Source organism: Ambystoma mexicanum, chromosome 8 (assembly GCF_040938575.1).
Source record: "Ambystoma mexicanum isolate Mex_15411 chromosome 8, UKY_AmexF1_1, whole genome shotgun sequence".
NCBI lineage: Eukaryota > Metazoa > Chordata > Amphibia > Caudata > Ambystomatidae > Ambystoma > Ambystoma mexicanum.
Window position 1 is genome coordinate 952,813,996 of NC_090929.1, and position 72,089 is coordinate 952,886,084.

Here is a 72,089-nt window from a genome sequence, read left to right on the forward strand (position 1 = left end):
TTTGTTTTCTTTTAGAGATACCTTGGGCTGCACGCAGAGCATTGTTCTGGATTACTTGTAGTTTTTCTAAATTTTTAGTGGAGGTCCCTAGGAAGAGCATGTTACAGTAGTCTAACCTAGAGCCGGTGATAGCTCTGGCTATGTTGGTGCTGTTCTCTTTGGAGAGAAAGGGCCTGGCAGCGTTAATGAGTTTTGCATGGTAGGCTGCAGGAGAGGCAATTGCATTGACGTGTCTCGTCACGGATAGATTGGAATCCAGGTAGACTCCAAGGGTTTTCACTGTGTCAGATACTGATATTTTGATGGAGTCAATGGTGAAGTGGCTGAACTGGGTATCAATATTTTTGAGCATATCGGTGGATCCTACCAGTAGAAGTTCTGTCTTGCCAGAGTTGAGGCAGAGTCTGTTGACAGCCATCCACGTTTGGATGTGTGGCTATGAATACCCGCACATGGGAGACTACCCGGCACTAGGGCAACAGTGCGCCCCTTGCGGGGGTATGGACCATTACAGGGCAATGTGCAAAAATGCACCAGGACCATCCCCAAACTGACATCGACCCCAGGAAAGGCGAAAACCATCCTGCCAAAGCCCTACGAGATCAAGAGGGGAATCTAACCACCCAGTCTATAAGAGGGAGGAAAAGGACCGAAGAAACACATACTCGCGCGAAGAGAGACGACCTCAAGAAGAAGCGAGACGCCCTCAAAGAAGACGTTTTGTCAGATACATCGAAATGCGGTACCCTACCAGCAGCGAGTCCCCCTCGTCGGAGGAGGACCAGAGGAAAAAGGGATATGTGTGGGCCCTCAATGATAACACCGCGGCCACGCAGCACAGCCCCACCCTCATTCTAAACGTCAATAACACCCCGATGAAAATTCTGATAGACACAGGAAGGACGGTTAGTATTATTAGTGAACAAGAACTTACCTCGCTCACACCAATGCCCAAAATAAAACCAGCCACGGTGGACATATATCCATATCGAGCCACGACACCCCTACCCTGCATAGGCACGATCACAGCATGGAGCACTCACAAAACACATTCAGCCAAGATTCCCTTACATATTTTGAAAACTGAAGCTAACAGTGGATGCATACTAATTTTTCGCATGGCAGTGGACATGGGCCTCGTACACATCCTATACCAGCTGATGGCCCACAAGTACTTTTCCAAACCAGACACCATTGAACAATCATTCCCTAATCTCTTCCGCTGACTCAGAAAACTAAAAGGAAAAAAGGTTTGTCTTCACATCAATCCACTCATCATCAAACCAGTGGCACAACACTATCGAGACATTCCTATCAATATACAAAGGCAGGTGGAGGACAAGCTGGATAAACTGACCAAAATGAATGTCATTGAACCAGTATCTGGCCCCACACCCTGGGTGTCGCCCATTGTCCCCGTCCCCAAAAAATCCCCGGACGAATTCATACGCCTGTGTGTCGACATGCGCAGGGCCAACGTGGACATTGAAAGGGAAAGGCATCAGGCACCAAGAATCACGGACATGATTCACCTCCTTCATGGGGCGAAAATGTTCTCAAAATTGGACTTAACGAAAGGATATCATCAAATAGAAATCTCCAAAGAGTCTCGATATATTACCACGTTTGTTACCCATCTTGGCCTTTTTCAATACAAAAGACTCATTTTCGACATCTCTTCGGCCACCGAAATATTCCAAGAGGAAATACACAAAGTAATTCGCCATGTCCCAAACTGTCTGAACTACTCGGATGATGTGCTGGTTTATGGGAAAACACAAGAGGAGCATGACCTGGCATTACATAGAGTGTGCCAGGCCCTTCAAGAAGCGGGACTCACTCGTAACAAGACAAAATGTGAATTCTCGAAAGGGTCCCTAAGGTTTTTCGGTCACATTTTCTCAGAAAACGGGATGAGACCAGACCCGGACAAAGTTAAAGCATTCAACTCAGCCACACCACCCGAAAACGTCACTGACCTACGCTCATTCTTAGGGCTAGCCAGCTATTGCGCAAGATATCTGAAGGACTATGCGACCGTGAGCAACCCCCTACGCCTGCTCACGTGCAAAGACACACCATTCATATGGTCCCCGGAGTGTCAAAAGGCTTTTGAAACCATCCAAAATGCCATCTCACAATCCGGAGACATGGCATATTTTGATGCTCGTCAGGACACCAAAGTCATTGTCGACGCCAGCCCGGTGGGACTGGGCGCTATACTCACGCAGAAGGACCCGACAGACCCATACAACATATACATAGTGGCATACGCCAGCAGGAGCCTCATGGCCACAGAACGGGCATACTTGCAGGCGGAAAAAGAAAGTATGGCCGTAGTTTGGGCCTGCAAATATTTTCATCTGATTCTGTTTGGCAATGAGTTCATGATAATCATGGACCATCTGGCACTGCTCACCATATATGGCGACCCAAAGGCTAGAATGCCGCCAGGAATTGCCCGGTGGGGCCTATAGGACTATAATTTCACTGTGAGGCATTGCCCTGGGAAGGAAGAAAATCCGGCGGACTACTTGTCTCGGCATCACGCAGCGTCCACAGAGACACGGCCTTCCATCGCAGACGCCTACATAAATTACGTGGTTCACCACCTTCAACCGCTGCCGGTGGGGTGGACAGAGCTCACCACTCAATCTGAATGTGACCCAGACCTGCGAATCGTGCAACACTGTCTCCAGAACAACAAGAAGATGCTCATGAGACAACAAGCAAGGTCTGAGGCAGAACCCACACAAGAGGATGTCAAATGGCTCGATCAAGTGCGAGACGAATTGACAGTAGTAGATGACCACATATTACTAAAAGGATGCAAGGTGGTCATTCCGAGAACACTCAGGGACAAAACGGTCCACCTAGCGCATGAAGGCCACCGAGGGGTGGTCACAACGAAGCGCCTTCTCAGGCAGAAGGTATGGTTCCCACACCTGGACAGACTGGTGGAAGACATAGTATGTGGTTGTCGCGTCTGCGCACAGGTATCACCACCACCACACCCAAACCCACTGCAGACATCACTTTTACCAAAACAAGTGTGGGAAGAACTCGCCGTAGACCTATTTGGACCACTGAGCGATGGCACATCTGTAATAGTACTCATGGATGACCACTCACGATTCACAAACGCACAAATCGTAGAAAGCAGCTCAATGTCAAGCATAATCCCGGCGCTTGACCGAATGCTGTCGGCATACGGAATCCCTAAGTTCATAAAGTCGGATAACGGCCCCTCATTCGTAAGCCACGACTTCCAAAACTTTGCCAAATACATGGGCTTCCGGCATCGCAAGATAACTCCACGGTGGCCACAGGCAAATGGCATGATTGAAAGATTCATGGCCAGCATCAAGAGAACCCTCCAAATTGCCCGTGTACAAAACAAACCATTCAAGCAGGCCCTAAATCAACTGCTCAGAGAATACAGGCACACCCCACATAGCACGACAGGGATATGTCCTGCAGACCTCATGTTCAGGAGACCAATCACAACAAGACTACCGGAAGATCCCCGGCCACGAGAACCAGCGGCACTTGAGCAGGAGGCAAAGGCCAATGATCACGAAAGAAAAGCAAAAAATGAAAGAAGTCACCGACCGCAAAAGACGAGCCCGGGAAAACCTCATACAGCCTGGAGATGAGGTCTGGTTCCGACAACCAAAGGCTCGCAAGGAAGAAGCTACGTATGCCCCCACCCTCCTGGTGGTGACGCAAAAGAAAGGCACGATGGTGACGGCCCAGAGACAGGACAGCTCAACCGTGACCCGAAACATATCGCACTTCAAACGAGTGACGTCTAACCAGGGAGAAGAGTGGGAAAGAAACAGGGACAGTGAAGAAGACAGAGCAAGGGATGAACTCTATCTAGGCGATGGGGAAGAGTCAGAGGGTGAGCGAAACACCATGATGCAACCCATTGAAGAGGCAACCGGAAGCAGGGCAAGACGACCACAACGGAGCCGCATAAAACCGCTATGCCTCAAAGAAGAAATGGGGTAAGGAGCGGGAGTGGACTCACACTTTAAAAAGGGGGGAGATGTCAGCCAGCTCACATCGTTGTGTCGGTGGACCGCCGTTTGCGGTCCATGCGTACAGGATGCTACGCTATGCTGGGGCGTGGGAAGGGGTGGGATCCAGGGTTTGGCAGTTGCCGTCTAATGTTGAATAAAGAAGGTTCTGTTGCACATCCCGGCTCCCGCGTATCATTGGGAGTGGGCCCTCCAGATATGGCGTACAAGAGGTGCTGATCCAACAGATAGTCCCTTGAGGGGTCCTGTATAGGTATTTACTTAACCGTGGCAAAGGTCTCTATGATGTGGCTGTTTGTCAGTCTCAGAGTCTTGTGGCGCTTGGGAGCCTCGGTTTGCTGAGGTTTTGTAGCTGTATCAGGTTCACAGTAGTGAAAGCCTCTCTGTGGTGGTTGCATTTCAGTCTCAGGGTTTCATGGTGTCTGGGGGTCCCAGCTGATAGGGTTCTGTAGCGGTATCAGGTTCACAATGGCGAAAGCCTCCTTATGTTGTTGTAGCTTATTCTCCGGACTTCTCAGTGCTTGTGAGCTTCAGTATACCCCTTAAGTGCCAGGCTATTATTGAAGTCTATGTAAAAAGGACAAGTATACTCGTCCTTGGCACTTAAAGGCCGGGTTGATGTTTCCATAATTAATAGTAGAGGTTCTGAGTGTTGGAGTGCAAAAGGTTTTAGTTTTGTAGTCATGGTATTAGAGTGTATCCTTAGTCAGGCTGAGTGCAAGTGTGGAAAGCTACATGCATTGGCCAGGCATACTGCGGAAGTTAGGAAATGCAGTGTGGTGGAGCAAAACACTTGTGATGTTGAGAAGTCTTAGTTTAGCCCAGGGAGCAATTTGGAAAGAAAGTGCAACGTAGCAGAACACAACACTATTGCGATTTTGAAATTCGAATACACCCAGCCTGGGGGCACTGTGGGAAGAAAATGCAGGGTATTCGAAGATTCAATATAACAAAATATAAAAAGATTTTAAATGTAACCAAATTCACATTAGGTGGTACTGTGGCAGGAGGGTGCAATTTGGTGGGACACAACAGCAGTGGGACACAAATATGCAAACAGGCTGACTTAGGAGGCACTGTGGATGGAAAATGCAGTCTGGTGGCACAGAACAACACAGCAGGACTCCAAACATGTACCCAACACTGAGCCCCGTGGGAAGATAATGCAGTGTGGTGGAGTACAATACTAGCACGCTGAAAAATGTAACCAAACTTAAATTAGGATTGTGCTGTGGGAGGAAATTCAACATGGTGTAGCTCAACAATACTAGAATCAAATGAAACCAAGCCCAAATTTGGAGTTGATGATTTAAAAGTATTACAACCATGATAATTTCCCCTAACTGTGGGTCGCTGCCTATGACAACAGCTGTACTTTGCAGGGATGGGACACCAGGATGTACAGGCAGACAAGTGATGGAAGTGCCCAAGGGAGGTTCCCTTTGCTGTTGCCATTGGCCATCTTCCCAGACAAGACTGCCCTAAAATCATGGCTAGTTCTGCTTCCTTGTGCGAGGAACCAAGCATGGATAGGTGGGCGGGAGTTGGGTGGCTAAATTGGCTGGGGGAAAGAATGGAAGTGAAGGCAGTGGCTAACTTCACAGGGGATCACGATTCAACACAATAGCAGTCTTCAGAGTGCAGCAGGATTTAAAGCAGTGTCAAAGTTCTTAAAGCAGCAGGATTCAACACAATGGCAGACTTCAGCGTAGCATGATTTAAAGCAATGTCAAGTTTCACAGGACACCTGGATTCAACACAATGGCAGAAGCAGTGTCAAACTTCACAGGGCACCCAGATTCAACAAAATGTCCAAATTCAGAGTGCAGCAAGTTTTTAAAGCAATTGCAAACTTGGGAGTGCACCCAGATTCAACACAATGCCAAACTTCAGAGCGCAGCAAGGTTTAAAGCAGTGGCAAATTCCACAAGGCACCTGAATTCAACACAATGGCCAACTTCAGAGTGCAGCATGGTTTAAAGAACTTGCAAACTTCAGAGGGCACCTGGATTCAACACAATGGCAAACTTCGAGCACAGCAAGATTTAAAGCAGTGGCAAATATCCAGGGCACCCTGATTCAGCACAATGGCCACCTTCAGAGTGCAGTAGGTTTAAAGCAATTGCAAACTTCTGAGGGCATCTGGATTCAACACAATGGAAGACTTCAGACCAGAGCAAGATTTAAAGCAGGGGGAAATTTCACAGGGTACCTGAATTCAAAAGGATGGACAACCTCAGAGTGCAGCAAGGTTTTAAACAGTTGCATACTTCAGTAGGCACCTGGATTCAACACAATGGCAAACTTCAGAGCACAGGTGTCCTTTTACCCACATCTTTTCTTTAATTTTCTTCTTCTGCTTAGAATTTTGGCGTTGTCTTTGACCCTTCTCTTTCGTTTTCCCTTAATATTGCTAATACTGCTCGTACTGCTCATTTTTATCTCTATAATCACTGACACACTCAGGCTTTCCTTTCGTTTCTGGCAACCATAATTCTTGTACTCACTGTTTTTTATCATCTTAACTATTGCTCGGTTCTTTTTGTCGGCCTCCCTAAGACTTATCTGACTGCTTTACAATCTGTGTTTATCTCTGCTATTCGCCTTTTATTTCATCTACCTTCACGTTCTTCTGTGACTCCAGTTCAGTCTGCATGAATGCAATCTTTTGTTCTCCATCTTACTTTTCATTTTCTCTGTTTTATCTACAAAGCCATATATGGCTTGGCCCCTTCCTATCTTTGCGGTCTCATTGTATTCTCCTTCTCACCCTTTATGTTTGGAATATCTGTTCATAAACCACCTTCTCCTTCCTCACGTTTCCATTCCTTTTCACTTTGTGCTCCTAATAATTGGAATTTTCTACTATTTCCTATTCGTGGCTCATTTTTCGTTCTCAGCTAAAAGCTTACGTTCTTCTCTATCTACCCTCAGTTTAATTTGATTGATTATTTTCATTATTATCATTTATTGTGCAGTTTGTTTTTAACTTTGTGAAGCGCTTTGGCAAAAGCGCTAAATAAATAAAATAAATACAAATACAAATACAAAGTTGTGGAACCATTTCAGAAGTACAGCACTGGCTGTGCTCTAAGATCCAACCACCTTACCTGATTGTTGCTGTAGAACAGCTTTGCGGGGAGCCCAGAGCGAACAGGTGATGCAGTGCCCTGGGATGTGCCGTTTTCCAGAGCCCTTAGCCCCTGCTGCCCAGGCAAACCTGCCCTGAAGCTTCTTGTTTTAGTTTCTCTTTTCCAGGTCCTGTGACCCTTTGTGGCCAATCCTGTTAGGGGAGGGCAGGCAGGAGGTGGTGCAGGAAGGCTGGATGGTGCTGGATGGGCAGCGAAAAGAAGGTGCCTTCCGTAAAGAGACAAATATATATATATATATATTACATGGCCACGGTAGTGGCCATGTAGTTATGGTTAAGTTGCTGTTTCCATAGGAAGAGCACTTTTTGGGCGGCTTATAACTTCGCTCTCCCTGGACGGATCGTCACCAAACTTTGCAAAAAAAGTAGTTGGGTCACTCTGAATTTTTCTGAAAAGTTTGGTGAGGATTCGTCCAGGGGGGGAAAAGTTATAGGGGGGGTCCGAAACTTTTTTTTTCCCATAGACTGAATGGGAAAAAACTTTGCGCACGGCTACAGCCCGAACCGCTGGACGGATGTACACCAAATTTGCGGCAGGAGCGGCGGCCTGGTCCCAAAAGCGTGCTTTTGTAAATTTGGTGTAAATCTGTCCAGTAGTTTTTTTTAAAAATGACCAAAATGTAAGGCAAAAAAATTAGTGATATCTGCGTTCGCTTCGCGGACGGACTTCCCTGTTCGCTCCGCGGACAGCACCCCGATTGGCCCATGGGCTTGCGTCATGTCCGCGGACATGCGACGTGTTCGCTGATTGGACGGCGAGGGGCGTGGAGCGCGTCAGATTTTCTGTGGCGCCCGCCATCTTGTATTCACAGTCGACCGCGTACAGCGCACTGAAACGTGGATAAAAAATTGTATTTAGTGCCGTGTGTTGGTGTGTAAGAGTGTTTGGGGAGGGTTGGGGAGTATGAGATAGGTTCATTGCTTTGTTTTTTTATGTGCTAGACCTTTTTGTTGCGTTCGATTTGTCCGTGGAGAACACGGCTGTTCTGACATTTTGTAAATAAACTAAATGGTGGGGTGTTTAACGGAGTATGTGTCATTTTTGTTCGCAAGGAAGGTAAAAATGAGCTATGAACACTCGCGGTGTACTTAATTGTTCGTAAATACACAAACTGGGGGTGTGTGATAATCCTATGACTGGCGCTATTGACCTGGCTGACTTGCTTTTGCGACACTAAATCATATCTCCCGCCCCTAAGCCTGATATTATCAAAGCATTCATATTCCCCGCCTTTCTCCGTGACGTTACAGGGTGCGTAATGAAATGCGCCCAGTCGTCTCCAGTACTACGCGACTTTACACAGAACCCGAAAGACAACACACATTATGTCACAACACAGCGCGCCACAATTCGGAATATGAAACTGTGATTTAAAAGCAAAGAGCAAGATTGTAAATGTTGTAAAGTACATTTATTTGACATCAAATGTTTAGAGAATATTCAGCAATTTGCATTTGTCTTTGTTGTCGATCCGCAAAAGTTCATGTTGAGACACGCGATGTTCCTTTGCGGTACAGAGAGTGTTAGATCAGCTTACAACTCAGTGCGCCACAATTCGGAATATGAAACTGTGGTTTAAAAGTAAACAGCAGGATTGTACATTTGGTAAAGTACATTTATTTCACATGAAATGTTTAGTGAATATTCAGCGATTTGCTATTGTCTCTGCTGTCGATCAGCAAAAGTTCATTTGGAGCCAAGCGTTGTTCCTTTGCGGTAGATAGGCTGTTGGTTTATGATAAAAGCAGTAAATGGTCTCTCTGATAATCGGAAGGTTGCTCCAACAACGAGCCATTAGACCACCGTATTGGTTGGTATGTTGTTTGTAGCCGCTAGTACTGCGAAAGGGCATATTGGTCCTTGGCGATTGTCCCATAAAATGGTGAGGGTCATGAAGTTGCATATTTGGACTTGCACCTGGCAGTTGAAGACCCCATCCGCTGGAGTCTGTAAATCGTGACATAGACAAAATGGGGCCACGTACCTGTTTTAAAAAACATAAATTAGTCTCACCAGCCGATCTTCATTAAAAATCATCACTTTATTTATTAGGGCGTGAAACTATTTGCTATCGAAGATAGTGCAACAGAGTATGTTAATAATAAAATAATAATATTTTCCCATTCATATAGCGCTAAGAACTGTGAGGTATGTAAGCGGTGCTTATTATTAACCACGGTGTGTGGTGCTCATTTATCGACCACGGAAGGATGAAAGGTTGAGTTTCGCCTTGCCGGGATTCGAACTTGCGTTTGCAAGCTGTGCACGGATGTCAAAGCGAGCGCTGTACTCGCTGTGCCACTTGACAGGCTACAGTGAAGTGGCACAGCGAGTAGAGCGCTTGACCGCCTATAGACCGGTTAAATTATTTATATTAACCCACTCTGTGTCGTCTGCCTTTTTCAGATCCCTCTAAACGACAGGGGATCAATTCGGCGGTGATAGTGCGCGGTAAAAAACATTATGCCACTTTCAACGAACAAGTTCAACTACAGCGGTCTTTAATGCTACGCTATTGTAATTATATTTGGTATAAAGTAATCTAAAGGGTTACTTACAGTACAATTGCAATTTCCATTGTCTACGAGTGGTGCAGTCCCAAAATATGACTCCGCGTGTGCCAACGATCTTTCGCATAGTGATATAATATGTAAAAGTGGTTTCGTTTCAGAAATTTCATCTTTATCTTCTCTTACGTTTTAGCAACACTCCTTCAAGAGAAGTCTTTCATCACAATCTCTGTCTGTCAAGGTCAAAACACAATACAACCTTATAGTCTGCTTCGTGAGCCTCTCCGGGGCCCGAGAAAAAAATGGAAGCAGCTGACCTTCACTGTGAACGAGCATAAATTCTTACTTTGCAACATTCTGTGTAAAGCCATCTGTAGAAGTTGGTTTTTGCACGCCATGTTTGTATATTGTTTGCGTGATATTAAAAAAAGTTTGTTTAAAGGACGTTATGGTTCTAAGTACAGCCGAAAGACCCCTGAAAATAGCAAGTTATGGTAAGCTATGAAAAATAACTCGCGCCAACACCATGCACTGCTAAGACTAACACCCAGGACATCAAAGATGACATCGCAAATGTCATTGATGAAATCACTGATGACATCACATGTGTATGTACTTTTCATGGAATTTGTGTACTAGGGATTTTTATTATAATGTTCCGAAAAAAGTGTCAAGGATATTGCAATAAATATCATACCGTTATTAGTGCTTTGAACGATGCATTTATATCAATAAATAGCATTGTATTATGGGATTCTATGAAGTATACTGAGCTACTAATGGAGAAAGATAGCATTGTGTGCAGAGTACAAGATAAAAGTATAATATTTGTAATGTTAATATGTAGAATAATGAAATGATAATTGTCCTGAAATGTTCGAAAATTCACAAAATGGGGGTGTTCTGAGGACGTTATTCGTATTGTGTGATTGCTTAGCTGTATGCAATGAGGGAATGGTACAGAGAGTAAAGTGTAAAGTGTAAAGACACAACAGCAGTGGGACACAAATATGCAAACAGGCTGACTTAGGAGGCACTGTGGATGGAAAATGCAGTCTGGTGGCACAGAACAACACAGCAGGACTCCAAACATGTACCCAACACTGAGCCCCGTGGGAAGATAATGCAGTGTGGTGGAGTACAATACTAGCACGCTGAAAAATGTAACCAAACTTAAATTAGGATTGTGCTGTGGGAGGAAATTCAACATGGTGTAGCTCAACAATACTAGAATCAAATGAAACCAAGCCCAAATTTGGAGTTGATGATTTAAAAGTATTACAGCCATGATAATTTCCCCTAACTGTGGGTCGCTGCCTATGACAACAGCTGTACTTTGCAGGGATGGGACACCAGGATGTACAGGCAGACAAGTGATGGAAGTGCCCAAGGGAGGTTCCCTTTGCTGTTGCCATTGGCCATCTTCCCAGACAAGACTGCCCTAAAATCATGGCTAGTTCTGCTTCCTTGTGCGAGGAACCAAGCATGGATAGGTGGGCGGGAGTTGGGTGGCTAAATTGGCTGGGGGAAAGAATGGAAGTGAAGGCAGTGGCTAACTTCACAGGGGATCACGATTCAACACAATAGCAGTCTTCAGAGTGCAGCAGGATTTAAAGCAGTGTCAAAGTTCTTAAAGCAGCAGGATTCAACACAATGGCAGACTTCAGCGTAGCATGATTTAAAGCAATGTCAAGTTTCACAGGACACCTGGATTCAACACAATGGCAGAAGCAGTGTCAAACTTCACAGGGCACCCAGATTCAACAAAATGTCCAAATTCAGAGTGCAGCAAGTTTTTAAAGCAATTGCAAACTTGGGAGTGCACCCAGATTCAACACAATGCCAAACTTCAGAGCGCAGCAAGGTTTAAAGCAGTGGCAAATTCCACAAGGCACCTGAATTCAACACAATGGCCAACTTCAGAGTGCAGCATGGTTTAAAGAACTTGCAAACTTCAGAGGGCACCTGGATTCAACACAATGGCAAACTTCGAGCACAGCAAGATTTAAAGCAGTGGCAAATATCCAGGGCACCCTGATTCAGCACAATGGCCACCTTCAGAGTGCAGTAGGTTTAAAGCAATTGCAAACTTCTGAGGGCATCTGGATTCAACACAATGGAAGACTTCAGACCAGAGCAAGATTTAAAGCAGGGGGAAATTTCACAGGGTACCTGAATTCAAAAGGATGGACAACCTCAGAGTGCAGCAAGGTTTTAAACAGTTGCATACTTCAGTAGGCACCTGGATTCAACACAATGGCAAACTTCAGAGCACAGGTGTCCTTTTACCCACATCTTTTCTTTAATTTTCTTCTTCTGCTTAGAATTTTGGCGTTGTCTTTGACCCTTCTCTTTCGTTTTCCCTTAATATTGCTAATACTGCTCGTACTGCTCATTTTTATCTCTATAATCACTGACACACTCAGGCTTTCCTTTCGTTTCTGGCAACCATAATTCTTGTACTCACTGTTTTTTATCATCTTAACTATTGCTCGGTTCTTTTTGTCGGCCTCCCTAAGACTTATCTGACTGCTTTACAATCTGTGTTTATCTCTGCTATTCGCCTTTTATTTCATCTACCTTCACGTTCTTCTGTGACTCCAGTTCAGTCTGCATGAATGCAATCTTTTGTTCTCCATCTTACTTTTCATTTTCTCTGTTTTATCTACAAAGCCATATATGGCTTGGCCCCTTCCTATCTTTGCGGTCTCATTGTATTCTCCTTCTCACCCTTTATGTTTGGAATATCTGTTCATAAACCACCTTCTCCTTCCTCACGTTTCCATTCCTTTTCACTTTGTGCTCCTAATAATTGGAATTTTCTACTATTTCCTATTCGTGGCTCATTTTTCGTTCTCAACTAAAAGCTTACGTTCTTCTCTATCTACCCTCAGTTTAATTTGATTGATTATTTTCATTATTATCATTTATTGTGCAGTTTGTTTTTAACTTTGTGAAGCGCTTTGGCAAAAGCGCTAAATAAATAAAATAAATACAAATACAAATACAAAGTTGTGGAACCATTTCAGAAGTACAGCACTGGCTGTGCTCTAAGATCCAACCACCTTACCTGATTGTTGCTGTAGAACAGCTTTGCGGGGAGCCCAGAGCGAACAGGTGATGCAGTGCCCTGGGATGTGCCGTTTTCCAGAGCCCTTAGCCCCTGCTGCCCAGGCAAACCTGCCCTGAAGCTTCTTGTTTTAGTTTCTCTTTTCCAGGTCCTGTGACCCTTTGTGGCCAATCCTGTTAGGGGAGGGCAGGCAGGAGGTGGTGCAGGAAGGCTGGATGGTGCTGGATGGGCAGCGAAAAGAAGGTGCCTTCCGTAAAGAGACAAATATATATATATATATATATATATATATTACATGGCCACGGTAGTGGCCATGTAGTTATGGTTAAGTTGCTGTTTCCATAGGAAGAGCACTTTTTGGGCGGCTTATAACTTCGCTCTCCCTGGACGGATCGTCACCAAACTTTGCAAAAAAAGTAGTTGGGGAACTCTGAATTTTTCTGAAAAGTTTGGTGAGGATTCGTCCAGGGGGGGAAAAGTTATAGGGGGGGTCTGAAACTTTTTTTTCCCCATAGACTGAATGGGAAAAAACTTTGCGCACGGCTACAGCCCGAACCGCTGGACGGATGTACACCAAATTTGCGGCAGGAGCGGCGGCCTGGTCCCAAAAGCGTGCTTTTGTAAATTTGGTGTAAATCTGTCCAGTAGTTTTTTTTAAAAATGACTTCCCTGTTCGCTCCGCGGACAGCACCCCGATTGGCCCATGGGCTTGCGTCATGTCTGCGGACATGCGACGTGTTCGCTGATTGGACGGCGAGGGGCGTGGAGCGCGTCAGATTTTCTGTGGCGCCCGCCATCTTGTATTCACAGTCGACCGCGTACAGCGCACTGAAACGTGGATAAAAAATTGTATTTAGTGCCGTGTGTTGGTGTGTAAGAGTGTTTGGGGAGGGTTGGGGAGTATGAGATAGGTTCAATGCTTTGTTTTTTTATGTGCTAGACCTTTTTGTTGCGTTCGATTTGTCCGTGGAGAACACGGCTGTTCTGACATTTTGTAAATAAACTAAATGGTGGGGTGTTTAACGGAGTATGTGTCATTTTTGTTCGCAAGGAAGGTAAAAATGAGCTATGAACACTCGCGGTGTACTTAATTGTTCGTAAATACACAAACTGGGGGTGTGTGATAATCCTATGACTGGCGCTATTGACCTGGCTGACTTGCTTTTGCGACACTAAATCATATCTCCCGCCCCTAAGCCTGATATTATCAAAGCATTCATATTCCCCGCCTTTCTCCGTGACGTTACAGGGTGCGTAATGAAATGCGCCCAGTCGTCTCCAGTACTACGCGACTTTACACAGAACCCGAAAGACAACACACATTATGTCACAACACAGCGCGCCACAATTCGGAATATGAAACTGTGATTTAAAAGCAAAGAGCAAGATTGTAAATGTTGTAAAGTACATTTATTTGACATCAAATGTTTAGAGAATATTCAGCAATTTGCATTTGTCTTTGTTGTCGATCCGCAAAAGTTCATGTTGAGACACGCGATGTTCCTTTGCGGTACAGAGAGTGTTAGATCAGCTTACAACTCAGTGCGCCACAATTCGGAATATGAAACTGTGGTTTAAAAGTAAACAGCAGGATTGTACATTTGGTAAAGTACATTTATTTCACATGAAATGTTTAGTGAATATTCAGCGATTTGCTATTGTCTCTGCTGTCGATCAGCAAAAGTTCATTTGGAGCCAAGCGTTGTTCCTTTGCGGTAGATAGGCTGTTGGTTTATGATAAAAGCAGTAAATGGTCTCTCTGATAATCGGAAGGTTGCTCCAACAACGAGCCATTAGACCACCGTATTGGTTGGTATGTTGTTTGTAGCCGCTAGTACTGCGAAAGGGCATATTGGTCCTTGGCGATTGTCCCATAAAATGGTGAGGGTCATGAAGTTGCATATTTGGACTTGCACCTGGCAGTTGAAGACCCCATCCGCTGGAGTCTGTAAATCGTGACATAGACAAAATGGGGCCACGTACCTGTTTTAAAAAACATAAATTAGTCTCACCAGCCGATCTTCATTAAAAATCATCACTTTATTTATTAGGGCGTGAAACTATTTGCTATCGAAGATAGTGCAACAGAGTATGTTAATAATAAAATAATAATATTTTCCCATTCATATAGCGCTAAGAACTGTGAGGTATGTAAGCGGTGCTTATTATTAACCACGGTGTGTGGTGCTCATTTATCGACCACGGAAGGATGAAAGGTTGAGTTTCGCCTTGCCGGGATTCGAACTTGCGTTTGCAAGCTGTGCACGGATGTCAAAGCGAGCGCTGTACTCGCTGTGCCACTTGACAGGCTACAGTGAAGTGGCACAGCGAGTAGAGCGCTTGACCGCCTATAGACCGGTTAAATTATTTATATTAACCCACTCTGTGTCGTCTGCCTTTTTCAGATCCCTCTAAACGACAGGGGATCAATTCGGCGGTGATAGTGCGCGGTAAAAAACATTATGCCACTTTCAACGAACAAGTTCAACTACAGCGGTCTTTAATGCTACGCTATTGTAATTATATTTGGTATAAAGTAATCTAAAGGGTTACTTACAGTACAATTGCAATTTCCATTGTCTACGAGTGGTGCAGTCCCAAAATATGACTCCGCGTGTGCCAACGATCTTTCGCATAGTGATATAATATGTAAAAGTGGTTTCGTTTCAGAAATTTCATCTTTATCTTCTCTTACGTTTTAGCAACACTCCTTCAAGAGAAGTCTTTCATCACAATCTCTGTCTGTCAAGGTCAAAACACAATACAACCTTATAGTCTGCTTCGTGAGCCTCTCCGGGGCCCGAGAAAAAAATGGAAGCAGCTGACCTTCACTGTGAACGAGCATAAATTCTTACTTTGCAACATTCTGTGTAAAGCCATCTGTAGAAGTTGGTTTTTGCACGCCATGTTTGTATATTGTTTGCGTGATATTAAAAAAAGTTTGTTTAAAGGACGTTAGGGTTCTAAGTACAGCCGAAAGACCCCTGAAAATAGCAAGTTATGGTAAGCTATGAAAAATAACTCGCGCCAACACCATGCACTGCTAAGACTAACACCCAGGACATCAAAGATGACATCGCAAATGTCATTGATGAAATCACTGATGACATCACATGTGTATGTACTTTTCATGGAATTTGTGTACTAGGGATTTTTATTATAATGTTCCGAAAAAAGTGTCAAGGATATTGCAATAAATATCATACCGTTATTAGTGCTTTGAACGATGCATTTATATCAATAAATAGCATTGTATTATGGGATTCTATGAAGTATACTGAGCTACTAATGGAGAAAGATAGCATTGTGTGCAGAGTACAAGATAAAAGTATAATATTTGTAATGTTAATATGTAGAATAATGAAATGATAATTGTCCTGAAATGTTCGAAAATTCACAAAATGGGGGTGTTCTGAGGACGTTATTCGTATTGTGTGATTGCTTAGCTGTATGCAATGAGGGAATGGTAGAGAGAGTAAAGTGGACGCCGTCCGCGGACACCGCGGCTGTTCGTGGACAGGGCGTGGTAAATCCGGGTTTTTCCAGGAAATCCAACATGGAAAGAAGACTGTACGGATCAGCCAATCAGATGTCGAGGTTGTGGATTTGTGTTGAAAGAGACTGTGTGTGGTGAAGATGGCAGAAGTGGAGAAAGTCAGGGTGTTGGTGCTCGGAGATATGTTTGTGCATGGTTTACAGCAGTACGCTGAATGCAGGTATGTTGCAAAGAACTTTGATGTGAAAGGAGTGGAGGTGGTGTGGAGCACTGTGCTTGATTGCAATGTACAGGGAATTGTACAAGTTTGTGCGGATATGGCCACGATGAACAGTCCGCATGTGGTAGTTTTGCACTATGGTGCTTTCCATTTGGGCAACGTCAGTGCCCCTACTTTGTTGGCTGATTTGGAACGCTTGGTTCAAGCCATAATGAAGATCCTTCCAAATGCAAAAGTAATTTTTTCTGGTTTACTACCTAGGGCAATATGGGACAATAGTTCAGTTTTTTGTCCTCAGCAAAACATTGCTAGGTGTGTCATCAACCGAGGCATGTGTGCCTTCATGCTTAGAGCTGGTATGTTCTTCTGTAACAATGAGAATATTGATGCCAGTAATGCTGTTAATTTTAAAGAAGATGGCATTTCTTTATCTTTTACCGGAAATGCCTTTCTATTTTGGAATGTAAGGGTTGCTTTGGAGAAGGTTATGTGAAGATTTTAGGAGTAAAGTAAGAAAAAAAAACAAGAAAAAAAATATAAAATAAGAGGGGTCTGTCAAGCATCTGTAAAAAAAAAACGGCTCTTTTCAGAGCCAACTTCAAAGGGGAAATGGGGCACACTATTTAAATTTACATTCACCACGCTCAGATTTTCGATGTGTCCGCAGACATGGCGGTAGTCCGCGGACATGAAAATCACTACGAGGGGGTTAGTATGTTCTATGTTACATGTCAGGGATATTGTGGTTAAGTTGTGCTACTAAAAACCTATGAAATTCAGTGAAAAAACTTTGTTAAAGGGACGTTATGGTTCCAAGTAAAACCGAAAAACCCTTGAAATTCGCCAGTTATGGTAACATAAGCAACCATAACTCGCGCCACCATGCACTGCTAACACTAACACCCAGGACATCAAAGATGACATCACAAATGTCATTAATAACATAACTGATGACATCACATGGCTGGCTCTCCCTTTTTATCCTTTACTGACATATCGAAGCCACATAGTTTTCTACAGTAACAGTCAGGAAGTAAAAATTGAAAAGGTACTATATTTGTAGACTTGGGGTCCTGTCACATCATATGATACATGTACATAGCGGAAGATACTGGCTTGAAAGAGAGCAATCCTTTCTGTGCATGAAGATAATCATTATGGTTATCAGCACTTTGTCATAATTTTATTTTTATTACTCTACCTTCCCTCTATATGCTCATATTTGAATACATTATACTCAATCTCCATAGAGTGAATGGTAAAAAAATGTTGCTTGCGTCTACAGCCCAAACCGCTGGACGGATTTCAACCAGATTTGGACCAGGAGCAGCGGCTTGGTCCCGAAAGCGTGCTTTTGCAAATTTGGTGAAAATTCGTCCAGTAGTTTTTTTTTTTAAATGACCAAAAAGTAGGTAAAAAAAAATTAGTGATATCTGTGTTCGGTTTGCGGATACACTTCCCTGTTCGCTCCGCGGAAAGTGTCCTGATTGGCCAATCGTCTTGCGTGATGTTCGCGGACATGCAAAGTGTTCGCTGATTGGACGGCGTGGAGCGTGAAGCGCGTCAGATTTTTCGGTAGCGCCCGCCATATTGGATTCGCGGACGTCCCCGGACAGCGCGGTGAAAATTTGTTCAAAATGTGTATTTTGTAGAGTGTGTTGGTGTGTAGGAGTGTTTGGGGAGGGTGGGAGTGTGTAAGATAGGATGAAAGTTGTGTTTTTATGTGTTAGACGTTCTTTTTGTGTTCGATTTGTTTGCGGACATCACGGGTGTTCTGAAATTTTCTAAATAAACTGACTAGGGGGTGTTCTAAGGAGTCAATATGTGTCCGTTTTGTTCCCAAACAAAGTGAAACTGTTCTAAGAACACTCGCGGTGTCCGGGGAGTGTTCGTACGTGGTGTTCTGAGGACGCTGTCCGTATTGTTCTCTGTCAAGTTGAATGTGTTCTAAGAACACGCGCAGTGTCCTGAAATGTTCGCAAATAAACAAAATGGGGGTGTTCTGAAGACGCTTCTAAGAACACTCGCGGTGTCTGGGGAGTGTTCGTAGGGGGTGTCCTGAGGACGCTGTCCGTATTGTTCTCTGTCAAGTTGAGTCTGTCCTAAGAACACTCGCGGTGTCCTGAAATGTTCTCAAATAAACAAAATGGGGGTGTTCTGAAGACGCTTCTAAGAACACTCGCAGTGTCCGGGGAGTGTTCGTAGGGGGTGTCCTGAGGACGCTGTCCGTATTGTTCTTTGTCAAGTTGAATGTGTCCTAAGAACACTTGCGGTGTCCTGAAATGTTCGCAAATAAACAAGATGGTGGTGTTCTGAAGACGCTTCTAAGAACACTCCCGGTGTCCGGGGAGTGTTCGTAGGGGGTGTCCTGAGGACGCTGTCCGTATTGTTCTTTGTCAAGTTGAATGTGTCCTAAGAACACTCGTGGTGTCCTGAAATGTTCACAAATAAACAAGATGGTGGTGTTCTGAAGAAGCTTCTAAGAACACTCCCGGTGTCCTGGAATGTTCGTAGGGGGTGTCCTTAGGACGATGTCCGTATTGTTAGTTGTTAAGTTGAAAGTGTTGTAAGAACTATCGCGTTGTTCTGAAATGTTCTTAGGGGGTGTCCTGAAAACGGTGTCCGTATTGTTCGCTGGCAAGTTCAAAGTGTTCTAAGAACACTCACATTGTTCGCGGACATTAAAAGTTTCCCATAGATCATAGTTGAAATGTTTGACTCTATGGATGTGATATGCTGCGGTGGTTGTTGCCAGGGCATAGAGTCTTGGGTGCATGGCCATTTTGCCATGCACCCAAGACTCTATGCCCTGGCAACAACCACCGCAGCATATCACATTCATATTTGCTTATAACTTTGGGTGAAAAACAAATGTATAAGGAACAAAGGTATTAGATACTATGGATGTGATATGCTGCTATGGTTGTCCTTATTATTGTATACTTACTGTTTGGTCTAGTAATGAGAGTCCATGTTTTTCTTCTTCATTTCCGTGATAAATGACTTATTACATTGTATAAGCAATATACTTTTATTTTTTTTCGACCCTCATATTTAGTAGAGTACAAATCAGAGTACAGTGCAATTTGCTCAGTTTCTGTATTTGTTGCTAAAATCATTGGGTCTGTGGGAGAAAAAAAAATCCATGTTGGATTAAAAAAAAACCCTTTTCTGTTATGCTACAGTTTATTTGTTTGTTTGTTTTCAGTGTTCACTTGTTGTTTCTGGCTAATGCTTTATACTTTGCTTTGTTGTATTTTTTTTTTTGGAGCAGTAACAGATTCTTCATTTGTTTTGATATTATAACATTTTGGAGCAGTTAGATACCAATTGGCATATTCTAACTGTCTATTTTTTAAATATATTTTAGTGGTTTTGATTTACCTATTTGGATATTGTTAAATTTTGGGACAGTTAGATACCAATTGGCGTATTTTAATTGTGTATTTTTTGGCCTAATTTAGTGGTATTCATTTATCTGATTAGTTGTTGTAGAATCTTTGAGCTGTTAGATAGCTTTTGGAGTATTCTAACAGTTTATATTATTTTAATACACATTTATAATTTTGGGACAGTTAGATACCAATTGGCATATTCTAACTGTGTATTTTTTGGTCTAATTTAGTGGTATTCATTTATCTGATTAGTTGTTGTAGAATCTTTGAGCAGTTAGATAGCTTTTGGAGTATTCTAACAGTTTATATTTTTGTAACACAAATTTACTTAAAGGTTTAAATACAGTTTATTTATCAAATTTTGGTTTTAAGAACATCAAATAAGCGTTTGTAAGATTTGCTGGTAATCTCTGCTTTAGAGTAATGGTACTATCATTACATTCAAACCATCCACATTTCTTTTTTATGTATGCAGTGTAGTGCCCTGAATTGGTTGTGGCTCCTGCGTGGTAGATTTTACCAATTGTTGTGAAGGTTTTCTTACCAAGTGATATTTGACCATGTGTGAATCCAGTCAGCTTGCAGTTGTTTTTGGTACCATCTGCATTGTAACGTAGAAGCATTAGTATTACGTATTTACTATGTGTTTGTATTACTAACGTGGAGCGATTATCTGAATTGCAGGTAGAGCATAATCTACCATCGTTTGCAAGTTGCTGAAATGGAATGGATTCACAATTTGGTATTGATATATATATGAAGCGTTCATTGGGGATTTCTTCTTGTGTCACATTATTGCAGAGAGTGCATGTATGTTTCCACATGTATGAAATCTAAAAGATTTCATTTATAGGTATGTTTTTGTTTTCCAGTACTTGTAGTAAGTACATTAGAAATTCTTGTGGATCTTCCTGTGAGTTTATAGTGAATTTCACCATTCCAGCACAGTAGTCCAATTGTCGTCTTATTCCAAAAACACTATGGGGCCGATTCATGGAACAAACGTGCGCCGAAAATCTTCGCGCAAGCGGAAAAAAACAGGCGCACGCGCACGCGTGCGATTCATGGAAGTCCCTGCGCGTGTTCACCGCGGGATGGGCGCCAAACCCGTGCATGGCGCACAAGTCACTGCAACATCGCGAAAGGCGTGCGCGACGCGCACAGTGAAAGCGCACAACCTCAGCGCACACACCAGAAAGTGGGCGGGACATGGGGCGTAACGCGCGGAATGGGGAACAACACGCGAAAATAAGGGCGTAACTGGGGATGTACTGCAGGGAAGCAGACGGAACGCCCACACGCACTCGAACCACACGTATTCATGGAATCGAATAGGGCAAAGCCACGCACAGCCAAAGACACGCACAAGCTGAAACACGGCCGCCACACGAAGGCAGGCGGTAGAGTCCCAGCGCATCAAAAAAGTGGCGCGCGGGAAGTTAAATACGCGATTGAGCGGGGTACGTGGATTTCAGGGGTGCGCGAGAAATTCTACACGTGATTGGCCTGGGTACGTGTATTACAGGGGTGCGCGAGAAAATCTACACGCGATTGGCCTGGGTACGTGGATTCCAGGGGTGCGCGAGAAATTCTACACGTGATTGGCCTGGGTACGTGTATTACAGGGGTGCGCGAGAAAATCTACACGCGATTGGCCTGGGTACGTGGATTTCAGGGGTGCGCGAGAAAATCTACACGCGATTGGCCTGGGTACGTGTATTACAGGGGTGCGCGAGAAATCCTACACGCGATTGGGCCTGTGCGAGTGGGGCAGTGTATTACGTGGGTGTGCGGGAAGTTGAAGAGGTGAATTGCCAGTGTGGGTCCTCCCAGGTCTCCCCTCTACCCCCTCCACGACCTCTGCAGGCAGCCCACACCACAGGGGACTACCCTGCACCCCTGGTCATGTCCCGCAGGCAGCCCATCCACCATGGGCATGCCCCCCAGCCAAGCCACATGTCCCCTTGCACCCCCACCCCCCAGCACTGTGGGGCACCTGCCAGCAGGCCCCCAACCATGTCCCACTCATGTCCCCTTGCACCCCCACCCCCAAGCACTGTGGGGCACCTGCCAGCAGGCCCCCAACCATGTCCCCTTGCACCCCCACCCCCCAGCAGGCCCCCACTCATGTCCCCTTGCACCCCCACCCCCCAGCACTGTGGGGCACCTGCCAGCAGGCCCCCAACCATGTCCCCTTGCACCCCCACCCCCCAGCAGGCCCCCACTCATGTCCCCTTGCACCCCCACCCCCCAGCACTGTGGGGCACCTGCCAGCAGGCCCCCAACCATGTCCCACTCATGTCCCCTTGCACCCCCACCCCCCAGCAGGCCCCCACTCATGTCCCCTTGCACCCCCACCCCCCTGCAGGCCCCCACTCATGTCCCCCTGCACCCCCACCCCCCAGCACTGTGGGGCACTTGCCAGCAGGCCCCCAACCATGTCCCACTCATGTCCCCTTGCACCCCCACCCCCCAGCAGGCCCCCACTCATGTCCCCTTGCACCCCCACCCCCTGCAGGCCCCCACTCATGTCCCCCTGCACCCCCACCCCCCAGCACTGTGGGGCACCTGCCAGCAGGCCCCCAACCATGTCCCACTCATGTCCCCTTGCACCCCCAGCAGGCCCCCAGTCATGTCCCCTTGCACCCCCACCCCCCAGCACTGTGGGGCACCTGCCACTAGGCCCCCAACCATGTCCCACTCATGTCGCCTTGCACCCCCACCCCCCAGCAGGCCCCCACTCATGTCCCCTTGCACCCCCACCCCCCAGCACTGTGGGGCACCTGCCAGCAGGCCCCCAACCATGTCCCCTTGCACCCCCACCCCCCAGCAGGCCCCCACTCATGTCCCCCTGCACCCCCACCCCCCAGCACTGTGGGGCACCTGCCAGCAGGCCCCCAACCATGTCCCCTTGCACCCCCACCCCCCAGCAGGCCCCCACTCATGTCCCCCTGCACCCCCACCCCCCAGCACTGTGGGGCACCTGCCAGCAGGCCCCCAACCATGTCCCCTTGCACCCCCACCCCCCAGCAGGCCCCCACTCATGTCCCCCTGCCCCCAGGTCCTGACGAAACGCAATCATGGCAGTAATGGGCAGCATACCCAGCACAAACACCCAGCCAAGGATTGCATCCACCCACATAGTAGATGCAATTACATGATACAACCCCAATGGCAAGTATGTAAATGAACACATGTCCCTCACACACACATACACAATGGGTGCAAGTGAATGTCAAAACCCATATCATGACATGCATGAAACCAATGAGAAAATACCACAAATGTAAGTAATAAATATATGTATTAAAGATGAAAATGAAGTAAAGAAATAAAACACACAACAATGGGGATGACAAAACAAATGGTCCATGTCCGAGAACTAATAGAAAAAATCAAAAAACAAAGGAATCCAAAAACGAATGTAGTCCAAAGCAAAATAATGGGGGGAAAAATAAGGAAAAACCATTGCCTCATGGTGAACACAAATATAAATCCAACAAATGTTTTCCAAACATCAAACTATGTACAAGAATATCCCAGGGTCCATGAGCCCAACACCATAAATTAAACCTACTACTACTAACTAATAATAAAAATATATACAGAAAAGTGGCCATTGTCCGAGCGGTCCAAAAAAAACTTAAAAAATAAAGGAAACCTAACACTAACTAACTAAAGAACTATATACAATGGCAGCGGGCAAGTCCTGCGGCTCACTCTGTGATGTTGCCGGCCAGGGCATCCTCGAACTCCATGTCGATGTCCCGGAGGCGGGACTCTGTCCTGGCCCCGAGGTCTCGCAGGGACAACCCTGTGTCCACCTCAAACTCCCTGCAAGCTTCCTCGAGGCACTCAGCCCGCCTCAACGCCCGACGCATGGAGAACTCCGCCCTGACCATGGTGAGCCGCTCCTCTTCTGCCCGCTGCCGCTCCGCACCTATCCGCTGGACCAACTGCTCCCACACGGAAGATACTGCCATCCCAGGGTTCTCCTGCCCTCCGGCCGATGCCTGCCCCTCTGATCTTGATGGCCCCGAGCCATGATGCCTCCCACGTCGAGCCTGCTGCTGCCTCTGACGCCACTGCCTCTGCCAGCACGACGGCATCCAGGCTGATGGAATCCACCGATGCCGTCGTGCACGTGCCCTGCCAGATGATGCCGGCACATCCTCCATCTGCAGGGGGACAGTTGCTGGTGTGTCCACCCCTGCTGGACCTTCGACTCCCGACTGTGGCAGGGATGGGGTCCCCACCGAGCTGGCTGCGTTGGTCGGGGCAGGTCCACAGGGGGCCCTGGTGGCATCTGGGCCGGAAGACGGCATGGAGCACGACTGGCGCATAGCCTCCACAGAGGAGGAGAGGGTCGCCAGAAGGCCACACACATGTAGGAAACCCCCGACCATGGCGGCTCCCAAATGGTTCACGTACGCACGGTGCTCTTCGTGATGATGTGCATGCTCCTCCCGGGAAGCATGCACCTCATCACGAATGCCAGCCATGCGCAACGCGACACCAATCAGGACCCTCTCCACACGGCCAGGGGTCCCCTCGTCCGCAGGTAGAGGAGTGTCAGATGACATGGACATCTCCCCTACCTGCGGACGGGCCTGGGATGGGGCATCCCTGCTGGTGCATGGTGGTGCAGTCACAGTGTCAGGGACAGTGACATGCACAGGCACCTCCACGGCGACCTGTGCTGCCTCCTGCCCCTGGCCCTGGACTGCACCACTTGCACCAGCGGGGATGCCCCCACCAGGCCCCATGTGTGGCTCAGTAGCGGCCTCCTCCCCCTCTGTGGAAACCACCAACCTGGATGTCTCCACGCCGTCTTCCGCCGGTGCAAGCCCCTGTGGGGGCTCACCCACCCCTTCCGCTGCAGCCGTGGTGGCATCCCCGCCGCTCTGCTCCACAGCGCCTTCTCCGCCCTCTTCTTCACTTGCCACTGTGTAGAGGGAGACATAGAACACAAGCATCAGGGTACTGTACAATGGTCCCCTAGACAGGAAGCAACAGCAGATGAGTGGCACTGTCATACATCACTTCCATCATGTCCCTCCACAACACATGGGTCAGTGCAGGCAAAACACATACAGTAACAGGCATGGCGCATGCCATGGACATTGGCATACATGACCAAGGGACTCATGATTCATACAATGTTGGTTTTAAACTCACATGCATCATGGGTCTTGCCATCACATGCACACACCTCACCGTAGTTCCATCCATCTGGCCTCGTACACCACAGACGCAGTGGATACAAGGATGACTAGGCTGCATCAGTGAATCTGAACATTGTCACAGACATGTGTCATGCATCCATGGCAGTTACAAGTCACAGACACGCAGTTCAGACACACACACATGGGCACCATACGTGTACATGGGACCAGCACCCATCCCTCACCCCCACCCATGTCCAGGAACAGAGACTGCCATGCTTCCATGTGTCCATTCCGCACAGAGCCCCCCATGTTGCAATAGAACACATGCACCAACCATGTGGTTCACACATCACTGTACTCACATGCCTGACCATGATGTCCCTGCACACACACATACGTACATGGCCTATGTCACACATACAGGCAGGTATCAGACAACCAGCACACTGCAACATGCCCTGTCTCACACAGTAATGCTTGGCCACTTACCGGCCAACTCCAGATGGGTCTGCCTCCGAAGGATCTGGGCGTGGAGCGCTGGGTCTACGCGTTCCAGGACCCTCACCTGGATGTCACTCAGGCGTGCCCGGCCCCCCTCCGCGAGGCGCCGGGCCTTATTGAGGGTCCTGGACCTCAAGTCCTCCCAGCGCTTCTTGATGTGCTTGATGTCGCGGGTTGCCACCCCCTCCGCGTTGATGGCAACCACTACATCGTCCCAGATCCTCTCCCGTCCTTCCTTGTTGGCGCGTGGTCTTCCGAAGAGGGCATCATAATGCCCCAGGACATGCTCCACCAGGACACCAACTTCCTTCTCACTGAAGCTGGTGGCCCTCTGCCTCTCTGGCTGGGGGTCGCCACTGGTCTCAGATGGTGCTTGCCCCGACATGGCGACCCCCGAGGCAGGCGTGGGTGGGCAACTGGGTCCTGGGGCTGGGCTGTGGAGCGATGGTATCCCAGTCGGGAGTCTACTGTTCCAGCAGGGGTCGACACAGCAACTGGACCCCTGCAGATGGCTGATGTGCAGGCACCAAATGGCAGGGCACGGTGGCAGCAGGCAGGCAGGCAGGCAGGCAGGCAGCAGCAGATGGCACGTGGGAGGCTGCTCGGGGCACTGGGGGGCAGTGATTCGGCCTTCTGGGCAGGAGCGTGGTCTTCCGTGTGTATTCGCGTGGCCAGCTTGATACGGAGTGATTTGGCACGTGAAAAATCTGCACGTCAGCGTGTAATTCGAGGAAAGGCCCGTAGCGCGTAAGCGCGTCTGCACGCATACGCATTTTCATTGGACCAAAGGCCCTCAGCGCGTGAGCGCGTCTGTGACGTGTCGTGCGAGGGTGTATCCCTCATTGCACGTGATGACAGAACACACGTGGATTTCAACCAATCGCGTGTGAAAGTTCACGCCATCCCGGAACACACGTACCCAGGCTAATCGCATGTGGAACTACCCGCACACCCGGAAAAACACGTACCCAGGCTAATCGCGTGTGGAAAACTGCACGTCCGCGTGTAATGCACGTAATCGCACGTGAAAAACTGCACGTCCGTGTGTAATGTGCGTAATCGCGCATGAAAAACTGCACGTCCGCATGTGACGTGACGCGCGCGTGCGTTTCCCTCAGCACGGGTTAAAGGTGAGCGGGCCCAGCAGTTCGCTGTACGTGCCTTCCGTGGAGACCGACGTGTGTTGCTGCTTCCAGTTGTTTCGCGCGCCAAGGACGTATCTCTTCTTTTGGCGGGGGTATTGGCTACGCGTGTTTTTCTGCATCGCGCTAGTCAGACGGTGAGTCGCAAACGCTCCTTTTCCCACTGCGGGTGCCCCTGTGTATTGCACCCATTTTCGATGTCATCGTAGCCTGCGTGTCCCACGCGTACGCGTTATTCGTGTTACTGGGTGCCACCGCGTACTGCGGGAGGTCAAATCCACGCACGTAGGCTGCAGGGTTGCGTGCACGGTTTTACTGCAGTTTTGGGGTGCCTGAGCATTGCGTGACCCATCACCACATCACCGGGGTCACATACAGCCTTGCAGGTGCAGGGGGGCTGTTAACATCTTGCTTCCCACCCCCTTCACCCCAATTGCCCAGGTCAATTGTGGTGTACACCTCCCATTGGCACCACTCCATCTGTGCCAGCACTATTACATCTGTGCCATGGTTGGGAGGCCACCAAAGGTGAGGGACGCCTCAGCTGGGCGTACTCCTCGTGGCGGGCGTGGTCGGGGACGTGGCCGTGGTGACCAGGGAGTAGGGGGACTCCAGGGTGTCCAGGGCAGCCATAGAGGGGGAAGAGGCAGGGGTGCGCCACTTGAGCACAATGTTGTGCCATGTGTTGGTGCAGCCATGCCACCACCCCCTGTGGTTCCGGGGGATGCAGCTCCTGCATCTGGCACTGGCACCCGTATGACCCAGCAGTCCGTTCCATCGACTGCCACGGGCCCAAGGGTAGCGGTAGCTGCAGGTGCAGCTGTGGACACCGCCACCCAGGCTCAGGGTCTGCCAGCGCAGGCTGCGTTGGCACTTGAAGAGCCCTTGGTAGATCTCCAACAGGCCAGGGGGGAAACCATAGGGGCACGCCGGGCTGCTCAGACCAAGACACGTGTCCCTGGGGCAGTCATGTCATCTGCTGCCCCGAACAGCCGGGTGTTGGCAAGTGCAGGGGCAGATGCACCCAACAGCACCCCGGTTGTGAGTCTGCCAACCAGGACCGTTGCGGTCAATGACCCTGCCACAGCTGATGTTGCTGCGCAGGGTCCATTAGTGGGCACCCAGCTGCCACTGACACAAGTCAGGCCTTTGGTCATCCCTCCACCTGCCACTCCCTCGGCTCAATCCACCGAACCCACTGGCCATACTGGTCAGGGCGGCATTAGCCAGCCAGGGTCTGCGCCACAGTCCAAGAGGAGGAAGGTTGCACCTGCAGCACAGGCTGGGACCCCACACACAGCCACGACCTCCTGCACATCGAGGAAGAAGCCTTTCTGTAAGCAGGAACTGGACTTCCTCGTGGACTACGTGCGGGGACACAGCCGTGACATGCTAGTGGGTGCCAATAGTCAGACTACGGCTGCCCAACGTGACACCCACTGGAAGCATGTTGCGGAACATGTCAGTTCATTCGGCCATGAGGTGCGCACGGCGCAGGAGTGCAAAAAGCGCTGGAATGACATCAAGCGCAGCACTAAGGCTAAGCGTGCCTCAAATTACAACTTGACTCTGGTGAATGGCGGTGGGCCTGCACCAGAGGAGGAAGAACTCACTCCGCATGAGGCTCTCGTTGCGGAGTTCATACCACCAGAATTGGTCGAAGGTGTGGGAGAGATGCTGGACTTTGATGCCCAGTCCAGTGAGTGTTGATGCGTAGTTGTTGAGGACGTGTGTGTTTCACTTGTGGGATGTGTTGTGCATGATTGCTGCTACATGTGACGTGTACATGGTTCTGATGTGTAAGTAATGCAATGCTACCGTCATGCATGTCTCCTCTGCCTGCATGCGGGACTCCATGTGGGCATGCTCCCTTGCCCCTCCTCCGCCACTCTGCACCCCAGTTCCACCTTTGCACTGGTCTGCTACATTCTTGCCAATGTGTAGTTTCTTGTTCATGTGTCCTGTGTAGATGCTAACTTCCAGCTTAGAAACTGCCAGACATATGCCGTGTGGTACAGCCTTAGTACTCGATGCAGGGTATCCCACTTGTACTGTGCATGGGTCAGATGTCCCGCAGGGACATGAGTGCCCATTCATGCTCCATGTGCATTGCACGCATGCCCCTATGTGTCCTTGACTGGATGATCACTGTAATATGAGTCCTTGGTTACATACATTGCCTGCCATATTATCGGCCTCCCCATGTCAACTGTGGCTCAGTCCTGCGTTGCACACATGTTTAGGCAATGACAATCTGTGTGGCTCACAGGCCTCAGCCTGTTCAATGGCCAATGACTCTGTCCAACTCTTGTCGTGTCTTCTTCACACGTGGCTGGCCTCCGGATCTTCCATCATGTGTCCTGCCCACTGTCCCAGCATCATTAGCAGTGTTGTAATTTGATTCACATTAAGCTGTTGATGCCAGTCAACACTGCTTGTCAATACACAGGTGTATGGGCAGCCTTTTGATACCATGCTAGGCATCCCTGCTTTGGTACTGGGGTGGAGGGGTGCTTGGCTGCTAGACATGGTACACATTGAATACACAATGCACGTGATGTCTGAATTTGACATTGCACTGCCTTCACATTTCCTGGCACACACCATGGAGTGCTTGTACATGTAGGTAGTGAGTGGCGTACACATTTTCAGCACTGCATAGACCCACTTCCATGCAAACTGCCACCTTTCAACAGGTCTGATCACAGTGGCTATTCAAAGTAGACCCAGCATGCATGCCAGGTCATATGTTGTGTGTCACATGTCTGCCGGATGCCTTTGCTGTCGGTGTGTGTGTGTGTTGTGTGCTTCTGACATGTGTAGTGACCTTTTCCTCTCTATTTTTCAGGTGATGACGCAATGGATGCAGAGGATGGTGTTGTCATGCCAGACACAGGGCTGGTAAGACCACATCAACCCGGCACTAGTGGGGGTCGTGGGGTGGTAGGCCACGAAAACCCCCAAGTGCTGCAGTCCATCCTGTCTCTGGCTGCCTATGAGTCCAGCCTTGATGACGACTCTGACGTCCATGTTGAGTTGGATGAGCATCAAGTCCATGTGTCAGGGGTGAGTGATTCTGATGTGGACACTACTCTGTCTGCGACACCTGCACTGAGGGATCAGACAGTCTTGGTTCCTCCGCCCGTGGTGGATCGGGACGCAGGGTCACCCTCCACACCAGTCACTGATGTGCCTGGGACATCACGTCGACGGGGGCATGTAATCGTGCAGCCGCAGGCGGTGCCAACACAGCGAGGACCTCTGGTCCTTGGGTCCCGCAGGGGTCAAGCCCGGCAACGCGGTCGCCGCGCGCAACCGCTGTATACTGAGTGGGAGCAAGACATGACTGCCAATTCCGAACGGCAGGGGGCAGCAATGGAGAACATCGCTGACAGCATGGAGCGTGTGGCCCGATCTGTGCTCCCCCCTGCTAGGCAGGTGCTTCTCCAGCAGCAGGCGGCACGGTCCACGGCCCGCTCGCTCAGGCTGGGCATGGCGGCCTCAGACAGGGCACGCCAGGCTGAAATGTCGTCTCTGCGTCAAGCAATTGCTGCTCACGCAGAGGCGCACATGGATGCCCTGAGGGAGGAGTATGCCTCCCTCAGATCCACTCTGGGTGTCCTTATGATGTCCCAGAGGCAGCAGGCAGAGGAGAGGTTTGCACAGCTTGAGCGCACCATCTCGGCTGAGCTACAGGCTTGCCGGGAGGTGCAGCGGTTGTCCAGCCAGGCCTTGCAGGAGGAACTCCATGTTACACGTGCTACCTTGCAAGAGGAAGCACGTGTATCACGTGAGGTTCTGCATGCAGACCTATGTAACATCGCCACACATAACCAGGCTCACCTGTCCGGAAGACTTTCTGCCGACGAGGGGCAAGCTGCGGCTAGGCATGGCCAGGCTACTGTGCCACGTCCTCCTTTCCAGGATGAGCCAGACTCGGACGACCATCTATCTCCCACATAGGTCGTGCTGTACAGGCGTTGAGCCCATGGAGTTATTTTTTTTTTGGCTCAGCATCATCGCATGTGGATGTTGAGCAGCACCCTGTACCTCCCCCCTCCTGGGTGCCTCCCCTCCCCCCCGGGTCGTATGTGGCCATTTTTGATTTTTCTTTTAGTTTAGTTAGTTAAGTTTCTGTTTGATAGTTAGTTTAAATAGGTAATGTAGGTTTTCCATAGTTAGTGTAATTAGTTAATAGTTGAGTTAGTTTAAAATTTGTAGTCTATTGTGCTTTCATGTGACAGTGCGGTGCCTTGTGGTTTTTGAAGGCATCCACTGTCTGTTCCAGCTGGGCCCTTCATGGTTGTCTTGTGTATGTGTTTGCTGCTTGGGTTCCTTGACTCACATATGCCACTCCTGCCTCCCTTATCCATGGGCTCGCAAGGATGGTTCGGTGTTACAGAATTTTACACAAGGGCTTTGGACTGTCATATCTGTGGCATGTCTGGTGCTTTGTGACTTGTGTTGACACCCCTAGTGGGGATGATTTAGGTGTAATTGTCCACTGTTCAGCTTTTGCTAGATGGGGTGTGTCATGATTAATGTGGACATTGATTGCTATGCATTGTGTATTATGTCTCATATCTTTCCTGTACACGTGCCTGTTGCAATTCATGCTGTAGATAGTGTTCCACACTTTGGAAGTCAAAGACGGACTGATGGTGTGATTTGTGATGTGACTCTCTGACATGGTCAAGTAATGAGATGCCTGATGAGACACACACAGATCACTTTGATGCATTAATCATTTGTTTCATGCACTTTCTGCAGGGGGATGAGGCACCAGAGCACCTTTGCCAGCAGACATGGCCCATTGGACGACGGAATTCCTGACCCGTTTGTTGGTGCCCACATGCACATGTGTGCACAAGCAGAGCCACAGTGATTGCAGACCCACATCCTAGAACTGCTGACATGTTCCAAGGAACTCCAGGCAAGGTGAGCATCACAGGGGGGCCACGACACAGCAAAGCTTGCACCAGGCGAGTTGCACATGCAGGCTTAGTCACAGCACTGAGGGTGAGCTTAGACGAATATTGGTGTTGAAGCACACAATGCAGCTCAGATGTGTTTGTGGACTGATGGCTGTTGATAGTAGGGTTGTCTGGGACACATGCAGGGGCAGTGGCACATACCCTGCGGTACACCAAGGTTCATTGAGGCACTTGTATCAACCATGTAGCCTTCCGAGACATGGAAAGGGGCAGCTCACAGGGACATACAGCAAGGGACATACTTGGGTGCAGTGCATGTCTATTCCACGTACTTCATGATAAATGCACTGCCAACTTTGTTTTGGTCATGGTGGTACGCAACTTGCTCTGTAGTCATGGCTTGCCATATGGGTCTGTCTGCTTACCCAGGGAACATTGCATGTTGTGTGAATTGTGACACATTGGTGTTCCATTTGCCACGCACCCACCAGCGCCTGACTTACTGCATTGACTGTGTATGACCTGTCACAGGGGTGATGTTATATATGGGTACGAAGCATCGAGCACAGATTGTCTGTTTGTAGAGTAGTTTGTTGCTATGGGGCATGTTTTGTGTTGTGTTTTCGTGTAATTGGCACATACAGGTTGTTGACTGTGTCTCTCTTTGCAGCATTGCAGTGCTCCTGTAACCGGCCCTGAGAGTGCGCAGGCAGGAGGCCAGCACTCAAAACCAGAGCTAAGTGTCTTGTTGTTTTCCTTACAAACTGCCCTGCATAGGCTTGCTGGGGAGTGTACTGATGCACGGATGTATGTGTGGTCCTATTTGGTATGTTTTTTTCCCTAATCACCCGTGATCCTATGCAATTATGAAACCTGTACCCTCTACCCGGTATTCCTGCTTCCCGTGCCTATCCAAGCAACGTTCCCTGACCCTCTTTCCCCACTGGGGTTGCGGATGCCTGTGTAAGCCCCGAACTTGCAGGCGCCAAAACCCTAGAGGGGGTGGTTGGTTCGTACCACTCCTGAGCCTGGACTACAGAAGGCCATGACAATGATGTCCAAGTTTGTTTGGATTGTGTATGTGTTCATGCAGGTTGTACATTTTCGTGCATTCCCTAGTTTCATGTGTCATTCCTCCTCCCCTCACCTGCCACTCATTCCAGTCATCCAGTGTGTCTACACCTGTCCCGACTGCATATCCCTGAACCTCATTCCCCACCATGATCTCAGGGGCCTGTGTGAGTTTGACCTTGCAGGCACCCGGGACATGGTGTGGGTGGTTGTTTCATGAGACTCCCGCGCCTGTACAAGGGACCTGTGACAGTACACATCCATTCATGGTGCATCATCCTATGTCATGTACCACACATGTCTCACATCCTGTCGTGACATTGTTCTGCTGTGCTACCTTGGTTGTTGCATCATTGTGGTAGTACTTGGCGTTTGTGAGGTACTGCTACGTCAAGTCATCTACTGGAGGGTGTTTGGGTTCGTTTTCATGCCTTGGATTTTGTGATTTTGGAAATGAGTGTGGATTCTGAGGGTTCAGGCATCTTTTTACACACAAGGTGGGAGATGGACACGAAGGGTAAAGGTGATCCTGTGGCCAGGTGGAAATGAGGGTTGGAGGCTCCATGACCCAGGTGCAGTTGTTCAGCGGGTCATGGTCATTTGCGCGGGAGGGGGGGGTTGTTGTTGATAGTTGCATTGCCCTGCAGTGTGATGGGAACTCTGACATTGTAATGTTGTTGTCCTATGTACATGTTGTGTTCTGCTGATCAATGCCTGTTCATGTGTTGTGTTTTCCTTTCAGGTGCGAGGGGATAGTTGTGGTTTGACATGCTGGGGTGTACACATGGTGGATGTTCACATGTGATGTGTAGGGAACACTGATGGTCACTTGAGTGCACATGCATATGTGGAGTGCATGTCCCTGCAGAACCACACACTTGCACTCGGATGCACTCCATGTACTCCCACCCTTGCATATCCACGTGTACACTGTTTGCCTTCTGGTGGCCACTGTGTCCCGGCAGCACATGTTCTGTGACCGATTATGGTTCCAGTACATGCCAAATTTGATGTTTGATGTAGTCTGTCACTTAGATGTGATGCTCAGGGTGTGCATCACACGCAATGGCTGTTCACTGTGCTGTGCGCTGAGCAGTGTGATGCAGGAGTGGGACACTGCACACATGAGCTGCAGTGTTGATTTTGCAATGCATAATGTGCATATAGACAGGCATTCATTGTGATGTTACGTCTACGACTGTTGCAATGCATTTGGAAACGACTTATTTTGGGTGGGACATTTTGTTGGTCTGTCATTTCATCTGATTCCGGGTCAGGCATCATTGTCCGATGCCACTGTACATTTAGGACATGGCAATGTGTACCTTATTGTTACTGCGTCAGTGTATGGGTATTGCTTGCCATGTCATGTTGATGTTTGGGAGGGTTTGAGTGACATGACAGTGATGGCCATGGCCTGTTTTGCAGGTGTGTGTGATGCACACCTTGCATGTCCAGGTCATCCGCTTCTCAGAGCAACTAGCTGGGGGTAGGTTTCTCTCCGCAGCAGGGCCCTCCCCCTGGAACAGACTTCCTGCCTGACTTGAACTTGAGGGGAACCATCTCCAGTTCTGGAAGCACCTCAAGACCTTCCTCTTTGCTTCTGCTTACTCTCTGCCTCTCCCTTGCAGAATTCTTCACTGGAACTGCACAGGAGCTGCTACTGGGACACTCGCACCAACCTCGGTCCCTGGCCCAGCCACTGTCCACTTGCACTGCCACCCTGGCAACCCCTGCACTGCAGTACTGTCTCTCTATCCCTACAGCCCTCCCTTCCCAGCACTTGTCTGCACTTATCTTTGCAGTTGCCACCAGGCGACCTATGTATTATTCTTTTGGCCTACTTCCCCTGTACTGGACTCCCCCCCACCCTTCCCCTTGTACTTTTCCCTTCCCCCTACCCCTGCACTTGCACAATCTCAATGACACCTGGCCTAGTAGTACCGTTCTCTGTGTTCCCTTGTCCCCCCCCCTGCCTCATTGCGCCTTGGAATACTTGTGTATGGCCCATGTCATGTCACATGTCATATGTGTGCATTTTGGTTGCACAGGATAGCTTGTGTTTAAGTAGCTAGGGATGCAGACGATGTGGCACTTCCATGGCAACTATCTCAGGGTGGTAGGGTTGTGACAGTTGACTGTCACTTTGTCATCATCGATTGTCATCTGGTATGTGCCAGGCCTGTGTGCACTCCGCAGGGGTGGGAGTTTAGGTGAAAAATGTGGCCACAAGCTGGGTCCGGGCTTCCTCGCCACGTGCCCTGTCCCCTCCCATGGGCAGCGCCTGTGTCTGTGGTTGGGGATGTGGGGGCACCACCATGTCCACCGGGATGCCCTGCCGTGTTGCAACATTGTGCAGGACACATGCTGCCACAATGATCCTGCACACTACTGGTGGTGCATAGAGTAGTTGCCCACCAGAGCGGTCAAGGGAGCGGAAACGTGACTTGAGCACTCCGAATGTGCGCTCCACTATGCCCCTGGTTGCAATATGGGCGGCGTTGTATCTTACCTGGGGTGGTGTGGTGGGGTTCCGGATTGGCGTCATCATGTGGTTGCTCAGAGGGTAGGCACTGTCCCCTGGGGAGGTGATAATAATTGAGATTATTAGGGTTGGGATATTTGTCTGTGTGTGACTTGCATGCATGTGCAAGGGCATTTGTACTGACCTAGGAGCCATGTGTCGCCATGCTGCCCAGCTTCCAGGGCCCGGCTCAGGGCGGACATTCTGTATATGAAACTGTCATGGGTGGAGCCAGGGTAGTTTGCATAGACAGAGGTGATGATTCCCTTTGCATCGCATACCACCTGTACATTGATGGAATGCCAGTGCTTGCGGTTTCGGTAGATGTGCTCAGTGGCCCTAGGTGGACGTAGGGCCACATGGGTGCAATCTATGGCACCGAGCACTTTGGGGAAGTGTGCCACCCTGAAAAAATCCAGGACAACGGCCTGCCTTTCTGCGGGTGTTCTGGGCATGTATATGTGCCTGCGGACTGAGGGGCGCGCTGTCATGATTGCCAGTACCTGGTGTAGGCAGCGTGACTGCGTGGCCTGTGAGACCCCCCCCCACTATGGCAGTGGTCCGCTGAAACGACCCAGTGGCCAAAAAATGCAAGACATTGAGCAGCTTCTCCAAGGGGCTCAATGCTTGGGAGCAAAGGGTGGGGGATGTGAGGTCATCTTCCCACTCCCTGACCAGGTCTAGGATGATATGGGGTGGAAACCTATACCTGCCGTAGACCTGGTCGTCAGGCATCCCAAAAAGGCTTGTCCGTGGTGCAAAAATGCGTGCCCTGGCTATTCTCCTCCTCCTGCGGTGTCCCACAATCAGTGCAGCAACAAATGGGGCATTCATCGTCGCTGTATATACGCGTTTGTTGTTTGCGCGCACTTTTATGCTGTGCGCGGGCGCGGGACGCCTCCGTGTGGGCGGACTCGTTGGTTTCCCGTATTCGGGTGTCATCGCGTGTGATCGGAGGGGAGCGAGCGTACACGCGATTGGCCTGGGTACGTGTGTTTCGGGGTGCGCGGGTAGTTCCACACGCCATTGGCCTGGGTACGTGTGTTTCGGGGTGCGCGGGTAGTTCCACATGCCATTGGCCTGGGTACGTGTGTTCCGGGGTGCCGTGAACTTTCACACACGATTGGTTGAAATCCACGTGTGTTCTGTCATCACGTGCAATGAGGGATACTCCCTCGCACGTCACGTCACAGACGCGCTCACGCGCTGAGGGCCTTTGGTCCAATGAAAATGCGTATGCGTGCAGACGCGCTTACGCGCTAAGGGCCTTTCCTCGAATTACACGCTGACGTGCAGAATTTTCACGTGCCAAATCACTCCGTATCAAGCTGGCCACGCGTAAGCACACGGAAGACCACGCTCCTGCCCAGAAGGCCGAACGACTGCCCCCCAGAGCCCCGAGCACGCTCCCACCTGCCATCTGCTGCTGCCTGAGTGCCTGCTGCCCACATGCCCTGCCATTTGCTGCCTGCACATCAGCCAGGGGTGCTGTTGGTGTGACCACCCCTGCTGGAACCAAAGACTCCCGAGTGGGATTCCATCGCTCCACAGCCCAGCCCCAGGACCCAGTTGCCCACCCACTCCTGCCTCTGGGGTTGTCATGTCGGGGCAAACTCCATCTGTGACCACTGACAACCCCCGGCCAGAGAGGCAGAGGGGCACCAGCTTCAGTGCCACCGAAGTTGGTGTCCTGGTGGAGCAAGTCCTGGGGCAGTATGATGCCCTCTTCGGAAGTTCCCGCGCCGACAAGGAAGGACGGACTTGGATCTGGACTGACATCGTGACTGCCATCAACGCGGAGGGGGTGGCAGTCCGCGACTTCCAACATGTCAAGAAGCGCTGGGAGGACTTCAGGTCCAGGACCCTGAACAAGGCCCGGCGCCTCTTGAAGGCAGCGGATGCCAAGGGGCGCCGGGGCCACTTGTCGGAGGAACAGATGAGGGTCCTGGAACACATATCCCCAGCGCTCCACGTCCAGGTCCTTGAGAGGCAGACCCGTCTGGAGTCGAGCGGTGAGTGTACATGCATCCTGATTGTGAGCAGTGCGTGTGGTGATTGTTCAGTAGTGTGCAGGTTGCACATCTGTTTGTATGGGGTCGAGTATGGGTGCGGGTGTACAGGTCCGTGGGGCTGACACATGCGAGGGCTGTAATGTGTGAGACATGGATGGTGCCTGTGTGTGTGGGCTTGCATGCCAAATGCAGTTGTGTGGGCACACAAGTTTGTATGAATGTGTATGTGAGTAGACATGTCCGTGGTGTCATGCATGTATGTTGTTTTCAGCTGCATGTATCAGAGCTGTGTACATGTGCATGTGTGTGTATTTGACAAGGGTGCAACAGTGATGCAACATGGATGCATGTGACAGCGGTATGTGGAAGCCTGATGGGCAGATGTGACATGGATGCCCGTCTGAACACTGCGACACTTGCCAGAGGTGTACACATGCATGCAAGTGTGGTGGTGTGTGTACATGTGTGGTGCACTTCCTGTGTTGCATGTGATGTCTGGCTCACCTTTGGCTGCTCATGCTGTTGTATGTGTATGGATGGTGTTGGCAGTTGCGATATGGCTGTGGTATGGCTCGTGTGTGCGAGTTGTAATGACATGTGTGTTGGGGATCGTGATGACATGTCTGAGGTTTGCCAATGCCACTCATGTACAACTGTCATGTGTGTATGTGTCCATTGTACATTGCCCTGATGCGTGTGTTTTGTTTCTCCCTGTCTGCAGCGTCAACTGATGAAGAGGGCGGAGAAGGTGCTGTGGAGCACAGCAGCGGGGATCCCACCGCCAGCCGGAGACGCAAGGCCCGGCTCCCCTCCCATGTTGTCATCTCGTCGGGGAGTGAGGAGTCCGGTGCCGCGTCCCAGGCCGCAGCTGCCGGGGGGAGGTCCAAGAGGCGGAGGTTGCAGTTGGACTCCTCGGCAGCAGAAGGGGCAGCTGGGACCCCACAGGGCCCAACGGGGGAAGATGGCACAGAGTCATCCAGGTTGGTGGGGGGTTTGGTGGAGGAGGAGGCCGTGCAAGCACCAGAGACGGGGCCTGGGGGTGGGGATCCCACTGGTGCTAGTGGTGCAGTGCAGGACCAGGGACAGGAGGCAGCACAGGCCGCCGCGGAGGTGCCTGTGTGCAATCCTGTCCCTGATCCTGTCCCTGCATCATCTTGCACCAGCAGGGATGCCTATGTCCAGACCAGTTTTCAGGCAGGGGATGAGCTGACGTCAACTGGCCTTCCTCTGCCTGCGGACGTGGCTATCCAGGCCCGGGTTGAGCCTGTCCTGGCTGGTGTGGCGTTGCGTCAACGGCCATGCGAGGTGACCTGCAGTCTTTTCATGAAGAGACTGCACGTCATCTCGAATGGCTCGTTGACCACGTCAGCCTGCTGGGACAGGTCATCCAGGCCGGATTCCTCCGTCTGATGGGGCTTGCCACGACCCCCTCCTCAGCTGGACCCCCTACGCGCCAGTCGTACTCTGTGCCGTCTTCCCACCCATCAGTCACCTGGGTGCCCTGTGGAGCTGCCTCTGACGGTGCGGCCAGGCTGGTGGAGGAGGAATCCCTGCCACAGTCGGGAGTCGGACGTCCAGCAGGGGTGGCCACGTCAACGACTGCACCCCAGCCAGCGGAGGATGTGCAGGCAGCAGGAGGCAGTGCAGGGGCAGAGGCACAGCAGCAGCAGCACCATGGTGGGAGCCATGAAGGCTCGGGGCCTTCGACATCGGAGGGGCAGGCATCGGCCGGAGGGCAGGAGGACCCAGGACAAAAAGTGTCTTCCGTGTGGCAGCGGTTGGGCCACGCCATAGATGCAGAGCTGCAGCGGGCGGAAGAGGCACGGCTCTCAATGGTCAGGGCGGAGAACTCCATGCAGAGGGCCCTGAGGCGGGCCGAGTGCCTCGAGGCAATCCGCAGGGGTTTGGAGGTGGACACGTCGACGGCCCTGCGGACCCTCGGGGCCATGGAGGAGGACCGCCTCTGGGACATTGAGGAGGAGTTCGATGATGCCCTGGCCCGGCACATCCAGAAGTGAGCCGTGGAACTAGCCCGCTGCCCTTGTACATAGTTATGTAGGTAGTGTTAGGTTTCATTTTTGTTTTTGTTTCATTTGGACCTTTTGGACATTGGCCACATTTTTGTATATTTTTTTTTATTAGTTAGTGTAGTTAGATAGGTTTCCTTTATTTTGTTGGGATAATGGACCCTGGCTTCTTGCATTGTACATAGTTGTAGACTTGTACATACTTTCTTTTTTAACATTCTCCATGGATCAATGGCTTTTATTTTTATTTCCCATTGGATTTTGTTTTGTGGACATTGACTTTGTACAACATTACTTTGGATTTCAATATTTTATTTTTTTGTTAATTTTGAACGGACATGCTTCTTTTCATTTTTTTCCATTCACATTTCTGTTTCTTCATTTTTGATTCTATTCATGTTTCCTTTAATACATTATTTTTTTGTTGAACTTCAATGTGTGGTATCTCATTGTTTTCATGCATTTCATGTTATGTGTTTGGAGATTCACTGACACCCATTGGGTGTATGTGAGGGACATGTGTTTGTTTCGGAACTTGCAATTAGTGTTCTGTGATGTAATTGCAAATTATGAGTGGGTGGATGCAATACTCGGGTGGGTGTTTTGCATTTGGGGGCTGACCATGGAGCCAGGGTTCTGGATTGTGATGACATGTTGGGTGGGGAACATGAGTTGGACATGGGTGGGGGCCTGGTGGAGGCTGCCCCTGCACTGCTGGGGGGTGGGGGTGCTGGGAGACATGGGTTGGACATGGGTGGGGGCCTGGTGGAGGCTTCCCCTGCACTGCTGGGGGGTGGGGGTGCTGGGAGACATGGTTGGGGGCCTGCTGGCAGGTGCCCCACAGTGCTGGGGGGTGGGGGTGCAAGGGGACATGAGTGGGGGCCTGCTGGGGGGTGGGGGTGCAAGGGGACATGGTTGGGGGCCTGCTGGCAGGTGCCCCACAGTGCTGGGGGGTGGGGGTGCAAAGGGACATGAGTGGGACATGGTTGGGGGCCTGCTGGCAGGTGCCCCACAGTGCTGGGGGGTGGGGGTGCAAGGGGGACATGAGTGGGGGCCTGCTGGGGGTGGGGGTGCAAGGGGACATGGTTGGGGGCCTGCTGGCAGGTGCCCCACAGTGCTGGGGGGTGGGGGTGCAGGGGGACATGAGTGGGGGCCTGCTGGGGGGTGGGGGTGCAAGGGGACATGGTTGGGGGCCTGCTGGCAGGTGCCCCACAGTGCTGGGGGGTGGGGGTGCAAGGGGACATGAGTGGGGGCCTGCTGGGGGTGCAAGGGGACATGAGTGGGACATGGTTGGGGGCCTGCTGGCAGGTGCCCCACAGTGCTGGGGGGTGGGGGTGCAGGGGGACATGAGTGGGGGCCTGCAGGGGGGTGGGTGTGCAAGGGGACATGAGTGGGACATGGTTGGGGGCCTGCTGGCAGGTGCCCCACAGTGCTGGGGGGTGGGGGTGCAGGGGGACATGCGTGGGGGCCTGCTGGGGGGTGGGGGTGCAAGGGGACATGGTTGGGGGCCTGCTGGCAGGTGCCCCACAGTGCTGGGGGGTGGGGGTGCAAGGGGACATGAGTGGGACATGGTTGGGGGCCTGCTGGGGGGTGGGGGTGCAAGGGGACATGGTTGGGGGCCTGCTGGCAGGTGCCCCACAGTGCTGGGGGGTGGGGGTGCAAGGGGACATGAGTGGGACATGGGTGGGGGCCTGGTGGAGGCTGCCCCTGGTGACTGGGTGGTGGGGGTGGTGGGAGACATGGGTGGGGGCCTGGTGGGGGGTGGGGGTGGTGGGAGACATGGGTGGGGGCCTGGTGGAGGCTGCCCCTGGTGACTGGAGGGGTGGGGGTGGTGGGAGACATGGGTGGGGGCCTGGTGGAGGCTGCCCCTGGTGACTGGAGGGGTGGGGGTGGTGGGAGACATGGGTGGGGGCCTGGTGGAGGCTGCCCCTGGTGACTGGAGGGGTGGGGGTGGTGGGAGACATGGGTGGGGGCCTGGTGGAGGCTGCCCCTGGTGACTGGGTGGTGGGGGTGGTGGGAGACATGGGTGGGGGCCTGGTGGGGGGGTGGGGGTGGTGGGAGACATGGGTGGGGGCCTGGTGGAGGCTGCCCCTGGTGACTGGAGGGGTGAGGGTGGTGGGAGACATGGGTGGGGGCCTGGTGGAGGCTGCCCCTGGTGACTGGAGGGGTGGGGGTGGTGGGAGACATGGGTGGGGGCCTGGTGGAGGCTGCCCCTGGTGACTGGGTGGTGGGGGTGGTGGGAGACATGGGTGGGGGCCTGGTGGGGGAAGGGGGTGGTGGGAGACATGGGTGGGGGCCTGGTGGAGGCTGCCCCTGGTGACTGGAGGGGTGGGGGTGCAAGGGGACATGAGTGGGGGCCTGCTGGGGGGTGGGGGTGCAAGGGGACATGGTTGGGGGCCTGCTGGCAGGTGCCCCACAGTGCTGGGGGGTGGGGGTGCAAGGGGACATGAGTGGGACATGGTTGGGGGCCTGCTGGCAGGTGCCCCACAGTGCTGGGGGGTGGGGGTGCAAGGGGGACATGAGTGGGGGCCTGCTGGGGGTGGGGGTGCAAGGGGACATGGTTGGGGGCCTGCTGGCAGGTGCCCCACAGTGCTGGGGGGTGGGGGTGCAGGGGGACATGAGTGGGGGCCTGCTGGGGGGTGGGGGTGCAAGGGGACATGGTTGGGGGCCTGCTGGCAGGTGCCCCACAGTGCTGGGGGGTGGGGGTGCAAGGGGACATGAGTGGGACATGGTTGGGGGCCTGCTGGGGGGTGGGGGTGCAAGGGGACATGGTTGGGGGCCTGCTGGCAGGTGCCCCACAGTGCTGGGGGGTGGGGTGCAAGGGGACATGAGTGGGACATGGGTGGGGGCCTGGTGGAGGCTGCCCCTGGTGACTGGGTGGTGGGGGTGGTGGGAGACATGGGTGGGGGCCTGGTGGGGGGTGGGGGTGGTGGGAGACATGGGTGGGGGCCTGGTGGAGGCTGCCCCTGGTGACTGGAGGGGTGGGGGTGGTGGGAGACATGGGTGGGGGCCTGGTGGAGGCTGCCCCTGGTGACTGGAGAGGTGGGGGTGGTGGGAGACATGGGTGGGGGCCTGGTGGAGGCTGCCCCTGGTGCCTGGAGGGGTGGGGGTGGTGGGAGACATGGGTGGGGGCCTGGTGGAGGCTGCCCCTGGTGACTGGGTGGTGGGGGTGGTGGGAGACATGGGTGGGGGCCTGGTGGGGGGTGGGGGTGGTGGGAGACATGGGTGGGGGCCTGGTGGAGGCTGCCCCTGGTGACTGGAGGGGTGTGGGTGGTGGGAGACATGGGTGGGGGCCTGGTGGAGGCTGCCCCTGGTGACTGGAGGGGTGGGGGTGGTGGGAGACATGGGTGGGGGCCTGGTGGAGGCTGCCCCTGGTGACTGGGTGGTGGGGGTGGTGGGAGACATGGGTGGGGGCCTGGTGGGGGGTGGGGTGGTGGGAGACATGGGTGGGGGCCTGGTGGAGGCTGCCCCTGGTGACTGGAGGGGTGGGGGCCTGGTGGAGGCTGCCCCTGGTGACTGGAGGGGTGGGGGTGGTGGGAGACATGGGTGGGGGCCTGGTGGAGGCTGCCCCTGCACTGCTGGGGGGTGGGGGTGGTGGGAGACATGGGTTGGACATGGGTGGGGGCCTGGTGGAGGCTGCCCCTGCACTGCTGGGGGGTGGGGGTGGTGGGAGACATGGGTGGGGGCCTGGTGGAGGCTGCCCCTGGTGACTGGGGGTGGTGGGAGACATGGGTGGGGGCCTGGTGGAGGCTGCCCCTGCACTGCTGGGGGGTGGGGGTGCTGGGAGACATGGGTGGGGGCCTGGTGGAGACTGCTCCTGCACTGCTGGGGGGTGGGGGTGGTGGGAGACATGGGTGGGGGCCTGGTGGAGGCTGCCCCTGGTGACTGGGGGGTGGGGGTGGTGGGAGACATGGGTGGGGGCCTGGTGGAGGCTGCCCTTGCACTGCTGGGGGGTGGGGGTGGTGGGAGACATGGGTGGGGGCCTGGTGGAGGCTGCCCCTGCACTGCTGGGGGGTGGGGGTGGTGGGAGACATGGGTGGGGGCCTGGTGGAGGCTGCCCCTGGTGACTGGGGGGTGGGGGTGGTGGGAGACATGGGTGGGGGCCTGGTGGAGGCTGCCCCTGCACTGCTGTGGGGTGGGGGTGCTGGGAGACATGGGTTGGACATGGGTGGGGGCCTGCTGGCAGGTGCCCCACAGTGCTGGGGGGTGGGGGTGGTGGGAGACATGGGTGGGGGCCTGGTGGAGGCTGCCCCTGCACTGCTGGGGGGTGGGGGTGCTGGGAGACATGGGTTGGACATGGGTGGGGGCCTGCTGGCAGGTGCCCCACAGTGCTGGGGGGAGGGGGTGGTGGGAGACATGGGTGGGGGCCTGGTGGAGGCTGCCCCTGCACTGCTGGGGGGTGGGGGTGCTGGGAGACATGGGTTGGACATGGGTGGGGGCCTGGTGGAGGCTGCCCCTGCACTGCTGGGGGGTGGGGGTGGTGGGAGACATGGGTGGGGGCCTGGTGGAGGCTGCCCCTGGTGACTGGGGGGGTGGGGGTGGTGGGAGACCTGGGTGGGGGCCTGGTGGAGGCTGCCCCTGCACTGCTGGTGGGTGGGGGTGCTGGGAGACATGGGTGGGGGCCTGGTGGAGGCTGCCCCTGCACTGCTGGGGGGTGGGGGTGCTGGGAGACATGGGTTGGACATGGGTGGGGGCCTGGTGGAGGCTGCCCCTGCACTGCTGGGGGGTGGGGGTGGTGGGAGACATGGGTGGGGGCCTGGTGGAGGCTGCCCCTGCACTGCTGGGGGGTGGGGGTGGTGGGAGACATGGGTGGGGGCCTGGTGGAGGCTGCCCCTGGTGACTGGGGGGTGGGGGTGGTGGGAGACATGGGTGGGGGCCTGGTGGAGGCTGCCCCTGCACTGCTGGGGGGTGGGGGTGCTGGGAGACATGGGTGGGGGCCTGCTGGGGTGTGGGGGTGCAAGGGGACATGTGGCTTGGCTGGGGGGCATGCCCATGGTGGATGGGCTGCCTGCGGGACATTACCAGGGGTGCAGGGTAGTCCCCTGTGGTGTGGGCTGCCTGCAGAGGTCGTGGAGGGGGTAGAGGGGAGACCTGGGAGGACCCACACTGGCAATTCACCTCTTCAACTTCCCGCACACCTATGTAATACACTGCCCCACTCGCACAGGCCCAATCGCGTGTAGGATTTCTCGCGCACCCCTGAAATCCACGTACCCAGCCCAATCGCGTGTAGATTTTCTCGCGCACCCCTGAAATCCACGTACCCAGGCCAATCGCGTGTAGATTTTCTCGCGCACCCCTGAAATCCACGTACCCAGGCCAATCGCGTGTAGAATTTCTCGCGCACCCCTGAAATCCACGTACCCAGGCCAATCGCGTGTAGAATTTCTCGCGCGCCCCTGAAATCCACGTACCCAGCCCAATCACGTGTAGAATTTCTCGCGCACCCCTGAAATCCACGTACCCAGGCCAATCGCGTGTAGAATTTCTCGCGCACCCCTGAAATCCACGTACCCAGGCAAATCGCGTGTAGAATTTCTCGCGCACCCCTGAAATCCACGTACCCAGCCCAATCGCGTGTAGATTTTCTCGCGCACCCCTGAAATCCACGTACCCAGGCCAATCGCGTGTAGAATTTCTCGCGCACCCCTGAAATCCACGTACCCAGCCCAATCGCGTGTAGATTTTCTCGCGCACCCCTGAAATCCACGTACCCAGGCCAATCGCGTGTAGAATTTCTCGCGCACCCCTGAAATCCACGTACCCAGCACAATCGCGTGTAGAATTTCTCGCGCACCCCTGAAATCCACGTACCCAGGCCAATCGCGTGTAGAATTTCTCGCGCACCCCTGAAATCCACGTACCCAGCCCAATCGCGTGTAGAATTTCTCGCGCACCCCTGAAATCCACGTACCCAGGCCAATCGCGTGTAGAATTTCTCGCGCACCCCTGAAATCCACGTACCCAGCCCAATCGCGTGTAGATTTTCTCGCGCACCCCTGTAATACACGTACCCAGGCCAATCGCGTGTAGAATTTCTCGCGCACCCCTGAAATCCACGTACCCAGGCCAATCGCGTGTAGATTTTCTCGCGCACCCCTGTAATACACGTACCCAGGCCTATCGCGTGTGGGGACACCCGCACACCCCTGAAATACACGCTCCCCGCTCTGCGTTTGCTGCTGCCCTTTGCGCTGGATTGGGGATTTTGATGGCTTTTCCCTGCGCAAGGGGCGTTCTTGGGGGCGTAACTGACGCTGCTGCAGGGTCGCTGCGCCACTCTGCGCCACGGCTGGTTGTGGATGTTGGAATCCATGAATACGCTGTGCGCCTGAATGTGTTTCGGCGCACGCGGCTGGCGCAGACTACCGCACGCGCACACTGTGCGCCAGCCGCATGCGCCACTTGTGCGCCGAATTCTATGAATTGGCCCCTATATGTGTTGTCAGGACTGTTTGCTGCATTTCTGTGAAGTACTAACATTTGCAAACACAATGGGTCTGTACTGTGTGAGTAAATGTTGTCAACAATTGGTGGTAATTGAAATAGAATATTCATTGCTACATTTGCATAGCAACTTACACCAACTATATTTGAGAATTTAAATGGTCCTGGTAGTTCTGTATCTAACTGCTTTTTTTGGAGTTCGTCTTCCTTCTTTAAAGAAGTACCTGGTTTACTTTCTCTAATTGATTCTTTTTTGTTTGTGGTACTTGATGAAGTATTAGTTTCTTTTACTCTCTTTGGAGGATTTGCAGTGACGTCCTGTTGCATTTCTGTTTGATTTAGTTTTCTTTTACAACGTTTTAGTTTTTGTGGAACAGAATATGTGTTTAGATGGGGAGTGTATAGTGAGCGAAGTCTATTATATTCTAAAATGCAAGGAATATCAGCGTTTACTTTACTTGCATCAAAGTTGATTAGAAATAGACCGTCAAGTGTACGTAAGCGTGATAGTGCTACGTAGCTCATGCCTTCTTTAAAGACTGTGTTACCAATATCTATCATTGCTTTGTCTAGGGTAAGACCTTGTGATTTATGAATTGTGACTGCGTATGCAAGAGTTAGAGAAAATTGTTCTCTGCGTACATACATATCTTTGAAGAGAAGGAATCTAGCTGTTGAGCGTCCTATCCGTTTTACTTCTGAAAGTTTGTCAAAGAGTATATTGACAAACTGAATTTTGTTGTCACGTGGGTATGTTTGAAAGCCAACAACTGTACCCAGTGCTCCATTATCTAGTCCTTGGTCCACATCAAGGTTCCGTTTAAGCATTACTTTGCAATTTAAGGATAATTTTAACATCTTTTCTAAGCCTGCTGTGTTTGAGATTGATTTTTCTAAATTATTTAGTCTTGTTGTGGCTTGGTCACACATGGGTATTGTCATACCATGTACATCTAGTTTGTCTGTGGCGCTAATTTCCATTATTGGTTGCATTTCTTTACTTAGCATGATTTCATTGAATTTGAAACAGCTTGCAAGAGTTAGCATTAAGGCCATACAATTGACATTTTTGTGGGCTAATTGTTCCATAACATCTGTAGCACATGCATTATCGCCATGAAGTGCATTAATGTGCCGGGTTTTCAATGTTGCTTCTGCTTCTTTAGAAAGTATACCAACTCTCAAACTTTTTAAAATGTTGGCATAAGTTAGATCTGCAGATTGGTGCATGTTTTCTGTTAATTCTCTGTATTGGAAATGCTGCCAAAGGTTGACATTTCCAATGCTGCCAACAGTTGTACGGCAGAGTTTGTGCTCTAATGTTTTAAAAATAGGTTCACCTTTTACTGGTGTTAATTGAAGCAGATCTCCAAAAACAATAATGTGTTTTCCTGCAAAGAGCTCTTCATAGTCTGTTTTGAGTACTTCTTGTAATCTCAGGTGAATCAAAGCTAACATCAGGTTGGAGACCATGCTCACTTCATCTATTAGTAGCATTTTCATTTGTTTCAATACTCTGCGTAATTCCATTGCAGCTTCTGCAGAAAGTTTGTAATAGTCTAATTTGTTCTGGTGTTCTACTGGTAATAGTAGTAATCGGTGTAATGTAACACCACCTATGTTGTAGGCAGCTAAACCTGTGGGGGCAGTGACAACATCTGACAGTTTGTTGTTTGTCAATTGTTGAAGGAACTTACTAATGATTTTGATTAGGAATGTTTTGCAAGAACCAGCTTCACCACTGACGTACAGTAGTATAGGTTTATAATTATGGCAGGAACATTCTTTATTTTCATGTTTTACACCATGTGCAATTTGTTTTGTTACTTCTTGAAAAATGCTACTTTGCTCATTGTTTAGTTTTGATTGTAGTATAGTTAAGTCTTCCTTATCTTCATACTGACACATGGTGTTTTCTACTTCTATCATAGCTAATTCTGCCTCATTTGTTATTTGTGGTTCTCCCAATGGTTCTTGGCTTCCTGTTAAAGAAGGTTGACTACTGTCAGGAGTATCCTTATCTAGTTGAGCTTGGAGTTCTTATTCATGTTGCTGTTCATTGTGCAACATTGTTTTGTACTGTGTAAAGTTTACATCAGTTATAGTGCTTTCATTTGCTTTGAAAGCATCCTCATATGAGTCATAGTTATCTAGTAATTGTTCTTCTTTTCTCCATGGTTTGAAGAGTTGTAGCAGGGACATGTAATCTACTTCTTTATGTTGAGGAGTCTTCAATGACAATTTGATATGATTAATTAAATTTGGTTTAGTGAGTTTAACTAAGCTGCCTTCACAGTCTGTCACTCTATATTTACCTTTTTTTTCATCGGGTTTCATATTATTTTTGTATGTGTAGTTTTGGGCTATTTGGTATAGACACATGTTTTCCAAAGTATTACTTCTGTTTGGGTAGTATGTGTCCAATAAATTGTTTTTTAAAATGTCTTGGCTGTTGGGATCATGTTTGGCTATTTTTTCTATATCTTCATATGATTTTAGAACTCTTTTTCTAGATTTAGCTGGACCAAGACTTAGCCATACTATATTTTCAGATTTACCATACAATGAAGTACCAGTTAAACGATCAGCTGCTTCATAATATCCACATTCTCTATGGGTGAGCATTTTTATGCCCAAGCTGTATAATTTCTGAGATACTGTTTTATCTGATGACAGGTCATTCCAGAGGTCTTGGAGCTCTGTCTTTTCTGCTTTAGTTAAGTATGCTGTAACATATCGTGCAACTGCAGTAGAATTGTCTGCAATGTACTACACATCTATGTTTGCATTCCATAAGTGGGCAATTATTGCATTATAATCATTGATATATTTTTCTTCTTCTTTTCTTTTTATGTAATATGTATTTTTAGGTGACTTTCCTTTAACAGTATGTCTAACTGAAGATATGAGGTTGTTTACTTGACCTGTATTTGTAACTGGTCTAGGGAAACAAAATCGGCATTTGGTGTAGTATTTGCCTTTGTTTTTGTATTTGCAACGACAATATTTTCCACATTTGTGTCTTTGAAATTGTAAAATTTGTGCACAAAGATCACTATTTGTGGCTTCTGATGGAATTTCACAAGTGACATATTTTTCAATAAACTGTAAAACAGTGGCATCACTGTCTTGACCAAATTTAGGAGCATCTTTAATCCATAAAAGCATGTGGATATGTGGTGCTCCTCTGGCTTGGTATTCTTTTCTCCAAAAGAAGTGTTGCACTTCTCCAAGGGGAGGAACAGTTTTATTACTAATATAATGTAGCATAGCAATGAAGCGATGGTGAAAATATCTTGAAACATTAACAGTATCCAAAGAACAAAGTTCTCCAGGTGTTAGAATATCTATGTTTGTTTTGTTTTTATTTGATATGCGTAGGAAATCATGTAAATCTTCCCATGCATATTCTGCACAACTTAATGTAACAAACCAAGTGGGTGGGCCAAGGTTTCTGATCATACAACGTACATCTCCATGACGTCGAAACCAGTACTCTTTAGTACCACGCATATTTGCTAATAGATTTGTAATATTTGATTGTAAAACCTCATCCTTTTGTTGCAATTTCTCTAATAATTGTGTAGCTGTCATATTTTGAAAGTGTGATCCTGATTTTAATATGCGTGCAACTCCGTAACATAAAGTTGCTAGTTCACTTTCAAAGAGTAGGTGGAACATGTATTCCACATTTTGTCTAAATCTGGGATCTTCAGAATACATCCGTAATGAGCGGTATTCTGAAGCTGATATTTGAATAGGTCTATCATCATACCTTCCCCCTTTGCCAGTTGGAAAGAGTAGAGGAAAAGCACGTGCTTCTATACTTTTTTCCCATATACTGATTGGCGATCCTTTTGTTTGACGCATTTGGTAAGTTTCCAGTACATCTTGTACAGTGTCATTACAGTGCAAAGGATGAATTGTATACTTGTCTAAAGTATTTGATATTGTAGCAGGATCTAGTAGCTCAAATTGACCAGCTTCTTGTGTTTCTTGAATTATTTCAGTTGTATCTTTCAAGTTTTCTTCAATATTAATTTCTTTGTAATATTCATTATTCTCTTTAAGATATTGGAAGGCTTGTGTAACTTTATATAAATCTACCAGCTGTTGCCATATTTTTTTGTCTTTTGTAGGTACTCCATTTACTAATATAATTAAAGATTGCTGCATTGGACGTTGCACTCCTAGAGTATGCACATTTTCTTTTAGATTTAATGGTAAATAAACTACTTTTCCACGAATGCCTTTTACCAATTCAGAGGGAGGTAATTTAGCTGTTTTTGGTTGAAGGCGTATTATTGCTTGAAATGGGTGTACTGTTTGAATTATGATGCTCTCATATAAATTAAGTTGTTGTAGAGGTTTTGGTACTGGGTATAATTCCAAATGATTTGTGATAGAACGTGAAGGAGTTTGGTTGTTGTCAAGTTTTGCAGTGCAATAACTGCAAAGTATTAAGGGCTCAGTTATTTCATATTTGTTTTCTGCTAGAAGGTAGAGAGCTAATTCAAACCATTTAGAATCTTCATTGTCTTCTATTTTGTATGATAGGTCCACAGTTTTTGTGTTACTTTTATAAAAAATTCTACGGCAACATACACATACATGGTTTGGTACTTCAGCTGATGTACTTTTAAATTTTAGTATTTCTTTTTTGTATGTGTTTAGCAAAAGGTTGCCATGTGTAGAATTGTTGCTTAATCGGTTTAAAGCTATTTCATTCTGTAAATGGCTTTCACTTCCAAAATATTTTTTCTGGATATAGTGAATTTCTTCAAGTAGGTCTTTTGCTGTACCATGTAGAAGGATGTTATTTAACTTTGCTAGTGCTAAAGCAGGACTTTTAGCATAGTACAGTTTATAGACTAGATTTCTTATAGTTGAATGATGTGTTGATATCCTTTTGATATCATGGAAAGTGGTTTTACAAGTAGGTCCTGTAATGCAGGAAAATGAATGTCCTTGTAGTCCTGTGTACTTGTGCACTGGACAGGTATCTATATTTTGCAGTAATTTAATTTTGATTTTGTCTTTGCTTTTTACATATTTATTGAGGAATTGGTGTAAAGATTTGAAACATTGTTTGGGAATGTTACACATTGACGTGCATGGCCATTTGTACACTAGAGGTTGTGATTCAGTTGAATGGAGGGGTAATTCTAAGTTTTCAGGGAATATTTTTGTAAGGAGTACTTCTTGTTCTATTATGGTATTATTCACTTTTTCATAACCTCGACCACTGCTATTTATGACAATTGTATTCGTTTGTTTTTGTTTGTACACTTCTTCATTAAAGTATGGTTCTGTGCTCGTAGTGTGATTCCATTCACCTCCGCAGATACTTAAGAAGTTCTTTCTGTTGACATTTCGCTTATTGAGAAGTCTTTTTTGTAATTTAGTTATTAGTTTTGTTAGTGGTTTCATTTTGTTTAACAGTAAAATAAATACATTTCTTTTGAGAAGAATGCACTGTCCATCAATGCTTCTAAGATTAATTTCCTACGATAGGTTTTAAGCTTTGAACCTGATTTCTCTCCTGTTTTTATAAGATTTTGAAGGACTTTGTGACGGTATATTTTGGCTAAAATACTTTTCTTGGTATGCTTACTTTGCACTATATTAAAATTTGAAGAAGTAGTTTTATCTGTACTGATAGCTGATTTTCTGTTAATTGTTTTTTGGTTTGTTTTACATTTTGATAGAGGAAGCAAAGTTGTTGTACTTGAAACTTCTTGTGTTTCACTAAATGATTGTATTAGCTGTTTTGTTTCAACTTTTTTTTACAAATTCTGCTAGAGATCGATGGTTATGTTGGACACCTTTATTTTCATTTGCTCTAATTTTGCGTTGCTTTCTACGGAGTTGTCTTTTGGTAGGCATTCTTTAGGGTCTGTTGAAAAAAATAAAGAAGATATGGTTTGGGGTGTTCTGGAATGTATGTGTGCTGTGTGCATGAGTGTTTGAGTAAGATGATAAAGATGTATGTAATGGTGTGTGATTGTGCATTGGGAACTAAAACTAGTAGGGATAGGTATTCTTGAATTTATGTGTCACTAAACTGGGGTTCAGATGACAAAAAAAAGTAAGCTAGTGGTGTGGAAAAGTACAAATAGTAAATGTAATGTATATAATTAAAACAGTTGTTTGTTCTATAATATGAAAATTGTAGTGGTTCAGTTGGCTAATTTGTGTGTCCAAAAATAGAAATTTGTGGGCCATTCTGGTTGTAAAACGCTGTTTACGACATGGAAATTTTTGGACAAAATGGTACAAAATCTCTATTTTAAGAAACCAAAATAGCTGGTATTAATGTTATAGTATATTTGATTGATAATATAAATAATATATATGATATTTTACTTACTTTTTTTTTTTTAAATTAACAGGTAACTTCTTAGTTTTTCTTTCTTCTTCGAATTCGGCTGCTTCTTTTCAGGAAACTGGTCTTCACTGCAACTGTAAAAGCTTCAAATTAGTAACTTTGTTTGTATATAGCACTGTTTTTAATTTAGATATTGATTTTTTTAATTGAAATCCTCAGTGCCTTCTGTAAAACCATTAAACTAATTTATTTACATAAGATACATTGCATCAGTTCAGTACATATGATATGTTCTTAATGAACAAATTGTATTGAATGACTAACTGTAGCAAAAATAAAATATTTTTACTATGTCTTGTGAAATTTATAATATATTAGTGAATACCACTATTTCTGTAAGTAAACTGTTCTAGGTAGTAGCGCCTCAATGTCATGTCTAATTTAAAGTAATTAAGTAAATAAATAAATAAAAACAAAAAATATGAAATTGTATAAGTATTTTTATAAAGGTTTAAACATAGATTGTGTTTGCATGCAATTTTGTTTGAATATATGTAGTCTATATATTTCATTTAAAAAATGTTAGTTTAACATGATTTGAGTGTGTGTGTATAAAGAAAGTAAAAAGTATAAAGGTGTATAAGTGGTAGTTGATTTTAGGAAATTGAAAAAAGTACAGTAAATTCATTTTACAGATTTTACAAGGTAAAAGTCGGTTTGAAAATGTGTTCATCTACCATAGCTCTCAACTCACACGCTTTTGGCGGTTGTCACACGCCTTGTAAAGGGCAGCCTCACCCGCCAAGCCTCCTGCACGCCCATTCATTCCAATGGGCGTCTCACCCGCTAAAAACAAAATCGGGTGATTTCACCCTCCTGTAAAACAAAAATGGTTGAGAGCTATGTCATCTACTATACAGAAAATATGCATACCTGAAGTTTGTGTTCATGCATATGGATATGCATGGAGCTGCAAGTAGAAATTTAAAGACTTGTACAGTATTTGTGGTAGATGCTGCTTGCCAATGATATGACACTTGTACTGTACTCAGAGAGATTCAGAGTACATTTGCAGTGCTGATCTATGATGATGCAGTTAGATGTAGAGGTCTTGAATGTGATTGGTGCATGGTCATGGGATTTTTGAGGTACATCCAATGAGGGAATGGCAGAGAGAGTGTAGTGGAAATGGTAGAAGGGCTGTTCATGTTACGATATGTCCGCGGACATGGCGGTAGTTCCCGGACATCGGGAGTTACATCCGGGGATTTTTGGGTTCAGAGGTCATGCAAATGAGAATAAGCACTGAAAGGGATTGGTCAGGAAAGGTTGGTGGGTGTGTTGTGCCAGGAGAGATTTTCTGAGATACTCTTTTTGCTGAGAGAACAAAAGATAGCTATTGCTGTGTGTTTCAGAAAACAGATTGTTTGGATTTTAGGAGATTCGTGGATACATTGGTTGAAGGTGCATGCAGAAAGCTGTGGAGTAGCTGTAGATCTTGGATTCCCACATGTGGAAGTACACTGGCATGGAGTACGTGGAATGAAGTGGTTGGATTTGCTACCTCTCTGTGCTACTTTGGAGACAGAGCAACATCCAGACATAATTGTAATTCATTGTGGAGGGAACAGTTTAGGGCATGTGACTGGAATTTTTTTGCAATTTGCTATGAAAGAAGGACTGAGGAAGGTTATGGACATGTTTCCTAATTCTCAAGTGATATTTTCACGGATTGCGCAGAGACAAATGTGGCTTCGTTCTTCTTCTTCATTTGGTCCACAAATGGAAAAAGCAAGGCGCAATGTTAATAAGGCTGTTTGTGGCTTTCTAAGAGATTTTGGCATGTCTTCTTTTCACAATGAAAATATTATGTTTTGTAGTACATACATTTTTCGCAGAGATGGCAATCAGATTTTTCTGAGAAATGTACAAAATGCATTGCGACCTTTTTTGGAATTACAACAACGATTTTGAAGTAGATGTTAAGCATTTACAATTTTTGACTTACAAACACCAACCAAAGGCTCTTTTCAGAGCCACCACTTCTTTCCAGAGAAAATTACAATGTTTGTGATGGAGTAGTAACCCAATTTTTTTAATGTTCGTGAACTGTTCGCGGACTTCTAAAAAATACAAAGAGCCCTGCTTCATTTATTTTCACTTCTATTTTTAACTGGGAAAGGCGGCTCTGAAAAGAGCCTTATTTTTTTTTGATTTTTGTAATTTTGTATTTTTTTTGGTTTTTCAGACACGACACACTAGGAGAGGAGGGTAAAGGAGGGTAAAGGGGGGACACCAACCACAGTGATAAGAAAGGGCAAGCTGAGAGAGGAAGATGTAGAGTGGGTTTTATTTGGGTAGTGAGCAGGTCTTCTCGTGCTCTGAGACGATAGTCTCAAAAGCACTCCGAAGTCGCTCCCCCCTGCAGAGTACTGTGTCACAGTACATACATACAACTGTGACCCTCGAAAGGTAAGGGTCATCAGCATTCTGTATGGCTTGTGAGGTAGCTTGAGAAAGACGCTGTCCCACAGAGGTGGTCCTTGTGGTGACAGGATCAGAAACAGAGGATGAAGTAGAGGAAATCAACCTGCTACGTTCTTCGCAAGGTACAACCCTGCGAATAGCCCCAGAGTGAAATGACCTCAGGTGTCGCTTCATAGTAGTGGTCCCAAAGCTGTAGTTACCGTGATTCCAGCGACTGAGTATCATTTTGCACTCATTGCAGGTAACATGGTTCGCACGAGCCTTAGGACCATTCCCATGAATGGTAAATAACCGCCACACCCAAGACTCACGCCTAGTGCGGGTAGTAGGGATTTCCTATACCTCATTCTCATCATCCTCTTCTTCCTCCTCCGCATCCTCAGTCCTGTTCCCCTCTTCAGGCCCTTGGGGAGGTGGTGGTAGTGGAGGGGGTAGTGGTGGTGCTGAAGCAGGTGCAGCACCAAGTGGCAGTTCAGCAGCCAAGGATGCCATGTCGATGATGGTGTAGTCTGCAGGTGGCAGCAAAAATCACTGTGTTATGAAGAATAGCCAGAAACACAATGGGAATAAGCTCTTGGGCGTGGTCTTTTATAGGGGTGCTTGTGCGCGGTCCGCGGACATGAGCACTGTGCACGGACAGATCGAACACAAAAAAAGGATCGGAAAGTTTCAAAAGGTATATAGAAACTCAAGATTGCTATGTGGGACTTGTGGCATGGTGAGATTTTATTGAAAAATATTATGGATTAACTGAAAATGTACTTTTAAATTGTTCGGGGACACGAACAGTGTCCGCATTTCAGGACACACGATGAGCGTGGGCGCGGTCATATGGTCTGTTTGCGAACTAGTCTGCGAAGGAAGCGCCTGTCCGCAGGACACCAAGTGCACGGAGATTGGTTAGCGCATGCACATTGATGTCCTACGGACACTGTTCGGGTTCTGAAGTAATTAAAAGTGCGTCACACGTGAAACGAACATTTCAGGACACCGCGTGTGTTCTTAGAATAGTTTAAACTTGGTAACGAACAGTAAGGACAGATATAGTGTTCTTCAGGACACGTGTAATTTAGTTTATGTACGAACATTTCAGGACACCAATTGTGTTCTTAGAACACTTTCAATTGGGTAGCGAACACTACGAACAGTTGTACTGTTGTTCAGGACACATCATTTTTGGTCATTTACGAACATTTCAGGACACCAATTGTGTTCTTAGGACAGTTTTAAGTTGATAGCGAACATTACGGACAGATATAGTGTTCTTTAGAACACTTTCATTTTTGTTTCTTTACGAACATTTCAGGACAGCACGTGTGTTCTTAGAACAGTTTCAACTTGCTAGCGAACAGTACGAACAGGTGTGGTGTTCTTCAGGACACCTCCATTTTCGTTTATGTACGAACATTTCAGAACACTCGCACTGTCCGCGGACACTTTTATTGTTTTTAAAAAAAAAAACGGAAACTATTCACAATACAATATAAAAATTAAACTTTATTTAACATATATTAATAATTTATGACAGAGAAGGTGAGGCAGAAACAGAAACAAAAACAGGAGAATTTGGGGTTTCAACATGATTGGTATTAGGTGAGGAAGGGATGGAAATCTCATCAAAACGTTTTGGATTATGCAAGGGTTTGGGGATAATTGACTGGGATATGGTGAGGAGGGACAAGTACATGTGGGGCAATGGTATGACGTTTTTGTTTTAAAATGATCTTCAACAAAAGTTTTCAAATTATTAAAATTGGTCAACAATAAATCAATGTTTTCTTTTATGTTGTCAAGCGTGTTTTCCATAACAGCTTCTTCAGAGGTAGTTTCTATTTTGTTATGCTCTGTATAAAAAAATATATATATGTTCAATGTATACAAAATAATAATATTTAAATGGTTTATATTATAAAGTGTTTACCATTAGTTTCACTATCTTGTGACATTTCTTCATGTGGGAAATTGTCCTCTAGCCATTCCAGAGTACTAGACATTTCTGTGAGAAAAAAAAGAAAAGATAATATATTTTTTAATCTAATACAGAAAGTTTATAAATATATGAGTAAAATGAAGTACACTTACTATTTCTGGTAAAATAAGTCCTATGTATTCAGTGGGTCTGGTCTTGTTCTCAGTTCTGTAGTGTCTGTAAGGTAATTATGTTGGAAGCCAATTTATGTTCTTGTGGTATATTCCATTTCAGAACCTATTGTATTTAAATGAATGGTTAGTGTGTTACATATATGGGTTACATTTCTTATGTATTACTATATATAATGTGTTTGTGTGCTGCTTTTTGAATTTGTTAATTGTTCTTATATTATGATATAACAATCAAACATATCCCCCCCAACCCCCTCCCCCACAGTTTTTAGGTAGTGGTACTGTTCTCCGAACATGTCCGCGAACATTAAATAAGTTTGCGGACATCAAGTTCATAAGAAGAGATCTAGTCAGTTCCATATGACATGTATATAAAGTCAAAGTCATTATTGTTAAGTTTTGCTACTAAAAACCTATGAAATTCAGTGAAAAAAACTTTGTTAAAGGGACGTTATGGTTAAGTTGCGCTACTAAAAACCTATGAAATTCAGTGAAAAAACTTTGTTAAAGGGATGTTATGGTTCCAAGTAAAACCGAAAAACCCATGAAATTCGGCTGTTATGGTAAGCTAAGCAACCATAACTCGCGCTGCCACTGTGCACTGCTAAGACTAACACCCAGGACATCAAAGATGACATCATAAATGTCATTGATGACATCACTGATGACATCACATGTGTATGTACTTCTCATGAAATATGTGTAGAAGGAATTCTTATTATGTTGCGAAAAAAGTGTCAAGAATCATTGGAAGAAATATACCCTAATAAGTGCATTGAACTATGCATTGATATAAATAGCATCCTATTATGGGGTTCTATCTAGTATACTAAGCTACTCATACAGAAACATAACATTGTGTGCAGCGTACAAGATGAAGGTATGATATTCGTAATGTTAATATGTTGAATAATGAAATGATAATTGTTTTCTTAACAGATTTTTGTGTACTGTGAAATATGTAGTAAGTAGCTAATAAAACCCATGTATTACATAATTGCATTACTATAGACAAAACACAAAGACACAAGAACACATACCAATATGGGTATATACAGGGAAAGTGAAGTTAGCAAAAAAGCACAAGTAGTAGCAGAAACAATTCATAACTTAACTGATTAGTTTCATGCAAATAAATGATTGCTCTGTTTCAAAGCTGCTGTTTACCCTATGTATATGTATCACTTGATATGATTGGACCCTAAGGAAAGTAGTGTGAGTACAATGTATACAAATATGACCATATATAGGGAAAGTACAGCCATAAAAAAACAACAGAACTATCAGAAAGTGCTCATAAGTCTAGTGATTATCTTTATGCACAAAAAGGATTGCTGTCTTTCAAGCTTGTGTTTTCCCATATGTATATGTTTCATATGATGTGACTGTACTCTAAGGGAGTTACTGTAAGAACCTACTTGAAGGATAGGTCTACAAATAAAATTTTAAAAAAATTGTTTCTGACTGTTACTGAAGAAAACCATGCGGCCTAGCTATGTCAGCAAAAGAAAAAAGAGTGAGCCAACATGTGATGTCATCAATGACATTTGCGATGTCATCTTTGATGTCCTGGGTGTTAGTCTTAGCAGTGCACGGTGGTGGCACGAGTTATGGTTGCTTAGCTTACCATAATGGCGAATTTCAAGGGTTTTACGGTTTTACTTGGAACCATAACGTCCCTTTGACAAAGTGTTTTCACTGAATTTCATAGGTTTTTAGTAGCGCAACTTAACCATAACGTCCCTTTAGCAAAGTTTTTTCACTGAATTTCATAGGTTTTTAGTAGCGCAACTTAACCATAACGTCCCTTTAACAAAGTTTTTTCATTGAATTTCATAGGTTTTCATTAGTGCAACTTAACCATAACGTCCCTGTAACATTTTTTTTAAATTAAATTTTAAAGGTTTTTATTAGTGCAACGTCACCATAACATCCTTTTCAATAGATGAAGACCACTAACATCTTATGTCCTCAAAGTGGGAACGCCGGGTGGTAAAAAAAACAAAAACATTTTCCTTCCTACACCGGGACGCCTGCGGCGTCCCGGTGTAGGAAGGAAAATCTTTTACCAAGATGGCCACCATGGAAATGGAAGGCGGGCTGTATAAAGAACACAACAGGGCATGAGCGGGGGGTGGAGGGGAACAGGGGAGACACATGGGCATGAGCGGGGGGTGAAAGGGAACAGGGTACAAACGGGGCATGAGCAGGAGGTGGGGGGGAAAAGGAAGGAAACACGGGGCATGAGCGTTGGTGGGGGGAACACGAGAGAGACACATGGCATGAGCAGCGGGTGGGGAGGAACATGAGGGAGACACGGGGTATGAGCTGGGGGTGGGGAGGAACACGAGGGAGACACGGGGCATGAGCGGGGGGTACAGGGCACACACGGGACATGAGCGGGGTGGGAAGAACAGGAGACAGACACGGGGCATGAGCGGGGGGTGGGGGCAACAGGAGACAGACACAGAGCATGAGCGTGGGTGTGGGGGGCAACAAGAGAGAGAAACGGGGCATGAGCAGGGGGGGTGGGGGGAAACAAGAGAGAGAAACGGGGCATGAGCGGGTGGGGGGAACAGGAGACAGACATGGGGCATGAGCGGGTGGGGGGAACAGGAGACAGACACGGGGCATGTGCGGGGGGTGGGGGCAACAGGAGACAGACACGGGGCATGAGCGAGTGGTGGGGGGCAACAGGAGAGACATGGGGCATGAGCGGGCAGTAGGGGGAAAACAGGAGACAGACACGGGGCATGAGCGAGGGGTAGGGGGAACAGGAGACAGACACAGGGCATGAGCGGGGGGTGGGGGGAACAACAGACACGGGGCATGAGCGGGGGGTGGGGAGAACAGATACGGGGCATAAGTGGGGGGGTGGGGGGAACAGGACACAGACACAGGGCATGAGCGGGGGGTGGGGAGAAAAGGAGACAGATACGGGGCATGAGCGGGGGGCTGGGGGGCAACAAGAGAGAGAAACGGGGCATGAGCGGGTGGGGGGAACAGGACCCAGACATGGGGAATGAGCGGGGGTGGGGGGAACAGGACACAGACACGGGGCATGAGCGGGGGTGGGGAGAACAGGACACAGACACAGGGCATGAGCGGGGGCGTGGGGGGCAACAGGAGACAGACACAGCACATGAGGGGACTAGGAGACAGATACGGGGCATGAGCGGGGGTGGGGAGAACAGGAGACAGACACGGGGCATGAGCGGGGGGAACAGAAGACAGACACGGGGCTTGAGCGGGGGGTGGGGGGGAGGGGGGAGAGACACACGGGGCATGAGCGGGGGTGGGGAGAGGGAGAGAGACACACGGGGCATGAGCGAGGGGTGGGCGGGAGGGAGAGAGACACACGGGGCATGAGTGGGGGTGGGCGGGAGGCGATGAGACACACGGGGCATGAGCGGGGGGTGGGCGGGTGGGGGAGAGACACACGGGGCATGAGCGGGGGTGGGCGGGAGGGGGAGAGACACACGGGGCATGAGCGGGGGTGGGGGGGAGTCCGAGAGACACACGGGACATGAACGGGGGGGGGAAGGGGAGAGAAAAACATGGGGCATGAGCGGGGGGTGGGCGGGAGGGAGAGAGACACACGGGGCATGAGTGGGGGTGGGAGCGAGGCGGTGAGACACACGGGGCATGAGCGGGGGGTGGGCGGGTGGTCGAGAGACACACGGGGCATGAGCGGGGGGTGCGGGAGAGGGAGAGAGACACACAGGGCATGAGCGGGGGGTGGGCGGATGGGGAGAGACACACAGGGCATGAGCGGGGGGTGGGCGGGAGGGGTAGAGACACACGGGGCATGAGCGGTGGGGTGGGTGGGAGGGGGAGAGACACAAGGGGCATGAGCAGGGGTGGGGGGAGGGAGAGAGACACACGAGGCATGAGCGGGGTGTGGGGGGAAGGGGAGAGAGACACACGGGGCATGAGTGGGGGTGGGGGGGAGGGAGAGAGACACACCGGGCATGAGCGGGGGTGGGGGGAGAGAGACACATGGGGCATGAGCGGGGGGTGGGTTGGAGGGGGAGATACACATGGGGCATGAGCGGGGGGTGGGCGGGGGGGAGAGACACACGGGGCAAGAGCAGGGGTGGGGCGAGGGAGAGAGACAAACGGGCATGAGCGGGGGTGGGGGGGAAGGGGAGAGAGACACACGGGGCATGAGCGGGGGTGGCCGGGAGGGGGAGAGACACACGGGGCATGAGCGGGGGTGGGGGGGAGGTCGAGAGACACACGGGGCATGAGCGGTGGGTGGGGGAACGGGAGAGAGACACACGGGGCATGAGCGGGGGGTGGGGGGAAGGGGCGAGAGACACACGGGGCATTTGCGTGGGGTGGGCGGGAGGGGGAGAGACACACGGGGCATGAGCGGGGTTGGGGGAGGGGGAGAGACACACGGGGCATGAGCGGGGGGTGGGGGAAGGGAGAGAGACACATGGGGCATGAGCGGGGGTTGGGCGGGAGGGGGAGAGACGCACGGGGCATGAGCGGGGTGGGGGGAGGGAGAGAGACACATGGGGCATGAGCGGGGGTGGGGGGGAGGTCCGAGAGACACACGGGGCATGAGCGGGGGGTGGGGGGAAGAGGTGAGAGACACAGGGCATGAGCGGGTGGTGGGGGGAAGGGGTGAGAGACACGGGGCATAAGCGGGTGGTGGGGGGAAGGGGAGAGAGACCCAGGGCATGAGCGGGGGGTGGGGGGAAGGGGAGAGAGACACGGGGCATGAGTGGGGGGTGGGGGGAAGGGGATAGAGAAATGGGGCATGAGCGGGGGTGGGGGAAGGGGAGAGAGACACAGGGCATGAGCGGGGGGTGGGGGAAGGGGAGAGAAACACGGGCATGAGCGGGGGGTGGGGGGCAAGGGGAGAGACACACAGGGCATTAGTGGGGGGTGGGGGGAAGGGGAGAGAGACACGGGCATGAGCGGGGTGTGGGGGGAAGGGAGAGACACACGGGGCATGAGCGGGGGGAAAGGAGGGAGACACGGGGCATGAGCAGGGGGTGGGAGGTAACACAAGGGAGACATGGGGCATGAGCGAGGGGTGGGGGTAACAGGGCAGACAGGACATGGGCGTGGGGGTAACACAAGGTGACACGGGGCATGAGCGGGGGTGGGGGGTAACACGAGGGAGACATGGGGCATGAGGCGGGGTGGGGGGTTACGCAAGGGAGACACAGGGCATGAGCGGGGAGTGGGGGGTAACAAGGGAGATACGGGGAATGAGCGGGGGGTGGGGGAAGGGGAGAGAGACACAGGCATGAGCGGGCGGTAGGGGTGCGGGGGAAGGGGAGAGACACACAGGGCATTAGTGTGGGGTGGGGGGAAGGGGAGAGAGACACGGCATGTGCGGGGGGTGGGGGGAAGGGGAGAGACACACGGGGCATGAGCAGGGGGTGGGGGAGGAGAGGAGAGACACACGGGGCATGAGCAGGGGGTGGGGGGAGGGGAGAGACACACGGGGCATGAGCGGGGGGAAAGTAGGGAGACATGGAGCATGAGCAGGGGGTGGGCGGTAACACAAGGGAGACATGGGGCATGAGCGGGGGGTGGGGGGTAACAGCAGAGACACGGCATGGGTGGGGGGAAGGGGAGAGACACACGGGGCATGAGCAGGGGGTGGGGGAGGAGAGGAGAGACACACGGGGCATGAGCAGGGGGTGGGGGGAGGGGAGAGACACACGGGGCATGAGCGGGGGGAAAGTAGGGAGACATGGAGCATGAGCAGGGGGTGGGCGGTAACACAAGGGAGACACGGGGCATGAGCGGGGGTGGGGGTAACACGAGGGAGACATGGGGCCTGAGCGAGGGGTGGGGGGGTAACACAAGGGAAACACAGGGCATGAGCGGTGGGTGGGGGTTAACACAAGGGAGACACGGGGCATGAGCGGGGGGTGGGGGGTAACAAGGGAGACACGGGAATGAGCGTGGGGAGGGGAAATGGAGAGAGACACGGGGCATGAGCGGGGGGTGGGGGAACAGTAGGGAGAGACGGGGCATGAGCGAGGGGTGGGGGGAAGGGGAGAGACACACAGGGCATGAGCGGGGGGTGGGGGGAAAGGGGAGAGACAAACGGGGCATGAGCGGGGGTGGGGGGAGGGGAGAGACACACAGGACATGAGCGCTGGGTGGGGGGTGGGGGGAAGGGGAGAGACACACAGGGAATGAGCGGTCGGGTGGGGGGAACAGTAGGGAGACACGGGATATGAGCGGGGGTGGTGGGAAAGGAGGGAGACACGGGGCATGAGCGGGAGGGTGGGGGGGAAGGGGAGGGAGACACAGGGCATGAGCTGGGAGTCAGGGGAAGGGGAGAGACACACGGGGCATGAGCGGGGGGTTGGGGGAAGGGGAGAGAGACACAGGGCATGAGCGGGGGGTGGAGGGGAAGGGGAGAGAGACATGGGCATGAGCGGTGGGTTGGGGTGGGGGGAAGGGGAGAGACACACGGGGCATTAGTGGGGGGTGGGGGAAGGCAAGAGAGACACACGGGGCATTAGTGGGGAGTGGGGGTGGGGGTTAACAGGGGAGACAGGGCATGGGTGTGGGGGTAACACAAGGAGACATAGGGCATGAGCGGGGGTGGGGGGTAACACGAGGGAGACATGGGGCATGAGGGGGGGGAGGGGGTTACACAAGGGAGACACAGGGCATGAGCGGGGGTGGGGGTAAACACAAGGGAGTCATGGGGCATGAGCGGGGGGTGGGGGGTAACAAGGGAGACATGGGGAATGAGCGGGGGGTGGGGGAAGGGGAGAGAGACACAGGCATGAACGGGCGGTGGGGGTCGGGGGGAAGGGAAGAGACACACAGGGCATTAGTGCGGGGTGGGGGGAAGTGGAGAGAGACACGGGCATGAGCGGGGGGTGGGGGGAAGGAGAGAGAGACAAGGGGCATGAGTTGGGAGTCAGGGGAAGTGGAGAGACACACGGGGCATGAGCGGGGGGTGGGGGAACAGTAGGGAGAGACGGGGCATGAGCGAGGGGTGGGGGGAAGGGGAGAGACACAAGGGGCATGAGCAGGGGTGGGGGGAGGGAGAGAGACACACGAGGCATGAGCGGGGTGTGGGGGGAAGGGGAGAGAGACACACGGGGCATGAGTGGGGGTGGGGGGGAGGGAGAGAGACACACGGGGCATGAGCGGGGGTGGGGGGAGAGAGACACATGGGGCATGAGCGGGGGTGGGTTGGAGGGGGAGATACACATGGGGCATGAGTGGGGGGTGGGCGGGGGGAGAGACACACGGGGCAAGAGCAGGGGTGGGGCGAGGGAGAGAGACAAACGGGGCATGAGCGGGGGTGGGGGGGAAGGGGAGAGAGACACACGGGGCATGAGCGGGGGTGGCCGGGAGGGGGAGAGACACACGGGGCATGAGCGGGGGTGAGGGGGAGGGCGAGAGACACACGGGGAATGAGCGGTGGGTGGGGGAACGGGAGAGAGACACACGGGGCATGAGCGGGGGGTGGGGGGAAGGGGCGAGAGACACACGGGGCATTTGCGTGGGGTGGGCGGGAGGGGGAGAGACACACGGGGCATGAGCGGGGTTGGGGGAGGGGGAGAGACACACGGGGCATGAGCGGGGGGTGGGGGAAGGGAGAGAGACACATGGGGCATGAGCGGGGGGTGGGCGGGAGGGGGAGAGACGCACGGGGCATGAGCGGGGTGGGGGGACGGAGAGAGACACATGGGGCATGAGCGGGGGTAGGGGGGAGGTCCGAGAGACACACGGGGCATGAGCGGGGGGTGGGGGGAAGAGGTGAGAGACACAGGGCATGAGCGGGTGGTGGGGGGAAGGGGTGAGAGACACGGGGCATGAGTGGGTGGTGGGGTGAAGGGGAGAGAGACCCAGGGCATGAGCGGGGGGTGGGGGGAAGGGGAGAGAGACAAGGGGCATGAGCGGGGGGTGGGGGGAAGGGGATAGAGAAATGGGGCATGAGCGGGGGTGGGGGAAGGGGAGAGAGACACAGGGCATGAGCGGGGGGTGGGGGAAGGGGAGAGAGACACGGGCATGAGCGGGGGTGGGGGCAAGGGGAGAGACACACAGGGCATTAGTGGGGGGTGGGGGAAGGGGAGAGAGACACGGGCATGAGCGGGGTGTGGGGGGAAGGGAGAGACACACGGGGCATGAGCGGGGGGAAAGGAGGGAGACACGGGGCATGAGCAGGGGGTGGGAGGTAACACAAGGGAGACATGGGGCATGAGCGAGGGGTGGGGGGTAACAGGGCAGACAGGGCATGGGTGTGGGGGTAACACAAGGTGACACGGGGCATGAGCGGGGGTGGGGGGTAACACGAGGGAGACATGGGGCATGAGGCGGGGTGGGGGGGTTACACAAGGGAGACACAGGGCATGAGCGGGGGGTGGGGGTTAACAAGGGAGATACGGGGAATGAGCGGGGGGTGGGGGAAGGGGAGAGAGACACAGGCATGAGCGGGCGGTGGGGGTGCGGGGGAAGGGGAGAGACACACAGGGCATTAGTGTGGGGTGGGGGGAAGGGGAGAGAGACACGGCATGTGCGGGGGGTGGGGGGAAGGGGAGAGACACACGGGGCATGAGCAGGGGGTGGGGGAGGAGAGGAGAGACACACGGGGCATGAGCAGGGGGTGGGGGAGGGGAGAGACACACGGGGCATGAGCGTGGGGAAAGGAGGGAGACATGGAGCATGAGCAGGGGGTGGGCGGTAGCACAAGGGAGACATGGGGCATGAGCGGGGGGTGGGGGGTAACAGCAGAGACACGGCATGGGTGTGGGGGTAACACAAGGGGCACACGGGGCATGAGCGGGGGTGGGGGTAACACGAGGGAGACATGGGGCCTGAGCGAGGGGTGGGGGGGTAACACAAGGGAAACACAGGGCATGAGCGGTGGGTGGGGGTTAACACAAGGGAGACACGGGGCATGAGCGGGGGGTGGGGTGTAACAAGGGAGACACGGGAATGAGCAGGGGGTTGGGGGAACAGGGGAGACACGGGGCATGAGCGGGGGGAGGGGAAATGGAGAGAGACACGGGGCATGAGCGGGGGGTGGGGGAACAGTAGGGAGAGACGGGGCATGAGCGAGGGGTGGGGGGAAGGGGAGAGACACACGGGGCATGAGCGGGGGGTGGGGGGAAAGGGGAGAGACAAACGGGGCATGAGCGGGGGTGGGGGGAGGGGAGAGACACACAGGACATGAGCGCTGGGTGGGGGGTGGGGGGAAGGGGAGAGACACACAGGGAATGAGCGGTCGGGTGGGGGGAACAGTAGGGAGACACGGGATATGAGCGGGGGTGGTGGGAAAGGAGGGAGACACGGGGCATGAGCGGGAGCGTGGGGGGGAAGGGGAGGGAGACACAGGGCATGAGCTGGGAGTCAGGGGAAGGGGAGAGACACACGGGGCATGAGCGGGGGGTTGGGGGAAGGGGAAAGAGACACAGGGCATGAGCGGGGGGTGGAGGGGAAGGGGAGAGAGACACGGGCACAAGCGGTGGGTTGGGGTGGGGGGAAGGGGAGAGACACACGGGGCATTAGTGGGGGGTCGGGGAAGGCAAGAAAGACACACGGGGCATTAGTGGAGAGTGGGGGTGGGGGTTAACAGGGGAGACAGGGCATGGGTGTGGGGGTAACACAAGGAGACACAGGGCATGAGCGGGGGTGGGGGGTAACACGAGGGAGACATGGGGCATGAGGTGGGGTGGGGGGGTTACACAAGGGAGACACAGGGCATGAGCGGGGGTGGGGGTTAACACAAGGGAGTCATGGGGCATGAGCGGGGGGTGGGGGGTAACAAGGGAGACATGGGGAATGAGCGGGGGGTGGGGGAAGGGGAGAGAGACACAGGCATGAACGGGCGGTGGGGGTCAGGAGGAAGGGAAGAGACACACAGGGCATTAGTGCGGGGTGGGGGGAAGTGGAGAGAGACACGGGCATGAGCGGGGGGTGGGGGGAAGGGGAGAGAGACAAGGGGCATGAGCTGGGAGTCAGGGGAAGTGGAGAGACACACGGGGCATGAGCGGGGGTGGGGGAACAGTAGGGAGAGACGGGGCATGAGCGAGGGGTGGGGGGAAGGGGAGAGACACACGGGGCATGAGCAGGGGGTGGGGGGAAAGGGGAGAGACACACGGGGCATGAGCGGGGGTGGGGGGAGGGGAGAGACACAGAGGACATGACCGCTGGGTGGGGGTGGGGGGAAGGGGAGAGACACACAGGGAATGAGCGGTCGGGTGGGGGGAACAGTAGGGAGACACGGGATATGACCGGGGGTGATGGGAAAGGAGGGAGACACGGGGCATGAGCGGGGGGTGGGGGGGAAGGGGAGAGAGACAAGGGGCATGAGCTGGGAATCAGGGGAAGGGGAGAGACACACGGGGCATGAGCGGGGGGTTGGGGGAAGGGGAGAGAGACACGGGGCATGAGCGGGCGGTGGGGGGGAAGGGGAGAGAGACACGGGCATGAGCGGGGGTGGGGGTGGGGGTAAGGGGAGAGACACACGGGGCATTAGTGGGGCGTGGGGGAAGGCAAGAGAGACACGGGCATGAGTGGGGAGTGGGGGTGGGGGGGAAGGGGAGAGACACACGGGGCATGAGCGGGGGTGGGGGGGAAGGGGAGAGAGACACGGGCATGAGCGGGGGGTGGGGGTGGGGGCCAAGGGGAGAGACACACGGGGCATTAGTGGGGGGTGGGGGGTAGGGGAGAGAGACACAGGCATAAGCGGGGGGTGGGGGGAATGGGAGAGACACACGGGGCATGAGCAGGAGTTGGGGGGATGGGAGAGACACACGGGGCATGAACGGGGGGAAAGGAGGGAGACATGGAGCATGAGCAGGGGGTGGGAGGTAACACAAGGGAGACATGGGGCATGAGCAGGGGGTGGGGGGTAACAGCAGAGACACGGCATGGGTGTGGGGGTAACATAAGGGACACACCGGGCATGAGCGGGGGTGGGGGTAACACGAGGGAGACATGGGGCATGAGCGAGGGGTGGGGGGTAACAATGGAGACACGGGGAATGAGCAGGGGGTGGGGGGGAACAGGGGAGACACGGGGCATGAGTGGGGGGAGGGGAAATGGAGAGAGACACGGGGCATGAGCGGGGGTGGGGGAAAGGGGAGAGACACACGGGGCATGAGCGGGGGGTGGGGGAACAGTAGGGAGAGACGGGGCATGAGCGAGGGGTGGGGGGAAGGAGAGAGACACACGGGGCATGAGCGGGGGGTGGGGGGAAAGGCGAGAGGCACACGGGGCATGAGCGGGGGTGAGGGGAGGGGAGAGACACACAGGACATGACCGCTGGGTGGGGGTGGGGGGAAGGGGAGAGACACACAGGGAATGAGCGGTCCGGTGGGGGGAACAGTAGGGAGACACGGGATATGAGCGGGGGTGATGGGAAAGGAGGGAGACACGGGGCATGAGCGGGGGGTGGGGGGAAAGGGGAGAGAGACAAGGGGCATGAGCTGGGAGTCAGGGGAAGGGGAGAGACACACGGGGCATGAGCGGGGGGTTGGGGGAAGGGGAGTGAGACACGGGGCATGAGCGGGGGGTGGGGAGGAAGGGGAGAGAGACACGGGCATGAGCGGGGGGTGGGGGTGGGGGGAAGGGGAGAGACACACGGGGCATTAGTGGGGGGTGGGGGAAGGCAAGAGAGACACGGGCATGAGTGGGGAGTGGGGGTGGGGGGGAAGGGGAGAGACACACGGGGCATGAGCGGGGGTGGGGGGGAAGGGGAGAGACACACAGGGCATGAGTGGAGGGTGGGGGGGAGGGGAGAGACACACGGGGCATGAGCGGGGGGAAAGGAGGGAGACACAGGGCATGAGCAGGGGGTGGGAGGTATCACAAGGGAGACACGGGGCATGAGCGGGGGGTGGGGGTTAACCCAAGGGAGACACGGGGCATGAGCGGGGGGTGGGAGGTAACATGGGGTATGAGCGGGAAGTGGGGAGAAATGGAGAGAGACACGGGGCATGAGCAGGGGGTGCGGTGGGGGGAAGGGGAGGGACACACAGGGCATGAGCGGGGGGTGGTGGGGAGGGGAGAGACAGACGGGGCATGAGCAGGGGGAAAGGAGGGAGACACAGGGCATGAGCAGGGGGTGGGAGGTATCACAAGGGAGACACGGGGCATGAGCGAGGGGTGGATGTAACAGGGGAGACAGGGCATGGGAGGGGGGTAACACAAGGGAGACACGGGGCATGAGCGGGGGTGGGCGGTAAGACGAGGGAGACATGGGGCATGAGCGGGGGTGGGGGGCTAACACAAGGGAGACACGGGACATGAGCGGGGGGTGGGGGGTAACAAGGGAGACACGGGGCATGAGCGGGGGTGGGGGGAACAGGAGAGACACGGGGCATGAGCAGGGGGTGGGGGGAAATGGAGAGAGACACGGGGCATGAGCGTGGGGTGGGGGGAAGGGGAGAGACACACGGGGCATGAGCGGGGGGTGGGGGGAGGGGAGAGACACACGGGGCATGAGTGGGGGGAAAGGAGGGAGACACGGGGCATGAGCAGGGGGTGGGAGGTATCACAAGGGAGACACTGGGCATGAGCGGGGAGTGGGGGGTAACAGGGGAGACAGGGCATGGGAGGGGGGTAACACAAGGAAGACACGGGGTATGAGCGGCGGTGGGCAGTAACACGAGGGAGACATGGGGCATGAGTGGGGGTGGGGTGCTAACACAAGTGAGACACGGGGCATGAGCGGGGGTGGGGGTTAACACAAGGGAGACACGGGGCATGAGCGGGGGGTGGGGGGTAACAAGGGAGACACGGGGCATGAGCAGGGGGTGGGGGGTAACAAGGGAGACATGGGGCTTGAGGGGGTGGGGGGAACAGGGGAGACATGGGGCATGAGCGGGGGGTCGGGGAAAGGGGAGAGACACATGGGGCATGAGCGGGGGCGGGGGAACAGTAGGGAGAGACGGGGCATGAGCGAGGGGTGGGGGAAATGGAGAGAGACACAGGGCATGAGCGGGGGGTGGGGGAAAGGGGAGAGACACACGGGGCATGAGCGGGGGGTGGGGGAACAGTAGGGAGAGACGGGGCATGAGCGAGGGGTGGGGGGAAGGGGAGAGACACACGGGGCATGAGCGGGGGGTGGGGGGAAAGGGGAGAGACACACGGGGCATGAGCCGGGGTGGGGGGAGGGGAGAGACACACAGGACATGAGCGCTCGCTGGGTGGGGGGTGGGGGGAAGGGGAGAGACACACAGGGAATGAGCGGTCGGGTGGGGGAACAGTAGGGAGACACGGGATATGAGCGGGGTGGTGGGAAAGGAGGGAGACACGGGGCATGAGCGGGGGGTGGGGGGGAAGGGGAGAGAGATACGGGGCATGAGCTGGGAGTCAGGGGGAAGGGGAGAGGCACACGGGGCATGAGCGGGGGGTTGGGGGAAGGGGATAGAGACACGGGGCATGAGCGGGGGGTGGGGGGGAAGGGGAGAGAAATATAGGCATGAGCGGGGGGTGGGGTTGGGGGGAAGGGGAGAGACACACGGGGCATGAGCGGGGGTGGGGGGGAAGGGGAGAGACACACAGGGCATGAGTGGGGGGTGGGGGAAGGCAAGAGAGACACGGGCATGAGTGGGGAGTGGGGGTGGGGGGGAAGGGGAGAGACACACGGGGCATGAGCGGGGGTGGGGGGGAAGGGGAGAGACACACAGGGCATGAGTGGAGGGTGGGGGGGAGGGGAGAGACACACGGGGCATGAGCGGGGGGAAAGGAGGGAGACACAGGGCATGAGCAGGGGGTGGGAGGTATCACAAGGGAGACACGGGGCATGAGCGGGGGGTGGGGGTTAACCCAAGGGAGACACGGGGCATGAGCGGGGGGTGGGAGGTAACATGGGGTATGAGCGGGAAGTGGGGAGAAATGGAGAGAGACACGGGGCATGAGCAGGGGGTGGGGGTGGGGGGAAGGGGAGGGACACACAGGGCATGAGCGGGGGTGGGGGGGAGGGGAGAGACACACGGGGCATGAGCAGGGGGAAAGGAGGGAGACACAGGGCATGAGCAGGGGGTGGGAGGTATCACAAGGGAGACACGGGGCATGAGCGAGGGGTGGATGTAACAGGGGAGACAGGGCATGGGAGGGGGGTAACACAAGGGAGACACGGGGCATGAGCGGGGGTGGGCGGTAAGACGAGGGAGACATGGGGCATGAGCGGGGGTGGGGGGCTAACACAAGGGAGACACGGGACATGAGCGGGGGGTGGGGGGTAACAAGGGAGACACGGGGCATGAGCGGGGGTGGGGGGAACAGGAGAGACACGGGGCATGAGCAGGGGGTGGGGGGAAATGGAGAGAGACACGGGGCATGAGCGTGGGGTGGGGGGAAGGGGAGAGACACACGGGGCATGAGCGGGGGGTGGGGGGAGGGGAGAGACACACGGGGCATGAGTGGGGGGAAAGGAGGGAGACACGGGGCATGAGCAGGGGGTGGGAGGTATCACAAGGGAGACACTGGGCATGAGCAGGGAGTGGGGGGTAACAGGGGAGACAGGGCATGGGAGGGGGGTAACACAAGGAAGACACGGGGCATGAGCGGCGGTGGGCTGTAACACGAGGGAGACATGGGGCATGAGTGGGGGTGGGGTGCTAACACAAGTGAGACACGGGGCATGAGCGGGGGTGGGGGTTAACACAAGGGAGACACGGGGCATGAGCAGGGGGTGGGGGGTAACAAGGGAGACACGGGGCATGAGCAGGGGGTGGGGGGTAACAAGGGAGACATGGGGCTTGAGGGGGTGGGGGGAACAGGGGAGACATGGGGCATGAGCGGGGGGTGGGGGAAAGGGGAGAGACACATGGGGCATGAGCGGGGGCGGGGGAACAGTAGGGAGAGACGGGGCATGAGCGAGGGGTGGGGGAAATGGAGAGAGACACAGGGCATGAGCGGGGGGTGGGGGAAAGGGGAGAGACACACGGGGCATGAGCGGGGGGTGGGGGAACAGTAGGGAGAGACGGGGCATGAGCGAGGGGTGGGGGGAAGGGGAGAGACACACGGGGCATGAGCGGGGGTGGGGGGAAGGGGAGAGACACACGGGGCATGAGCGGGGGTGGGGGGAGGGGAGAGACACACAGGACATGAGCGCTCGCTGGGTGGGGGGTGGGGGGAAGGGGAGAGACACACAGGGAATGAGCGGTCGGGTGGGGGGAACAGTAGGGAGACACGGGATATGAGCGGGGTGGTGGGAAAGGAGGGAGACACGGGGCATGAGCGGGGGGTGGGGGGGAAGGGGAGAGAGATACGGGGCATGAGCTGGGAGTCAGGGGGAAGGGGAGAGGCACACGGGGCATGAGCGGGGGGTTGGGGGAAGGGGATAGAGACACGGGGCATGAGCGGGGGGTGGGGGGGAAGGGGAGAGAGACATGGGCATGAGCGGGGGGGTGGGAGTGGGGGGAAGGGGAGAGACACACGGGGCATTAGTGGGGGGTGGGGGAAGGCAAGAGAGACACGGGCATGAGTGGGGAGAGGGTGTGGGGGGGA